The sequence below is a fragment of the Phocoena phocoena genome, chromosome X (genome assembly GCF_963924675.1).
Source record: "Phocoena phocoena chromosome X, mPhoPho1.1, whole genome shotgun sequence".
Lineage (NCBI taxonomy): Eukaryota > Metazoa > Chordata > Mammalia > Artiodactyla > Phocoenidae > Phocoena > Phocoena phocoena.
The window spans coordinates 5,520,286-5,592,374 of record NC_089240.1 but is presented as its reverse complement, the minus strand read 5'-3'; the positions used below and the strand labels follow the sequence as shown (position 1 = coordinate 5,592,374).

Below are 72,089 nucleotides of genomic sequence, written 5' to 3'. Positions count from 1 at the left end.
CCTGGTGCAGCCAAAATAGATAGATAGATATCTAGATAGATAGATAGATAAATAGTTTTTTAAAAATAGAAATGGAAGGGACTAGAAAGCAGTTTATATTTACCATATAATGCATGTGTAAAGATGCAAATATTATTATGTATACAAATACACATATCATTAAAATGCACACATGGTATATTATTAAATCATGCTCATGGATTTAGAAAAAAGGAATTATACATATTGAGAACTTTCCTTACACTAAAAAGTTTCGGGAAACCGTGAATGTGAGCTCTCTACATTACTGTTTCTATGTTTGGCAAAACTGGTATTACAACCCAAAAGGCAGTAACAGGGGACAGGATACAAGTTGCAGGACACAAAATTCATACACAGAAATCTGTTGCATTTCTATACACTAACAATGAAAGATCAGAAAGAGAAATAAAAGAAATAATCGCATTTACCGTCACATCAAAAAGAATAACTAGGAATAAATCTACCTAAGGAGGCAAAAGAACTGTACTATGAAAACCAAAAGATGTGGGTGAAAGAAATCAAAGACGACACAAACAGAGGGAAAGAAATACCATGTTCTTGGATTGGAATAATCAATTCTGTCAAAATGATTATACTACCCAAGGCAATCTACATATTCAATATAATCCCTATCAAGTTACCAATGCCATTTTTCACAGAACTAGAACAAAAAATTTTTAGATTTGTATGGAAACACAAAAGACCCCAAATAGCCAAAGCAATCTTGACAAAGAAAAATGGAGCCGGAGGAATTCAGGCTCCCTGACTTCAGACTATACTACAAAGCGACAGTCATCAAAACAGTATGGTACTGGAACAAAACCAGAAATATTGATCAATGGAACAGGATAGAAAGCCCAGAGATAAACCCACACACCTATGGTCCATTAATCTCTGACAAAGGAGGCAAGAATATACAATGGAGAAAAAACAGTCTCTTCCATAAATGGTGCTGGCAAAAGTGGACAGCTCCATGTTAGAAAAATGAAATTAGAACATTCTCTAATACCATACACAAAAATAAACTCAAAATGGATTAAAGACCTAAATGTAAGACTCTTAGAAGAAAACATAGGCAGGACACTCTGACATATACCACAGTAAGATCTTTTTCAAGCCGTCTCCTAGAATAAAGGAAATAAAAACAAAAATAAACAAATGGGACCTAATTACACTCCAAAGCTTTTGCACAGCAAAGAAAACCATAAACAAGACACAAAGACAACCCAAAGAATGGGAGAATATATTTGCAAATGATGCCACTGACAAGGGATTAATCTCCAAAATTTGTGAGCTCAAAATTTGTGAGCTCATGTGTGGCTCAATATCAAAAAAAACAAAAAAAATACAACAACCCAATAAAAAAAATGGGCAGAAGATCTAAAGAGACATTTCTCCAAAGAAGATATACAGATGGCCAAGAGGCTCATGAAGAGATCCTCAACAGCACTAATTATTAGAGAACTGCAAATCAGAACTACAATGAGATATCATCTCACACCAGTCAGAATGGCCCTCATCAAAAAGTCTACAAAAAGTCTACAAAAAGTCTACAAACAGGGCTTCCCTGGTGGCACAGTGGTTGGGAGTCCACCTGCCGATGTGGGGGACGTGGGTTCGTGTCCCAGTCCGAGAGGATCTCACATGCCGCGGAGCGGCTGGGCCCGTGAGCCATGGCCGCTGAGCCTGCAGGTCCGGAGCCTGTGCTCCTCAGCGGGAGAGGCCACAGCAGTAAGAGGCCCGCGTACTGCAAAAAAAAAAGCGTCTACAAACAATAAATGCTGGAGAGGGTGTGGAGAAAAGGGAACTCTCCTACACTGTTGGTGGGAAGGTAAGTTGGTGCAGCTACTATGGAGAACACTATGGAGGTTCCTTAAAAAACTAAAAATAGAGCTCCCATATGATCCAGCAATCCCACTCCTGGGCATACAACCAGAGGAAACCATGGTTTGAAAAGATACATGCACCCCAATGCTAATTGCAGCACGTTTTACAATAGCCAAGACATGGAAGCAACCTAAATGTCCATCAACAGAGGAACAGATAAAGATGCGCTACATATACACAATGGAATATTACTCAGCTATTAAGAAGAATGAAATAATGCCATTTGCAGCAACATGGATGCAACTAGAGATTATCATACTAAGTGAAGTAAGAAAGAGAAAGACAAATATCACATATCACATATATGTGGAATCTAAAAAACGTGATACAAATGAACATATTTACAAAACAGAAATGGACTCACAGATATAGAGAAAGAACCTATGGTTAACAGGGGAAGTGGGGGACAGATAGATTGGGAGTGTGAAACTGACATGTACACACTGCTATATTTAAAATAGATAACCAACAAGGAACTACTGTATAGCACAGGGAACTCTGCTCAATATTTTGTAATAACCCAAATGGGAAAGAACTTGAAAAAGAAGAGATACATGTATTATGTATAACTGAATCACTTTGTGTACACCTGAAACTAACACAACTCCAGTATAAAATACGGGATATATACTCCAACATAAAAGTTAAAAAAATAAACAAACAAAAGAAGAAAACAAGAAAAACAAAAGACCTAAGGTAAGATTTTGCTCCTTCTCTATTAATAACGAATTCAAATACAATATTAATGTTTTAAATAAATATCTTCCCTTAGTTATCATAAGCATCTACTTGTCTGCCTACACACAAAAACCTTACAAGTTCAAATAATAAAAAGACGTTTTCAATTTGCACTCAGTAATAGACATATTTTGGATAAAGAGAATCTTTTTAAAAAAACGTATCATCTATGTGGAAATTCCCTGGCGGCCCAGGTGTTAGGACTCTGCTCTTCCATTGCTGAGGGTATGGGTTCGATCCCTGGTTGGGTAACTAAGATCCAGCAAGCCGTGTGGTGCGGCAAAAATAAAATAAAAAATTTAAAAAGTAAAACATCATATGTGGATAAATGTCTTCAGTTCAACTCACAGAAAACAAGCCAAATTGATCTAAAATGAGTAACAGAGGTTTAGAAAAGGGGTCAGCAAGTGTGATAGCCTGCTGACCAAACCCAGCTACCATTTTTATAAAGGTTTTGCTGGAACATAGACACGTCTATTAATCTATGTACTGTCTATGGCCACTTTTAGGCTCAAACGGCAGAGCTGAGTAGTTGAGACGGAGACCACATGTCTGCAAAGCCAGTAACGTTTATTATCTGGCCCTGTTCCGAAAAGGCTCTGGTCTAGAGCTGTGGATCTCAAACTTGAACTCGCATCAGAATCCCTGGAGGTTTGTTAATGTACAGACAGCTGCTCCCACCCTGCAGCAGAGGTTCTGATCCAGCAGGTGGGGGGTGGCTGCTGAAACTCTGCATTTCTAACCAGCTCCCAAGTAATTCTGATGCTGCTGAAGACCACACTTTGAGAACCCCTAGTGAAGACAAAACGTTCACCATAGCTGTATCAGTTTCCTCTGCTTAAATGATGGTACTGTTAAGTGGCTAAATACATGCTGTTGAAGTAGCAACTTCCATTGCACCTTTAATCTAAGCATTATCCATCCCAAATTATTCTTATCAGTAGCTCTGAAGTGTAGGTAATCATTACCCACCTGCCTCACTGGACCGATGAGGGGCTTATGTCATCACAGGGGCTGAACGACTTGTCCTGGAATAGACCCCAAGTCAAGAGTACTAGGTGACTAAAAGCCCAGATTTCTTCAGCAATTACTGGGCTCTCCAGGTCACATGTTGTTTTTATAGGAATTCTAGACTCGCATAATGGAAAAAGAACCAGAGGTCACCTTGACAGTTACCTTGCCTCTAAGGCCCAGGCAGGCATAGAAGTTCCCAGCTACTCAGGGTCCTCAGTGCCATTCTCCAACCACAGAGAAACAAAAGAGAGCAACCTGTCATGCACATTCAAAGCTGGAGCTCTCAGCAAAACGCAGGTGCCATTTGCTCACCGTTTCAAGAGAATTCAACAAGGGTAAAACGAACTTGCAAAATAAACTAATTCTCTGGCAGTCAAGTGGTGATTCTGTTTTCTGTGATTACATTCCATTGTTTGGAAAAGAATTTTCAATGCCAGTGTTATCAACACTATCTATCATATTAGTAGTAAGGAGTTAAGTTTTTAAAGACATGATCTGGAATCAATTACATTGCATAATAACTTTACAATCTGGGACAATATAGGAGGTCTTTTCACGAATGTCACATCCAGTCAAAATACATGCTCGATTTGAATACCAGAGCCACCCAGATTAGTTACATTAGTAACCTTCAAAACTCTTGACATATATAGCCCTTAAAAGAGAATCACGTTTGGTTAGTCATTTTAAAAAGATGAAAAGGAAAACAATAGTAGTTCTGAGGTCAAGTTCACAGTTAGCTAAAAGAAACAGTTGAGAACACACTGAAAGATTAAAACTGCCATGTGACATGTGGAGGTTGAAGCCAGCCCTTGATGAAGGGTTCAGATTTTATCTCCTGCTTATACAGAATGGCACCACTAAAGTTACAAGACAAAGAATCACAATTCGATGACACTCGTTTTTCTTGGCAACTACGTCTGTCCCTGTAAAACATACCCTTTTCCTGATGGCTGGCATCTTCCACAACGGAAAATTCGGCACGGATGAGAAAGAAAATGAAAACGCCCCCCCCCCCCGAATTACGATGCTGTTCAAAGGCGTAATCAAGCCATATGCCAACCTTCAGAAATCCACTAGTGTTCACAGCACTCACCAGCCGAAGTAAACCTGATACCGTGTACAAAGCCATACGTTATCCTTCTTAGGAGGAATACGTACGTTTGTATTTCACTTTGATGGCAATCTGGAACCAAACCAGTTCAGAAAAAGTAACGTACTTTGATATGGTGTCATAGTAAGTAAACTTCACTTCTCTCTAACACTGTTAAAAATCTGTGACACTCTACTGATTACTGCCCCACTTTGCCAGTGGTATAATATCTCCTCTCTAGTTGCCAGCCGCTGACCTCTCACCCTCCCTCATCTCATCTGGTTCATCGGTCGTGGTCCTCTCTGTGATGCCCAGACCCTTGTTCCTCTTTCCACCTTCCTGCTTTTTATTAACGCTTTCCTTTACGGAACCAACAAACCATTATGGCTCTGTTGTTTGGATGTCCCCAGACACTGCCTGCTCCAAATACCCGCTGTCCTTCCACCAATTTGCCATCATTTGGGATGCCTTCCTCTCAGACATCTTTTATCAAGTACTCCTCTCTCTGGCCATGCGCACTTCTATTCCTCTAGCTCATGTCCTCCTGCAAACATCTTCCACCTCCAGCCCCTTCACCTCTTTGTCTTCTCCCGTACAACGTCCAGCTGTCTCCTGTTCCTTCAGGTACCCAGCCAATGCCTCCTACTCCTGTGGTCCAGTGTCTTACACACATCCTCTATCAACAGTCTAATACTAAGTTGATCTATGCCCCAAATATTGGCTTGTGTGCTCTGTATTTGCTATGTACTTAGCTCTGCCCTCGGGGATATGCACCATCTTCATTGTAGATATGAGAAACCTGAGAAGCAAAGCACCTGCCTAGAATTACATCAAAGATTGGAATCGGGCAGCCTGGCCAGAGCCCTGACTTGGTCACTAGGGCTCCCATTTCTCTGCCTCAGTGAAAAGTACCAACATGTCTCTTCTGGTGAATGTGAGTGGGGTGCAGGGGCCCTGCTACCCACGTTTCCCCAGCAGTGGCCACGATCAATATATCTAACGAAACCAATAATCAGGGAGAACGATACAAAATATGGAGAATTAAGCATGGAGAGAGTAAACCCTAGTGATACTCTGTCTTTGGTTCTAGTTTCTTGGACACTTACTACATGCTTATACCTCTTACATTTTTCTGAGTCTTTGGATAGATGATGCTTTTTTTTTTAACGTCTAAACCTTACATCCGATGACTGTATCCCTCATTCTCAGCCAAATAATGTACTTTTCTACAAAGAGAAAACAGAAATTCTGAGATTGGAACTTCTTAGTGTGAGACTGACTCTTATCTGTGAGAGGGGCAATCTTTTCTTCCTTATCTCCTCCTGCAAAGATTCCTATTGTCTACTTGTATTCTGGATCCCACTGGCTACTGACTTCTCGGGACAGTCATCAGAACTATTATCTATTCTCCTTCCAGAATTTTGTCCTCTCCCTCCAATGCTTCCTTTCCACCCACATTTAAATATACTCATTTTCAGAATTCCCTGGTGGTGCAGTGGTTAAGAATCTGCCTGCCAATGCAGGGGACACGGGTTTGAGCCCTGGTCCAGGAAGATTCCACATGCCGCGAGCAACTGAGCCCGTGCGCCACAGCTACTGAGCCTGTGCTCTAGAGCCCATGAGCCACAACTACTGAGCCCGCGCTCTAGAGCCTGCGAGCTACAACTACTGAGCCTACGTGCCGCAACTACTGAAGCTTGCACGAGTGAAGCCTGTGCTCCACAACAAGAGAAGCCACTGCAATGAGAAGCCCATGCGCCACAACAAAGAGTAGCCCCCGTTTGCTGCAACTAGAGAAAACCCACACGCAGCAACAAAGACCCAACACAGCCAAAAATAAATAAATAACTTTTAAAATAAATAAATATACTCATTTTGAAAACAAGCAAAACAAAACCTCTCCTTCAACTCCCATCTGCTTCCCAAGCTTGTCCTCTTTACACAGCCAGGGGTCCCTACATTTGCATGCTTTGCTTTCTCATCTCTCATTAAACTTCACCTTTAAATGGAAAGAAATCACCCTAAGCAAGAGAGAAAAAAGCTAAATCACATTTTAAAAAAATTTAGTCAAAAAAAAATTAGTAAACCTTTTGTTATAGCATACTTTTAGATTTACAGGAAAGTTGCAAGAATGTTGGAGAGTTCTCCTATTTGAACCTCTTACATTCATCCGGTACTTTGTTACAACTAATGAACTGATACTGACACACTATTGTTAACTGATGTTTATACTTGACTTGGATTTCCTTAGTTTTCCCCTAACGGCCATTTATTGCAGGAGGATCCAAACCAGGACCTCACATAAACGTTTAGTGGCCATAGCTTCTTGGTCTCATTCAGGCTTTGACAGTTTCAGACCTTCCCTGTTTTTGATGACCTTGACAGATTTGTAGAATGTCTTTCAATTCTGCTTTTTCCAGTGGTTTTCTGTGATTAGGTTGGGGTTACAGGCATCTGGAAGACCACAGAGGTAAAGTGCCCTTCTCATTACATCACATCAAGGTCACATGCTATCAACATGACATATCCCAGTTGACATTGACCTTGATCCCTGGGCTGATCGAGTGTTTCAGGTTTCTCCACTGTAAGATTACTCATCTTCTTTTACTACTGAGGAACAATTTTTAACAATAAAAGTTTCAAACACTTAACTTTAGAGTATCTAAATCACTAGTGAATGTGGTTACACCTACATGTCTGTGTGAGTTGTCCTTTGTGGAAGTGCACCTTGATTTTGTACCGGGATGGAGAGGCACAGAGACAGTGAGAGACACAGAGAAGCCCAAGCACTCCAAAGATCAGGGCCTTCAAGTGACCAAGAGAATACAAGCATCTGGGGTTGAACAAACATCCTAGGCTAAATGTGGAATCATGAACTTAAGTGGACCGACAGGGTTATGTTGTCATTATTTGGGAAGTAAAGTTACTGTAACACAAAAAGACTCTAAACACAGAAGTTCAAATAGACTACACGTTTGCTTCTCTCTCATGCAACAGCCCAGACATGGCTGGAGGGCTAGCTTTGCCGCCCTTAACCCATGACTCAGCACCTGTGAGTTAAGGTCAACTGCTCCATCTGTCAACACTGTTAAGCCAACAGGAAGCAAAGAAGAATGGAAGGCATCTGTCCTCCTTTCTCAAGAATTGGAGGCAGAAATTGTTCATGTTGTTACCATTATATTCCACTGGCCTGAACTTAGTCATGTGACTGCATACCAAGCTACAAACCAGTGGGGCAATTCAGGATCTAACTGGACGCCCGTCTGCTTGCTAAAACTTGGTTAGGCTTACAGGAATAAAGTATCTAGAAGAGAATGGATACTGGGAGAATAAATACTGGTCAAAACGAGATCTTTAACTGAATACCTGGTGGCAGGTTGTGTGTTTTTTCTTCCAATAAGAAGACAACATCTGGACCAAAGTTGCAAATCGAATCAGCATCTTGTTGACTCTGCGAATCTACATCTTTCTCCAAGTCCCACCCACACATCTCAAACAAGTGAGTCAAATGGGGCTGTGCTACACGACAGTACACCTGACACTCTCCAGTTCTGATGGTGGCCCTAGTCTCTGCTGCTCTCCTCAGGAACGCAATGTGAACTTTGTTTCAGTCTTTCAGTAGGGAAGGCAATTCTGTGAGCTTCTATTCTTCCTACCACGCAAATCTTCACTCCGTGGATTAGGGAGACCCAGGCGCCTCCTGTTTCTGTTCCGACTGTGCGCTCGGGTCTTGGGAAAATGATCCCACTGCTTCTCCCCACCCCCCAAAGAGTCCATTTTTACCTGACTCTCAGAATCCCACTCTGACTGGGGGAATCATCTGTACTTACTCTGGGACCCCGCAGTTGGAATCGGCTCACAGGCAGTGCTAAGTACAACCTAAGACGCGATACGTTCTCCTTTTGCCGTTTTCAGGCACCCAGGGAAAGGGCCACCAGCCCCTGGAGGAAGGCCAGAGGAGGATGTGTAGTTCATCCCCGAGCATCGTCTCAGGTACCTGGTCTAGGCGGCGTGGCTCGCCCTTCACACCAAAGTCTTGAGGTTGACTGAGAGACGAAGACTGCTTCTGCACTTAACCTGGCTTCTGGTTACTAGTCCTAAGGTACTTCACGTGCACAGGTCAGGTAGGACAGGAGCAAAATTCTGAAACTCTCCGTCACAGAGAAAACGAAAAGAGGATGAGGTGGAGGGTAAGTAATGAGTGGACCCGATTTGAGGCCTGACAACAACTAGGAACGGGGAAAATTCACACATCTTGTCCTTACACCCTGCTGGGGTATACGGTTGGGACCTTCTGACCTAACAGTGTCAGATCTCTGTAACATGCTCGGCAAAAGCCACCCTGTGCTATCACGCTGAAGTGACTGAACTCAGGAATCCACCGTAGCCAGCAGTGATAAGACACAGTTATGCCGAGCCTGCTGCGTTAAATATGCATATGTAATACCTCTCCACAAGCAAGAAAACACACTAGCAATAATTCTGCGTTCTCTGAGCTTTTTGGAGTGGTTTTTATAGCTATCATAGTTCAACTACATACACTCAACCAGTACTTCATCACTTACCCATCTAAATGACAAATAGGGAAAAACATATCTGAGTTACAGACAAAATGCAGTTAATGATAACCATTTCAATATCCAAACTTAACTTCTTAATTTCAAAACTAAAACTACAACTGAAATAAATTTTGTAGCATACGTTAAAAGAGTCTGACATTCCGAAGGAGTCTGAAATGAACGTATGTATCTTGATAATTTGCTGAATTTACTGAAACAATGTTTTGGATGTCTTGAAAACAGTTCACCTTATTTTTAGCCTAATTAGTAATGAACAACTTGATTTACTCGCTTATTGGTGAAAGGAAATGGGGAGGGCTTTGTTGTTACATAGGAAACATTATTTTTAGTAAACAAACATCAACATACGTTTCCTCTGTGAACGTAGGGCAAAATCTTCAAATACGATCTGTGCCTTTCCCTGTGTAAGTGACACGCGGACAGATTCGATTTAGTTTTAAGATCCGCTCTGGCACTGACAGAACGTTAATAAGCATTCCATTGCTGTAGATGTACACCGTTTTCATTTTTCAATTTTGTTCTTCCTAATAATGAAGTTCCAACTAAACAGCTAGCCAAGTAAATGCCATGTGAGTGTTCAAGGTTGATGGATTACACGCAGTAATTCTGGTTAATGAGGCACTAAAATGACAGCAGAGAGACCAAGGAACTGGTGATAGCTCGGCAGTGCTGATGACTTCTCCAGGGATAGATACCAGGAGAAGCACTCAGGAATAAGTAGGCTACACACTCTGTAAACAACAAGGGCATTAACTTATCAGGTCAACAGGCAGATTTCAAGAGTGGAGAGGAAAACTTACCTTAGGGCGTCCCTGAAGCTCCTGCATTCACCTGCACCTCTCATCACATGGAAATCAAAGCCTTCTCTTTCTTCAGGTGACTAGAGTTGGTTTTCACTCTCCTGAAACCAGAGGTTTCCTGATCAGTACAGCTAACTCACCAAGTTGAATTATCCCCTTTGCTGTGTATTGGTCTGATATGATTTCCAGCACACTTGCTCATGACAACAAAGTTGTGATTATAAGTAAAGTTGTTCTGATGCATAAGAGAAATTGTTGTCAGGACGTCATCGTGCATGCACGTGGTTAACAACAAAAACATGGCAAGCAGCAGCAGCTAGGGCAGGGGCCTTTCAGACTATACACACCCAGAGTCCGTGAGGACTGTCCCAGGGTGTTTGGTCTGGGCAAGGCGACTGCTGACCTGAATGGCTCTCTGAAGACCCGGGGGCATCAGCTCCAGCCTGGGCAAGGCGACTCTTTGCCGGCAGTGCTGGAAACCATGCAGCAGCCCCAGGAAGGAGGTAATCTCACCCACAACATCTGCACCTTCACTCCCTGGCAAGGTGCTCCAGCAACAAGAATTTTCACTTTGGACCCATCGCCAGCACTGACACATGGCTCTCAGTTGGCCAAGCAACTCTTCAGAGAAGCAACTCAGAGAAAGGCACACCTCAACTAAACTTGGACTCTATTCCTTTCATCGTCCCCTTGCCTGGAACAATAGCGTGATTAATCTATCATTGGATTGGAATATGTTACTTCTTTAGTGGCTTATTAAAAGACATCATCCTGTACTCTATTGGCTTATGAAATTATGGGTAATTTCCGCAGTGAACCTGTGTTAAATAAATTACTGGCAAAGACAATCTCAGTCTCTGAGTGTAATTTGCTGCCCCGACAAAACACCCTTCTAAAGAGCATGGTTTCCTTTTATGATTAAATGTTTGCTATCCATAAAAACTGACCTTGGGGAGACCTAAGAAATCTTTTTCTTCCTAGACTGGGGCAAGGAGAACAGAAATGATGGGAAGGTTTTGTATGAATTTCACAATGGTTAAGACCAGGAAACTGACAACGTTGATATCTGCTGATACAAAACTCAGTAATGGTTTTAATGGTAACTCAAGGTTTTTACCTCTTTCAGAAATAAACATGAAAGTAACAAGTCGACACATATAATTCTCCTATTTAAACCTTCATTAGGAAAAATGCCCTAGGATATTATTTTAGAAACGTGAAGAACCATAGGCTTCTTTCAGCTTCTTAGCTTGCCTTATTTTGACATCAAATTGCATGTAATTGTCCCTGCATGTGTCTGCATGGACTCATATAAACACAACTGAATTTAGTAATTGCAAGTAATTGCAAATACTACCTTTTTAATTGAATTTATCAGTAAGTTTGAATCTATAGCCCCTGGATAGCCCTGGGATGAGAAAAAGTTCACTGATTTTGTTATTTCCTCGGGCAGCAAGGGGTCAATGGTGTCTGGCCTCTTTCAGCATTACATTACATTAGAGTCTATACTTTTAATGCATTAGATACATTAGAGTCTGCACTTTGAATGGTTCCATTTTTAACAGGGCTGTCAACTGAAATGCAAAGCTTTTCTTTGTAAAGTTTTCCAAAGTTATATATATATATATTGATCAAACTACATTCACTCACAGTTTCTATTTAGAATTTGGCTTAATGGAATAATGTTCCTGCACCTGCTTTGATGTAACACAGCTGAGAAATCCTGCATCAGGAGAGGGGGTAGAATCTCATGGAGAGAAAATGCCCAGAGAGGCTGCCTAACCCTGCTGGTATCTTCCCTATCAGGGTCCTCCATCCCGGGAGAGGAAGGAGGAGTTGGCAGAGATGACCGAAGGGTATCTGGGCTGGGCCATCCCTTGAGAGGCCGGCACAGAGCCCTATCCAACTCCTACCATACTCTCCTGAGCGTTCTAACGCCCCTGACCAGGTAGAGTCTGCTCCCTGGGGCAGCACACGTTCTTTCTGCACCTCTGGTTCCCAGCACAGACCTACGCACGAGGCAGACACTTCATGAACATTTCCTGAAGCAATGCAGAGGGTTTCCATTCCTAACACCAACGACTAGGACAAATACTTGGACCTTTTTTTTCTTTCTTTCTTCAGTTAAACAGAGAGTGACTACTATCTACAGCCATTTTCTTTTACTGCCATTCCCACTTTTCTCTTGGTTGAAAATGATAGCACCACTTAACCCCTCAGTCCTTTATTTATAAGTTCCTTATGGAATACCCATAGGTTAGTAAAACGAGGGCCCCTATGAATCGCATTGCCCTCTACTCCTAATTTCCTACTGCCTATTTTTATTTGAGTAAGAGCTCAAATACATTACAGACTTAGAAAGAGCATCACCATGGTAAATATCTCACTTGCGTGATTTATGAAGGCCCACAGGTTAGTGACAATTACTATCCCCGTTTGACATTTGTCATCCAGTGCACAGACGCTCAGATACAGAGCCCCGAGGCGGAGGCCTGCAGTTCCCACCCGGGCAGTCGGCCTGCGGTCCCCCTCCCCTTCCCCAGCACTCTATTATGTCTCCCCTCCAAGCTCGTGCATGAAAGACTGCAGTGCGTTGTATGAGGTGGTTATTTCATCCCCGTCTCACAGTCAGGACTGAAATCCCGCGTGGTTAAGCAAGCTGGCTCAGACCACCACCCCCACCTCCAGCAGGAAATGGCAGAGTCGGGACTCCGGCTGTTTGACCTGTCATGCTTCCAGCGTCCTCGCTGCAACAGTGCGCTTTCTGTGTGCCCAGACGTCAACCAGCCACCAGCGCAGCCACCTACAACTGTGGTTTGAAAGGTGTGACACCCCTTTCCCCAGTTCCTTGTGGGGAGAGGCCACTGGCATGGACAAGACTGTCAAGCCAAATGAGGCCAGTTACTCTGTTATTGCTCTCTGATAACCAGGCCACGTTCTCCAAAGACACCTCAAAGAAAACCTTAAAAAGTAAACCTTATTATGTCCTCATCTGTTGCCTCAAATGTTTTCACCTGGAGCAGTAATACTGACTTGCAGAACTGAGTTGTGTCTTGTCCAAAACATATTTTCAGTCTCCTCCCCAATCGGGTTTTTAAGAAGGACAGAAGAACATCTTTGAAAAGTACTAGGGCTAGCTATTTGCAAACAGCAGATGCATCCGAAGAACTGGGAGTGTTTTCTTTAAATATCTGACATGCTAATACCTCAGAGACCTCTCCTAGGCGTTCGGTTTCACCAGAGCACTCTAGACTTCAAAGGCACTTCAACATCGGTTGACTTGAGTCACAAATCTCTGGCATTCACACAGCATGAGTCATGGCACCCAAAAGAGTTTGTTGGAGTATTTCTCAATCCCTTTCACTCAAGGGAGAGTGAGTGCAACAACTCTCCTTACGAAGCCCTTCACAACTCTTGCTGAATGGTTTTAAATGGCTTTTGCACAGATCTCATTTGGTTTTCTATTAGGAATCCCCTCCTTAATTTGAAGACATCATTTTTTTCTTAACCTGTTTATAGTTGAACCAAACTTAGAACAACAACAAAACATTACACTAAGGTATATTTCATGCCCATTTAACTGAAATGAAAGTCAAAGAAATTCTTTTGTATTTTAGAAACAATTCTAATGACTGAAATCTAATGGAATCTGGGATTCAGTCTTACTGTTCTAAAATCAATAGGAAATTTTACAAATTTATATTTTGACTGATATTCAGGAATGCCAAACTTCCTACAGGATTCTAAGTGATCAGGAATAAAAATGTGATTATAGCTTGGTAGCCTGTAACAGGCCAGGATTCATTAAATTTTCCATTCTGTGGGCTGTCCTGTTTAATCAGTAACTCTTGGCCCAGCCTCATCTCTTTGCCAGGCTTAATAGGTTGAAGTGGATTGAAATGGATTAGGAATAAAGTACCTTTCTGCTTGGAAAAAGCTAGATCTTTGATTGCACTTTAAACTCATATTCAAATTAATTTAAAAAAATACCAAACACGGACACCACAATCCCCTTTGTGCGACTTCCAGTCAACCATAAAACCACACAATTAAGGTATATGTTTTTTAAATGCAAAGCAAATTTCATCTTTTAAAACAAGTTACTACCACTGAAAGGTTACGTTCCCTGCAGCACCAGGCCCGAAGCATTCTTTGTTTCATAAGATGACTAAGAAGCTAATTAGAGAATTCTACATGTTTAACCAACTTTAAGACAGAATTGGAAAATGTGGAAAAATATTCTAACGAATGTGTTTTCTTGTAGCCTACGGTACCAGTCAATATTTTTACCAGTGACGCTGTTCTTATTCTGCTGTTTACTTTGGTTACAAGTTTACAGAAATCTATGAAATGATAAGAAAACTTTCCAACCCTTAACTCAACTTTGTAAACCTCCAGTGTGGGATTCCTGTCCCTTGGACTATAAACCACCTCCTATTTTTTTTCCCCCTTTCGCCAGAAATAATTTGAGAACATATCCACTTGGTCTTTAGAACGTTCTGAAAAGAAGGAAGGTCCAGACATGTCTTCAGTTTACAGACTCAGAAAGGGCAACTGGAGACTCCAAGTACAGTACGTTGACACTGTTAAAATATCAGACTGGGGCCTTAAACAACAGATACTTATTTCTTACAGCTCTGGAGGCTGACAAGTCCAAGGTCAATGTGTTGGCTGATTCCATGATCTCCCTCTTCCTCTCCTTATAAAGACACTAACCTCAGCACAAGGGCCCCACCCTTACAACCTCATCTAACCCTCACTACTTCCCAAAGACCCCTACCTCCATATGCCATCCCACTGGGCGTTAGGGCTTCCACATATGAACTCGGGGAACACAATTCAGTCCATGGCAGCACCTTAGCCTCCCCAGTTTCCATTTAGAAAACAGGGTCTTGAGAAATGAGAGCAGGGTGCTGAGTGTACAGAATTCTCAGAGGCTCTGAACAAGCAACCTCAGCAGCCATGGTCCTTCCCCTTGGAAAGAAGCACTCTGGGGACAGTGTATGTGGGGGTGGGGGGTGAACAAGGCTGCCACTTTCAGGAGAGGATCCTACAGTGGAGAAGGGTTGTCCTCAAGAGCATGGAATGGGCATCCAGGCTTGGAAGACGGGGAAAGTGCAAAGAAAGAAAGAAAATAACCACCTGGGTGTGATGACACACTTTCTGATGTGAAGAATGGAGAAGAAAGCGCTCCAGTGGAGTTGACAGACAGTGAGAGGCCCACTCAGCGGGACATGTACAGCAGAGAGAAAGACACAGAAAAAGAACATAGGTATTCTGGAGAACAAGCGTGATAGAAGGAGAGGAGAAAGCAGGCATGAAAAGGCGCTCAGGGAAGGAGCACACACAGCCAAGACCCCAGAAGGATATCGTTCTGAGAGTGCAGGTGGGAAAACCTGACTGGAAAAGGAGGGATGGTGACAGAGAAGCAAGTCAGAGAGTGGGCCGTCACAGACTGGGTGTCAGGCTGCAGGGGAGGAAGGGCAGGGCACTGGGTGGAAAAGTGGAATGAAAGGAAGAGTTAATTGCTGAGAAAATAGGACAGAGTTTCTAGAAAGTTTAACATTCAAGAGAGTCAACACCAGGTTTAAATACTTGGGAAATGATGATATCATCAATGATATTATCTGCACTTGGAGGTAGTGGGTTTCCTCAACTCCAAAGAAGCCAGAGATACTGGGTATTCTCTGCCCATCACGTCCTGGGCTTACTGAACGGCCAATGCCCATCTCGGAAACGTTTTCAGTTTCTAAAAACTGCACAAGCCACGCCAAGTTCGTAGCACCATGTGACCCCTTCTAACTCACTCTCACCTCAAGGTCTTTCATTTCCTCCTTTCCTTGTCTTTCTCCTGCCTGTCTCTTCCCTCTGCTTTAAGAGGAACTGCATGCTCCTTACGCGAAGCCTCTCTCAAGAGCACCTTGGACTCTTTGGAGAAAAGGAGCTAAATTAAGCTAATGAATATAAACAAATGCACATCTCAGATTCTGAAATGAAGCAAAAGCATCTTCCAGACCCACCCAGTTTAATCATTAAAGGTGACATTAAAGACTTTCTACATCTATCAAACATATAACCATCATAATAGAGGGATTCTTTTGAGACAGAAAACGAGGCTGCCATTTTCCTATTTGAATAATAGCAAGCGAATCTGGAATAGTAATGGGTTTACAGTTCCATGAGAGTTCCTGCTGCATTCTCGCAAATATCACCTCGCTGGCCTGTTCACTGACAGATATTTCATGCTTCCCCCAGTCTCTGAAGGAATGTTTTTTGAATTGCTGTAAGCATGATCCTTGATGTTCCCAGCATCTCACCCTTCCAATAATTCAAAAGAGAAAAATGGTTTTGAGTTTTCTTGATATTTTCCCCAGATGTGTTACCCTACTTATGTCAAGTTCAGCCTTCCCATGTAAACACCGAGATCTGCCACAGTCTAGAAGTTCAGTGTCTGGAGAAGCACATTAGTCATGCAGGCCTTGCAGCAACACATGGTCTCCAGTTCTGACCCTGGAGATACTACGAACCGTATTAATGTAGCAATGGCACCAAACCAAAAGGGACTTAATACTAAAAGGACTCTGACCTACTTTATTTTAGAAATAACTACACCAGGAAGAATAACCTCTATATCTCCGTTATTACATTTTAAAAAATTATTTCTTTAATTACTAGAACTTTAGTTAATAATCAGCTAAACATGTATGAGTTTGGGGGAGGAATAGGAAATCTGGGGCACCTGACTCTCTAGTTTGGCCAAGATACCATTTATAACAATGTGCACTATACCGTTTTTCCAGTGATGCCTAAGGTATTCACGGATCTGATTTACTCTTAAACGACAGAACACACCTCTAAGGGACAATCAGAGGACTGCTGGGTGGGCAGAATTCTGGAAGTGGAATCTGGAAGTTTGCCCTCAAGTTGCTAAGATGCGGAAGGCACTAACACACACGATTACGATTCTTCTTTAAGGCAGCGGGAAAGTGTTCATCATGGCCCCCCCTTCACGTTCCTTGATCTTTATCACATTAAAAGGTGAAATATTTGTGCAACACACAAGCAAGCAAACGACTGCCGATGGATTCAGCTGGGTTCATGGAAAACCTTTTCTATTCACAACTTTATATTAAGTTCTAATTTTCAGGAACCACACGAGATGAAATTTTTTTCCGAATCAATCCTAATACTTTAACACAAGGTTTATTTGTGAAAAAGTAAGAAGTAACTAGGAAAATAAATAGAAAGTGGCTCAGAGCAAATGTGCTCTGAGATGAGTTTGGAAAGATGTCCTACAACAAGCATTTCACCTCCGACGTGCTCACTACGGCTGTACAAATGGAGAGACTTCTAGGTGGTAAGTTACAGCTCTTTAAATGCTACATATGTGTATCACCCGCATGACAGGCTCAGATACATCCCTCCCACACTGTTATTAAGACGTATCTGCTCAAAACGAACGTCCGTCAGCCCGTCAATCCCAAACGCCCCACGCTTCCCCACTTCATAAAGATTCAAGGCTGAGCCCTTTTCACCGCATCCAAGGCTGCTCCACGTCAGACCGAGTCTTGTTTCAACTTTCCGCCTCACCCCCTGGATCGGCACACCTGCCCCTTGCGTCTCCCCACCCTTCCCGCTCACCGAAACTGGAACTCTAATCACAACGTCCTGTCTCCCTAAAGGGCCCTTCCGTCCCACTGCCGACACCCAGCTCTCCTCCAAGGCTTGGCTCAAATACTGTTCCTCATATCAAGCTTTCCTCCAATCCCTCGCCACAGCCAGAATTAGTGAGCTCTGCCTCTGCGTGCGAAGGAAATAGGAATTCGCTTCTGTTGCAACGTGCAGACTCTAACGCTCTTGCGTGTCCCCGGTGGATGTCTGAAGCTTCCAGCTGAGCCAGAAACCAGCGCTTCCTTGGTTATAGGTCTCACCCTCGTGGAGCCGGAAGCCAGGAGAGCAAAGTGCTGGGCGTCCCGGGGAGGGGGGGCGGGGGGGGGGGAGGCAAGCAGAGGGCCCAGAAAAGGGCAGCAATGCCGTGGGTCAAGCTGGCTCGCCTCGGCGGGAGGCTGTCGGCATCCCCTCGCGGTCAGCCTGCTGGAGAGGGCGGGGCGCCCCAGCCGAAACGGTACGGGGGGTGGAGGGCCTGCGCGCGGGACACCCGACACTGGAGCCGCACACGAGGCGACAGCAGTTTGTTAGCCGCACGCACTCACGTTTTGGGGGAGAAGGCCATCCCCCAGCGAGGGGTCCCCCTGCGGCTGCGAGGCGGAGCAGCGCGATCCTGCCGGGCCTGCGAGGCCCGCCCGGCCGACACCAGACGCGAAGCGGCGTCTCCCGCTCACGGGAGGACGGGATTGGCTCCGTTAAATAACCTCGCACGGCGCACGCGGGTGAAACTCGTGAGGCTAAGGGCCGACAGGTGCGGCTGGCCCGTCTGTGGGGAGCCTTTCCTGCCGGGAGGGGGGCGCACCTGGGGAGAGCGGGCCAAACACAGAGCCAGACCTTCCGGGTCCCGGGACGCTAACAGGTGAAGGCAGCACTTGCAATTCTAGACACTACAACACAGAGGCTGACAAATGTGGGGTTTTTTTCCGCTTATTCTAAAATTGTGTTCGAGTTCTAGGCAGGTGGTCCTGTCTGGAGCAACGCTGACGGACGTTAATAAAGTGTGGAAATTGATCAAAGTAATGGGGCGCCTTGGAAAAGCCCCATCACTACAATGCGTGCTGGCGTGCTACTTTGTTTTCTTCTTCAGCAGTAATGGCCCTCGGGAGAGGAATCCATTTTCCTAACATGCCCAAATCACCATTGTTTTAACGACACTGTTTTTTTTGCGTTCTGTGAACTTGGGAGGAAAACACACTGGAAAGAAAAATAAGGGCCTCTGGGTCCAGTCGAGGCTTGCAGTAGAGGAGGAAAGACAAAACTAGTCCACAAAAAACTGCTAATAAAAAGAGATGTCTTGGGAGTGAAATAAAGGGCAAGCAGAGAAGTCATTAGGTGTACATGGAGCAGAACAGACACGGGTGGCTCCCGGCTGGATGGCACACGTGACCTTGAGCTCCTCGCACGGGGGTGTCCCACTTAGCACGTTAGGTACTTCGGGCTCTTTACTGCCTGTAAGAAACAACAGGGCTTTTCTTACACAGTATTTCTTACGTAGTGTTTGGATGCATGCTGCACGTAACCTCACAAGATGGCTTCCTGTGTGCATTAGTTTTCTACACCGAATAGCAACGCCCCACGATCTCAGCATGTTCGAACAACACGCGCGTACGAGATGGCTAAGTCCAGGACGGGGGGCGGGGGGCGGGAACCCGGTCCTCTGCTCACGGTCTCCCCAGGCTGAAGTCAAGCTGTGCAGGGCTGCATTTGCATCTGAGGTCTGACCAAAAAACACTCCATTGTCAAGCTCATTCAGGTTATTGACAGAATTCAGTTGCTTGCAATTTTAGGGCTGAGGCCCCATTTCCCGGTCACCTCTGCCCTATCTCTTCCCTTTTGCCACATCCTTGGTACAACCACAGGAGCACCTTCATCACATCCACATTCAAGGGGTGGGATTGTACAGGGTGTGGACGCCGGGGTGGGGGGTGGGGGCAGAATCGGCGGCGGGGGAGGGGCGAGGTTAAAATTCTGCCGACCACACCCTCCCCTTCTCACACTGAGCTCTGTTTGCAAAACAGTACACACACTCAAAATTCTTAGACCACTAGCAGACGCACAGGGATCGCTCAAATTGTGCCACCGCTAAAAATCAAGATCAACACAACACTTTCTCCAAATACCGTCTCTCATTTTTACGAAACACTGTACAGTGAAAGAATAAACAGACCTTTTTTTTTCCTCAGCACTTTCAAATTTTGAAAGGCCACCGCATCAATCGACAGCAGGTGAGAAATCTTCACTTTCTCTGGTGTACCATGGCAGGCACCCTGCAAGATGGTTCACAAGACACCCTGCAACTCCTGCCCTGAGAAGGGGCATCGTGACATGCAACCCTCTCCCTCTGTGTTTATGGGCCTGGGCTGTACCTTAGAGAACATACTACACAACCAGAGGGGACAACAAAGCAAAACAAAATTAATGAACGTGTTCTTAATATCTGAGGATAAATGTCTCATGCAGCACTAGGTGTCTGAATGAGCATAACTGACTGATTTTGCTTTGTTTTGTTTTTTAATTTCAATCAGTACTTTACTGGCATACATGAGATAATCACATGATTTTTCCCCTTTATAAAATTAATGTGGAAAATTACATTAAACTGGTCTTGTGCTCCTGGTTTAAACTCCGTTTGCTCACGTGTTAAGTTTTTTATATATTAATTGAGTTAACTTGCTAACATTTTCTTCAAAAATTTTACACTTATTAAAGTTGTTGGTAATATCCTCTTATTATATTTTCAATGTCTGCAAGGAACTATAACGATATCCTCTTTTTTCATTCCTAATACCGATTTTATTCTTTTTCCTTGTTTGACCTTGCCAGGATTTTATTTATTTATTTATTTATTTTTTAAATTGAAGTATACTTGATTTTAGAACTGATTTTTTAAACTTTGCCCTGAGAAAGAACCCTGAGGTTCATAATGAAAGATGATTTCACAATGCCGAGTCAGGGTATCAGCAGATGCCAGAGACAACAGATGTGGACACTTGTCCTTTGTAAACCTGCACATGAGGCGTTTCTCTTTTCTTTTTCTTCCTTTTCTTTTTCCTCCTCCTCTTCTTGTGTACAAGTTTTGTTAAAATTTGTAGAGAATTTCATTTCTGTGGCTGTGTGATTAACTGTTTAAACCAAACACAGCTGAGAGCGAAAGGGAGACCTAAAAGTCATGAACACGGGCTATGGATCCACAGAGGGCTAAATCAGGGCAGTCTCCAGCAAACTGGAAGCAGGGTATCCTAGCTGGACCGCAAACATCTAGATCATTGCCTTGAAGCACGTCTTAGATTTCAAGCCAAGTGGTCCTACAGCAGCCTCCTGGCTGCACACACATAATGTGAAATCTTCACTTTCTCTGAGTATTGAAAGATTGATGCTCTAAAAGGCACTCCTGCATTCACTCATTTGTTCATCACTTGACAGGTAATTACGGAAACCTGGGATTCCCGCAACGAAAGCCTCCCAGCAATGGTGAATTAAACACAGAGTGGGTTGAGGGCTAGGTGAGACCTGACTCTAAGCTCAGCACGTCTACCCCTTTATAAGTTAGGCGGCCTTTCATATGAATAGTAATACCTATCTTGCAGGACTGTCAAGAAATGAGAAATTACACACACAAAATCCTTAGCAACATTGCTGGCGTATGATAGGGGCTTAATGAAAAGCAGATTCTGTTAGGCACTGGCAAACTTCCTTGGTCCTCAAGAAGGCTCCGGCAGCCCTGACATAACGAAGAGGTTGCCTAAAGGAAGCAGCTCCAGCTCGCAGGCAAAGCCCCTCTCCCGAAAGAATCTGCCACCTCTCAAAGCAGATTAGAAAAGTCCACTTGAGGCAGCAGATAGATGGGCCCCAGGCTGAGCCACGGGACAGCTGAGCTGTCCCCTGTGGACAAACAGTCCAAGATGCAGAGGGATGGGGAGCCGAGCCCTGCCCAGGTTAAGAGGTAAAAGACCACACAGTCCTCATACGCGGGACCTCCCCGACGACACATGCGCAGAAAGCCTCCTCGGAAGTCAAAAGGGAGGGGGCGCCACCCCATGGTAGGTGACGTCAAGCTACCCACAGGCCTCTTCGCTAGAATCCGTCCTGGCTGAGAGATGCGCACGCACACAGGGGAGGACCCTGAGATGAGCCCAATACGGACTCAGAACCCGGCAAAGCGAGATGACTGGCCACGGGAAACCCGGCAGAAATGCCCCATAAGCGTGATGCAAACCACCGCGAGGGCGCGACTCTCTCTCTGAGTCCACCCGTGTGAGTCTATTCACACGTACCTAATTTCCTCCTAACAAGCACTTTACTTGTTCCACTACTTTCCGTCTCTTGGTGGGAATTCATTTCTACAAAGCCGACAGGCCAGGCGCCTCGTCGCTGGCCACTGTCGCTGATGGTCTAGTGGCTTGGATTCAGCGCTCTCCCTGCCGCGGCCTGACTTCAGTCTCTGGCCGGGAACTGAAATCTTGTATACACATTTATAAAGGTTTATAGCATAATTCCTTTTTAAAATCAATGTCAGTAGGAACTATGCATTGGCTATAACAATGAACAGAAAAAGAACAAACATAATCCCAACCGTTTGACATAGTAACAATGCAGAAAATAACCTATGTCAGGTTTCTCTGACATATCTTGACTGTAAAGATTAATCTAAAATCATACTGATGGAACATCCTTAAAGCCAGAAAATATTTTGCAATATGAATATTTATACTTCACTTTAAAACGTGAATATGCTAAGTTATTTACATCATTTCATCCCTAAGGCCCTGTCTACACATAAAAGAACTGAAACACTGTTTTTAATTGTAGCCAACCCAAGCACACTGCCTCCCCACCAGCCCTCAGCACCCAAAAAGCATGTGAGCTTCAACAGCTTTAATTACCACTGTAATTAAATGAATTCAACCCACAAATAACCAGAAAATGGCTTTAATTCGGTTTTCTGGTTTGTATTGGTTTAACGGCTTTTAAAATTTTATAAAAACTAGGTAGGTTAAGAACTAAAATATCCAGTTTATCAACACATTTGGAATGAAGGCTGTACGGTGAGGTTACACCTCTTTTTTGATCATTGATCCTTTAATTACTTTTGATAATTTAACAGAATTCAACACAAGACTTCAGAGCATTTGAGCAGAGCCAGGAAGAAGGGTTGCAACGTACAAATGTGATGAGGGAACTGCAACAACAAATAAAAGTGATGGGGAGGAAATCGCAACCCAAGGAACAGCAGTCACCAGTACTCTGAAGTGGGGAACTGCACGTACTTGTAGAGAACAACAGTCATCTTGCTTGGTGCCCCCAAGTGGGCGGGGAGGAAGCCAGAACACCTGGCCCTAGGCCAGGTGTGCACTATGGAACAGGTGACCTTCAATACTACGGTCTACCCATGAAACGGGAATGATAATATCTGCGCTGGGGACTTCCCTGGTGGTCCAGTGGTCAAGACTCCGTGCTTCCACTGCAGGGGGCGCAGGTTCCATCCCTGCTTGGGGAACTAAGGTCCCACAAGCCACACGGTGCGGGCAAAAAGAAAAAAAAAAAAATCAGTATTTGCTCTGCTTTCTGGAGAAAATATCGATCAGAACGTACGGGTAAGATCATCAAGCAAACTGCATAATCCTATTACTTGCTCTTTAGTCGCCCTCTGCCAGTTACGCTTTGATGTTGCATAAGGTTACATAAAACAAGCCTGTCACAATCTCACACCACTTAAAAAATACTCTAGGGAACATCTTTCCTATCACTTTATTTATCCAGACCCTTCTATGCCAAATATTCTGTACACGCATTTCCACATATCAGGAGGCTCAGAGCTGTACTGTCCGCACAAAATGATGCTCACGTGGGTCTGTCTGAAAGTCGCATGTGAGAATATGACACTGTCGTTGCCTTTTAAGGGCGAGCTTGACTTTTGCACTTCTACATGCACAAAACTCAAGCATGCTCTAAAAGACAAGAGCTTTATTTAAATCTCAGGAAGAATTAAGATTTTTAAAAATTATCTTGATCGTACATTTGCACAGGTGCTGCGTGACTCCAGAATTAAAGTTGAACTAGTGTTTTTGAACAAGAAACCAAAGCCCATAGTTTCATCTCCATCACGAGCATCAGAGTCCAATGGCACGCTGGAAAATTACCCATCTGTAGTCAAGGTTGAATTTCATGTCGGCTTTCATAAATAAATTATACCTGTCATTTCCATTAGACACGGTTCTTACTGTAAATCATTACAAAACATCTTTGAGAACCTTGGGGCATTTCTTATGTTCCACTTCAGATATAGATAAAATTCACTGAGCTGTTAGAAGTTTCGATCAATGAAGCTTAGAAAATGTTTCAGTATTTGGAAACATAAAAATGCCCGAAAATTCTCAGGGAAACTATAGTCACTAAGGTCAATGTTTTCTTGCTGTGTTCATCCCTGACTCAGGGAACTTCCTTAAAGAGAAAAAAATGATTTTTGGAATTCTTTAGGCCATAGTAAAGGGTCTTAAAACCACTTGTTTGCCTAAAGTTTCCCAAAGTAATTTGATTCTTTGTCCTGGAAAGAGAATAAAGTTAGATTTCACTGACTGCATCTGCCAGGGTCTGACGGGAAGACATTAGCACTCTATGGGTTCAAACAGAGGCACTTTGCTGAAAACGAACTGTTTACAAAGGGGTAGGAGGCCCAGAAGAAGCTCAGAGGAGAGGGGAGATTGCTCAGAGATTAGTAACCACTGGAAGTTCCTCCCAGCCTCTGCCCAGCTCATAAAGAAGCCCATGACGTGGATGATTTGAGGTAAAATCTACCCTGAAACCCACATCCAGGGGGGGTTACAGAAAATGTAGTTTCCAAATAGACAAGGGAAAGGTGACCAGGGACCATCTGGAACACACTGGGAAGTGACTTAAACTGCCTGTGTCTCCAACGGCAAAATGACAAGAGTGAAAAAGTAGTGACACATCCTCCTTCCGTCTGAAGAAGGTCACAGTTCTAATATTCTCTGGGATGTCGTGTGTCTGACGATCTGGGATAAGGCACAACTTACACAGTGCAGAGAGAGGAGGACGGTCTGTAAGACCTGGCGAGGGAAGCCCTGAAGAGCAGCGCAGAAATTTAGAAGTCACCATGCCCTTGAGGGAAGAGTGTAGGGTGCAGGCTGGGTATAAGAAGGTGCGTGTGCACAAATGGGGGCTGTGATGCCCACCTGGCAGCCTGTCAGGTACATCAGATGCAATCACACCTATAACGCCGTCGTCGTGGCCGGGTCCTATCCAGCTGCTCTCTGTGCTGGCCTTTATCTGCTGTCCATAACATTTGCGGGGGGCGGGGGGGCGGCATTCTATTTTTGTTTGTTTCCCAGAAGCCTTGGTATCACCCAGGAGAGGATGGCAATGGAATTCTGGAGGAGCACGGAGCGGGAATGTGGTGGGAATCTGGGTTGGTCAGAAGGCAGATTCCCGCCTGGACACAGTGGGGTACACAGCGTGCTAGCAACCTGTACAGCCTCCTCGCTAAAAACTTCTGAAAATCCTGGCAAGGGCAACGGGCAGAAAGCAGTGCTAAACGAAAATTAAAATAGTACCACTCTTTTGTCTTATTATACCAATCAACACACGATAATTTTATAGCAGTATTCAATATCATGATCTTGTACTTTTTCAAGGAAATGGTGATTTCATTTATATGGTGCACAACCCATTTCAAGTTTCTGAATGTTTGGAAGGGGAGAACCCCTTCTTTAGGACTCTGAACTGCCAATCACAAGAGGGTGCCTGACAGGACCTTTACAAGTGATTTAAACTGCCTGTGTCTCAAACAGCAAAATGTTTGGGAACCGGCTCTGAATGGATGGAGGCATTGCAGAGGAATGCCTCAAAAAAGAGAATGTTCAAGATATGAAGCAGAAGCCATTAATGAGAAACACTTGGGTCTTAGGCTCCAATTTTAGCCATGGATGCCAGGTTAAAACTATTGACCTGGACGTGTGGAATACAGATTCGCTACGCTGATTGAACCAGGCAGTATGAATGGATTTCTGGTTTTCGACATATCTGATATCCTGACCAATTAGCGTACAGGCCGCCTGACAGATGAAGAGGTCCAAGTCTAGGAAATCTGGTGGAATCTAAAACCAAACCGATCAGTGGAGACCTGTCTGCTTGAATGATTGCTGGGCGTGAGCTTGTATCCCAATGAAGGATGTATGTGAAACTATATGATTTTCATAATGCTTTTGGTTTTCTTTGTCAGACGTGGATTTTATTTTTCACCCTGAACTTACAACAGATCAAATTTAAATCAAACCACGTGAAGTGCATGCTGCAAGCCTTAATTACACCCACATACACACAGTCTGGCTTCGGCTTCCATCAATAGACACACACACATACGCACATTCACAAACGACAACAGGATGCATGAAAAAGTTATTTAAGGACAGGGACCGCATGTATAAGTACTTTTATTGTATTCACCGAAAAATAAAGTTAATCAAATTTGGATGCAAAAGAGACCTAAGATCAGTCATATATATAATATACACACACACACACACACACACACACACACACACACACACACACAATTTTTCTCCCCTGTGGTAATCTAAATAATTGTGGTAGCCAGCTAAATGATTCATACTTTCTTGAAACTCTGCAAACGCATAAACTTGAGGCCAATCATAAAAATGAGGCTGCTGGGCTTCCCTGGTGGCGCAGTGGCTGAGAGTCCGCCTGTCGACACAGGGGACGCGGGTTCGTGCCCCGGTCCGGGAAGATCCCACGTGCCGCGGAGCGGCTGGGCCCGTGAGCCATGGCTGCTGAGCCTGCGTGTCCAGAGCCTGTGCCCCGCAACGGGAGAGGCCACAACAGTGAGAGGCCCGCGTACCACACACAAAAAAAATAATAATGAGGCTGCTGATTTATTCAGGAAAGATTTATTGATCATCCACTACTGGGGATTAAGAGGGCTTACTAAATTACTACCAGTTTGTTCTTGGCTGAATTCGGAAACAACCGAGAGCGAGAACTAAGACAACTGGAATTAGAAATGTGCAATCCATGGCTGATGAAAGCTGACTTGGAGGACCCAGGTAGGAAAGGCAGGGGCAGGGACCCTCGCAGTCAGCCTCCGCAGGTGGCCCTCCACCCCAGCCTCCGTGGGCGGGGGTGGCCCTGTGCGCAACGGGGTGGGGTGGGGGTGGGGGTGTGGGGGACGGGCAGGCCAGACGCCCGCCCTCGGGTGGAGGCTACCGCAGTCAGGACAGGAGCGGGGTGCGGGGAGAAGGCTAGGCAGACCCACTTCTTCCTCCCAGGCCCACCAAGCGTGCAGGCCGCACCTCTCCTCTGCGCGCAGAGGCTGGGCCAGCCCGCCCATCCAGTGGGATACGGGGCTATCAGGGCAGAGGCGACGTGGCCTCCAGGCAGAAGCTGGGGATGGAGACAACAGGTCTGGTGTCTGTTTCCCCAGGCTGTACAGGGCCCGACACCCGAGCCTTTCAGCTCCCCTGGGAGCGACACCCAGGCAGCGTTTCGCTGGGCAGGAAGGAGTTGACCCGCGGGCGGCGTGTGGGCGGACGCTGTGTGAGACTCAGAGACACACACGTGCGTGCACGAAATAGTGCCGCTCCGTTGTCTTTCATACGCTGACCGATGCACCCCCAAATCTTCTCATCATGTTCAAAATCCTGAGAGCGTGCTTCTTCTCTCAGGGTGCAGCGTTTGAGAGCTGCGTCTTGTAAAACTTGCGAAGTAACGGAAGGGCCAAGCCAGTCACTACCGTCTTCTCTGCCGACATCCTCCCGGCCCTCTGATTCCTCTGAGCCCCGTGTTTCCAGAACCAAGGCTGCCTTCAGGGGAGTCAGCCCGTGCAATCTTTGGTCCCAGTAGCTGCAGTCGCGGACCCTTGCTTGGGCCTGCAAACCTACGCGCTCCCGAGGCCTGTCCCTTTATCCCAGGCTCTCACTGGTGCGGAGGCCGACTTCTGCGAGGCTAGTGAGGCTGAAACTCTGCCTCCACGCCAATAGCCAGGTGCATGAGGCACTCTGGGCACAGAATCGAAGGGAGGGCCCAAAAAGTAAGACATCAGGATAAATAATATTTTAATACCTTATTTTTTTAAAAATGTAAATTAATGCAAGAAAAGAAAATCCCACAAGGAACAAAATATTCAATAAGGACAGATTGGACCTTGGACTTGAGTGGCTCACTGGGACCCTGACCCTGGCCCTGATAATGTGTCCAGTTCACAGGGCCATTTGTTACTGTGACAGAAGGAACACACTTCTGCAGGCAGTTGTGATCTCTACACAGCATTACTCCCAACTCCTCTCCCACATTTCCCTTTGGGGGGGCAGGGTTGGCCTATTCAGGTGCATGCTGGGGCTCATATTTATGGATGGATGAGTTGGGGTAACGTTTTGGTTTCAGTTTAGTGGAACATTTTTAAAGTTCTCAGCATTTTTTTTCTATGTTTAAGTTACTGCTAGTCAATTCTATTGGTTTCGTCTTCCTCTGTAACAAATTATCACAAATGCAGTGACTCAAAGCGACACAAAGTCAGCATCTGAACAGATCTGGAGGTCGGAACTCCTAAGTGGGTCAGCAGGGCTGCACCCCTTCAGAGGCTCTAGGGGAGACTGCATCTCCTCGCTTTTTCGAGTCCTAGAGGCTCCTGGATTCCTGGGCTCCGAGTCCCGCATCAATGCACCCTCTTATCCCCTCCTCACATCTCCTGCTCTGACTCTGACCCTCCAGCTCCCTCTTACAAGGACCGTCATGATGACATGGGCTCCCCCTCTGAAGAGCCAGGATCATCTGCCCATCTCAAGGTTCTTAATTACACCTGCCAAGTCCCCTTTACGGTGTAGGGAAACACAGTCACATATTCTGGGTGTTGGGACAGGGACACCTTTGGGGACCACTATTCTGCCTACTGCAACACCCTAGTGTGGGAAAGGCGCCCACCACCTGCTGTGCTGATGCTCTTGGTGACACGACAAAGGAGCTAGGCCAGCAGGCTTCTTTCTATATGAAAATGTTCGTTGGGTGCCAGCACTGCTTGTGTACCTGCAACGTGGGAGACACAAGGCGGGAAACAGACAGAAGCCAGCCTGGGGGAATCTCTTCCATTCTTGTAGCACATACAAAAGGAATTTCCTGGACATCTTCCTAAATTTCACACAGTCCCAGAAATTTAAACCACATCCCTTTGAGTTCTGACACCTAGGGCCATTTTCTGAGCTTCAACAACATTCAAACCCAAAGCCAACCTAGTCCACGTGATGCTAAGAGACTCTTAATAACCTGAAGACGTGACTCCCAGAGCTCCACCCTCCACGCCTTCCTCAGGCGGCTGAGGTTGAGAACAACTTTCAATCCCACAGAATTGTCCGCGGCCGTGTTTTCCTTCTGCCAGTATCAGCGCGGTACTCGCGGCTTTTGAAAAGCTGGAACTTCACACGCTCGTGCTCGCCCACAAGCACGGAGCTTAGGTGCAACTTAAAATCCTGGCATGATTCCAGGAAGCTCTGGCTATGAAATGCCTTATTAAAAACAAAGGCAGATGACTGCCAGTTCCTGCCTCCATAGTATCTGAAAATCAACAGTATGAAAGTGAGAACATATTCTCCTAGGACGAGTCCTTTCCTGTTTTAGGACGCCTTAGAAGTCTTAGAAGTGCAGTAGCAAGGAGGGTCTTCACGTGTCCAGGGCCTGTGTGAATGGAGCTCAAGCCACCTCTCCCTATACCCTAAGGCCCATACTTTGCTCAGGCCCACACAAGTATGCCCAGCCAGTGTCCTTCCTGGGGCTGGTTTTTGCATAAGGTAACCTCTCACTATGAAAACGTTTCCTGTTGTGTTGTCAGTAATGGCCCAAACTGGCATGACTCACCAAAGGGAAAATTCAAACTCTAGCAAAAGGCCACTTGGTAATCCCAAGGCCTAGTTGAAGCTTCAGTAACTTCCTGTTGAAGTGGTTCCCAAATTCTAATCCATATCTCAAGGCTCCCAACCAAGGGCCAGAGCTTAGTATTTGGGCTTCTCAGATCATTTCACTTTTTCTTCTGCAAGGTAGGAGGGCAGGTGGATGGCGGACTGCCGCCTTTATCAGTGATGAGAGCCAGATTAGAAGATACGTATTTGATGTTTATCAGTAATGGGCTACGACCGACTGCCCAGAAGATTTCATTTTCCCCCCGAAGGAAGGACGGTGCCCAGCGATCACAGCCTCACCCCCAGCCCTTATATCATATGTGGACCTGACACCACACAGGCTCAGACCAGAACACGTGCTCTCGCCCACCGGCCAGGCCGCCTCCCAGAACAGAAGCGCGGAGGGGAGAAGCAGAGTTATTCATCCCTGAGCCTTGTCCCAGAGTCACAGGAGGTACATGATTTCTTTCCCCTACGGGAAGAGGGAGTGAGGGGCAGAGAGATCACGAATCCTGCGCTAGAAGATGTTCTTCTTGGTGGAAATGCAAAGAGACAGCACGGAAAGGAAACTACAGTCTCCCTTCAACACCTCCTTTGTGCCCGGAGTTATTCTAAGGTAGCCAAAAATAAACTGTATTTTTTTTTTTTTTTTACTGTTTACACATGTAAATTATTAAAGTCCATGTCAAAATGTCAAGATAGAATGGAAAATTCCCAAAATCAAAAATCATCCTTAAAAATAAGCTTGTGCCTCCTGTTGTTATAAAATTGTGTCCAAAACAAACTAAATAACCTATAAATTTGTATCACAGAGTCACCGGGAACATACAAGAAAGAAGACTAGGCAAACTGGCTGGACAGCTGCCACAGTGACCTTTGAAATAAATATTATGGTCAATTCTTAAGAACTTTCCATGTGGAAAAGGAAAAATAAATAGCAGCCCAATAGTAGAATTAAAAAAGAAGGAAAGCAGTGCACTTTCTTACAGTATGAATAAATGATTGCCTTTGGAAAAACTCTGAAGAGATGCATTTTTCATTTAGAAAATATTTTCCTGTTTTTGGATAATGCCAGTTACCACAAAGTAATATGATGATGATAAATTCCTTTTATGACTCATCTTTAAAATGAATTTAAATTCATATTGGAAACTATTTGTCCACTATTACCTTCCATTTCAACAGCCAGAAGTGAAAAATTTTTCGTAGCATCTCAACAGGAATGATTTAACAAATCTGCAACTCACACAGGGTGCGCTTCTTCCCACAGTCATTTATAGAGGAATTATCTCCTTTCCCCAAAGTAATCCAAGAATCTCAGTACAGTTCAGTGGGAACAGGGTATTTGTAAAAAGAAATTTTATAGATATGTTCCTCAATACCAAAAAAATTGTGCCCATGCCTTTTTACATCAACTAAACCATTCCTCAAATGGAATGGTTTAGTCTGGCCATCATTTGAACAACTTTTACAACCTGGGTAGCACTGTTGCTGACCATTTGGAACTAGCTCTTATACCCTCCATTCCCTTTCTGATTTACCACTGGCTTCTGATTCTTTGCCCAAAAGTATTGGCTTCTTTCAACAAACTTTAAAAGCAGCCCTGGCAGGATATTTCAAATATAAACAGATCCAGCTACTTACTAAATTTAGGTCAACAGCATTTGATGGGATCGACAAGATTTCCCCAACTTTTTTTCAACTACTAGTCCAGTCCCACCTAATAATTTTCTTTAAAATGCTTAGATTCCGTAGTGTCTACTGAGCATACAACATGCGACTCTAAGACAAATTAGTAAAACTATCCCATATGGAAACTGGTATGGCAAGTACGTCACTAGATAACGACAACGATAACAAAAAAAATGGCACTGGCTTATTGCTTTGGTGGCAAGGAAACTCATACTTTAGAATAGAAAGCTGATGACCTTGAACAAACCTTGAAAATATTTGGTAAATGTGTCACATATGGTAAATTAAAAGGTGGAGTATGTGATTTTTGCAGGACATGAATGGAAAAAGAAGGTTCTTATGTTTGCTGACCCTAATTGTTTTTTACTAAGGCATTACAAAAAGGAACTTAACTTAGGCAATAATTGGCCAATTTGCAGGCAGAGATGTAAGGAAACAGTGGAGTGAGAAATTGGGGTCATTAAGAAAAAGAAACTGTTTCTGTCCTCCATCACAGGAATTACCAATGCTGAGCAATGCCTTTCTCAAAGGCCATATTTAGTCATTTAAAAAAAAACAAGAGATCAAGCCCTAAGACAATGATCTGATTCACAATGTTGTCTAATATATTAAATGATCTCACGGTAGGCAGAGTTAAGACGAGAGAGAAAGTCTTGGGTAAACTAAGAGGTCAAATACGCGAGGCAGACTCAAGACCTTTTTCCAGAAAAGGACTCTGGGAATGACGACAGACTCATGAGCCTCCTGGGCAGTAAATAAATTGGAAACCTATGACATTTTTTGAGGAATTTATATTCTTAATTAAACTACAAGCCTTGCCTGCAGAGGAATACCTTCAAAAGCTCTCATACAGATATCAAAAAGAGGAGTTTCTACAGATCTACAGTAACCCAGGCAGGTCGTGATGGCCAACGTCCATTTTATACGTAGCCAAGGAGAATGACAAACAAGAATATGCCTCCCAGAGACCCAAGCAGCGAAGCCACCACCAGAAGCACTACCGTCCAGTAAGATTTCATGACCGCTAGCTATGTCTTCACTGTATCTGCTTCTCATTCTCCCCTTTTCTGATGATAGATCTTCATATGTACCGTGTTACTGCAATGCCGTTTTATACAGAAGAGGGCAAGGAACTTGGCTTTTACTTTTTAAATCAAAAAGTGGGTGATGATGGGGCTTCCCTGGTGGCGCAGCGGTTGAGAATCTGCCTGCTAATGCAGGGGACGCGGGTTCGAGCCCTGGTCTGGGAGGATCCCACATGCCGCGGAGCAACTAGGCCCGTGTGCCACAACTACTGAGCCTGCGCGTCTGGAGCCTGTGCTCCGCAACAAGAGAGGCCGCGATAGTGAGAGGCCTGCGCACTGCGATGAAGAGTGGCCCCCGCTTGCCACGACTAGAGAAAGCCCTCGCACAGGAACGAAGACCCAACACAGCCAAAAATACATACATAAATAAATTAAATACTCACATGAAAAAGAAAAAGCGGGTGATGAGAAGTCTCGTATGGACCTGCAGAAGCAAACTACACCTCTCTCAAGAGCTGGATGCTCTCACTGCATGCGACTTGGGGTTGTCCTCCCTTCGAATGGGTTCCTACAGATGGAAAACAAGCAGTGTGCGTATATTTCAGGGCATAAAAGATTGGACTTTGGCCGACTTCTGAATGTGTCCCTAACCAACCCCTCCCCCCACCTTTCTTTGCTGTTGTTGTCCTACGGTTACGGCCACAGTATACTTTATTCCAGCTCTCCAAGTACAGATGTGGTCTGTACCTAGTTCTCAGAAGCGGGAATGTGAACAGAACTGCTACGGAACACTTCTGGGTCCTTACGGGTGCTCCTGATGGCCTCTCTCCCTCTGCCTTCTTGCTGGCTAAAGTCTGCGACCCCTAGAATAGCACTGGGAGTCATGTGATGATGTAAGGGTCTCCTGCTCTCCTGGGGCCTTGGGTGACCGTTTGGAGCCAGATCTGCCTTCACGCTCTGGGTGGGAGAGAAATGCATGTCTGTCTTTTGGACTGGCTGTCCTGTGCTGTCTCTTAGTTATAGCTACTTAGCTTTTACCCTCCTGTAGTAAGAGTCAGGAAGGATGCTAAACATTCCAGAAACCAGAAAAGTTGGTCTTTACAGAGATATCTTGTTAATTTTGACCTGGCTTCTATTGTCTCTGTTATTATCGGTGGAAAGAGCCCCAGATGGTTCCGGCCATTCCTGCCATCACGTCAGGAGTACGGCTGAGGTAGGCCTTGCTGTAGTCTCAGGAGAAGAGTGTGCGTCTGTGGTGGGGGAAGGAATCCACATGGATCCTTTCTGCTAGAGAATGTAAGCCATCATTGCTGCGTGGCCATCACTGTGATCATTTGTCACACAGCGTCAGTGGACACGTGTGTCCAGAACAACCCAGAAAGGACACCCTCTGGAAGCATTCAGTGCTCTCAGTCAGCACTACTCCCCTTTGCAGTACTCAGCCTGGGCATCGGGAGTCAACAGTCCACCTGCGACTGACAGTCCGGTGCCAAGCCCGCCAGGGCTGCCACAACAGAGGCGCTCAGCAGTGCTGCTCATCACCTGTGGAAGCTGACCTCCTGAGAGCCCACCCCGGCTGGGAGTTAGGTTTCAGCAGCCATGCCTCTCATGCTAAGGTAACAGAATGGCAGGGGAGGCTGCCTCCCCAACTGTCTCCCCACAGATCACTGGGAAACTAAAATGCCTCTCTGTCTGCCACAGGTGCAACCCTCTGTCTCTGGCGAGCACATCTTTCTGTGAGTGTCTGACAAGAGGCAGGGGAGAAGAGCCAGGTGAAAGGGCTTCAGAGGCTACAGACATTCTCACACTTGCACATGGCACAGACGCTCTCCAAATGGGCATTTAGGCTAAGCGCAAAGAGGCAGTCACAAAGGGATGAACAGTGTACGACTGCGCTCATATGGGGTCCCTAGAGTCGTCAAACACATGAGGCAGAAGAGAGAATGCTGGTCACCAGGGGCTGGAGGGAGGAAAGCACGGGAGCTGGTGCTTAATGGGGACAGAGTTCCAGCTCTGCTAGATGAAACAGCCCTGGACACGGACGCTGGCGATGGTTGCTCACAATGTGAATGTACTTAATGCCACCGAATGGACACTTCAAAATGGTTAAAATGGCAAACCCTACGGTATGTACATGTTACGTTAATTAAAAAAAAATTTAAGCGAAGAAAAAAGTGACCGAGATGTCTTCAGTGTCTGAAAGTACACAGAAACTGTGATACAGCAGCACAGCTGAATATGAACCAGGGTTAAAAGAAATGAACTATGTTAAAAAGCCACGAAGAGATGCAGAGGAATCTTAAATGCGTATGACTAAGTGAAAGATGCCAATCTGAGAAGGCTACGTACTGCATGATTCCAACTCTAACATCCTGGAAAAGGCAAGTCCATAGACACGGTAAAAAGAGCAGTGGTTGCCAAGGGGTGGGGATGAGGGAGGGGTGTACAGGTGGAGCACAGGGGATTTTCAGGGCAGTGAAAATACTTTGCATGATGCTACAATGATAGAAACGTGTCATTATACATTTACGTAAACCCACAGAAGGTCCAACACCAGCAGTGAGCCCTAATGTAAACTATGGACTTTGGGTGATGATGTGTCAGTATAGGTTCATCAGCTGTAACAAATGTACCCTCTGGAAGGGGGTGTGGACAATGGGGGAGGCTGTGCATGTGTGGGATCAGGGGGTGTAGGGGAACTCTCTGTGCCTTCGCCTCCATTTTGCTGTGAACCTAAGACTATTCTAAAGAGTCTTAATAAAGAAAAATAATAGCAGTGAAAACAAATTTCTCCTCCATCTCCAGCATTGACTAAAAGGATCATCTTCATGTTACGTAAATATATGCAAACATAAACTGATTACAAACTCCTTAATCTCTAGCATTACACAATAATGAAACCAAATGAAATTTACAAAGTAAAGCAAACAAAACCCATAAAATCCAAATTCTTGTTCATTTAATGTGATCGAAGCTTCTGCGCTGCTGAAAACGAATGGCTGCTTAGAACATACGTGTGGATCTGGCCGCCACGTGTGAGGCATGGCCAACTGCAGAGTGATGTACTTAACCGCGATGCCCCCCAGACTCACCACCCAGGCATGCTTCTCTCTTCTCGGAAGAACAAAGTCCACTCAAACAACCGGCACTGAGGTCCTGTGGTATTCACTGGGAAAAACGCAGCATTTATGTACTTAGCCCATCTCTCTTCTCTCACTACTCGACCAAAGCAGAAGGTACCACTTGGCACCAGGGCAACTGTAAACACAGACAAAGGTACTGCACTGAGACCTCATACTGAGTCTTGTGTAAAGTTAGCCATCTTGACAATGCAGGGTGGGGTTCATTAATTTTTAGATTAAATGAAATCTAAAATGAAGACAAAAAAAAAAAATAAGAAGAAACAATGTGGCAGAAAATCAGCTACATACCAGAAATTGGTCTGCAGGCCCCCAGATTAGATTCAATGACTTTTGGATCAATTCTGAACTGCTTTCATATTTCTTCCAAGAATATGTTCAAGTTGGTTCACAGGCAAAGAAGAGGAATAGTAGTTGACACAGAAGGTAAATTTAGTTCTGTTATTTAATCACAGTGTGATTGTGAGGAAAAGTATTTCTCTACCATGTTTTCCTCTCTTCAAAGAAGGGTCAGATGGTGTCTATGATCTGTTCTATCTTTAAAACTCTGTTTTAAATACAATAGTTTTTTGGCTGGCACATCTATACGCTAAGTATAATAAAATTTTAGCTGCTACAAAATGATTTTTAAAAAACAGCTTTAGCCCTACACACTAAAACACTGTCACTGTCTAAAATCAAATCACTGTGAAATGGACATTGATATATATTGTGTAAAAATGTCTTTAGTTTAGTCTTCTCATTCATGGTTGCGTGAACATACTTTTTGTACTTTTTTTTAGCAGAGCTCAAAACAAAGTTATAGCACCCCCCATTAGTGCAGTCCTAAACTGAATTCATCAGCTGTGCTTCTCATACACTTCCTGTGTGTGCTAAAGGTCCTATAAAAATGATGTAAATTGATATATACCAGGGGTCTGCAACACATTCTCAGTAAATGGTGAGACAGTAAATAAGTTTGTCTTTTCAGGCCACATGGGCAGCTCTCCAACTCTGCCACTGCAGCAAAAAGCAATTATAGACTATGTACATGAATGACCTTGGATGTGTGTCAGTAAAACAGGCAGTGGACTGAATTTGGCCAGGGGCTGCCATTTACTGACACCCAGTGTATAGGAGGGACCCACTAAGATAATGTGAACGTAAGGAAATGAAGAATAATTTTCATACTCCTGTAATTGTTTAGTTATTGAAACAATGAAACTTCAAAGTTTAACTATCAGACTTTAAAAGGAAATTGTATACATTTCTTAAGTATTTTAATGTATGGTATCGTGTATGAAAATCAACCTGATACAGTGCAAATATATGTTTATTTCTCTCATATGAATTATGCCTACACTTTGTGTGTTCAAAGCATCTAATGTAAGGTAACTTCCTTTCAAACTCTTCCTTGAAATCAAGTTGAAAAACAGACTCAAAGGATAATGTGATATCAGTGAACAGTTAATTTTTCAGAGTATGTTCTTTTCTTTAACAAGCAATCTTGGAGGATAAAGATATGACAGCTTTTTTGCAAGGAAAATTTAGTATTTTTTAGAATTTTAATAGTAAAAAGTTCTTCCTTCTCCTTAGAAAGAATATTATCTGCTTTGAGGTAGTAGGTTATTTCTTCTCAAAGGTTTTGCTCTAGTTGGAAAGTCACACATCACCTTAATCCCACTGATAAAAACTTGGGGAGAGCATCGAAGATGGCAGAGTAGAAAGACCCTGAGCTCACCTCCTCTCAGGAGGACACCAAAATCACAACGATCTGCAGAACAAACATCAATGAAAGAAAAAAACTTGGACTTTTTGTCAGTTTCGAACAGGCATCTATGAAGAGAAAGTCCTTATACAAAATGAAAGAAACAGCTTTAGCATCATGTATTAGGACGCTGCTTACTGTCTTAAGTTATTGTAAAAAGGACATTGACATATAGCAGATGAAATATGCCATGCCATGTCAAATTAAAACCATTTAAAATCCCAGGCTAAGTCAGCATGACCGTTGTGAACTGAATTAAATTTTATTCATGGGTTAAAAGTGTTTTTCAGTCAATGTTTTAATAAGTACAATTTCAATCTTATGGTCCATCTAGAATTGTTTAACCAAGGCACACTGAATAATAATATCTTAAAAGAAACTGATACAAAAGGAAATGGTACATGCCAGTACCCCTAATTCAGAAAGAATGGTAGATAAAAATGTTCCTAACCACTGACCTTGAGGGAAAATTAAATTTGGGTACAATAATAATACCTTTAGGCAGAAAGCCTTTGGAAATGCAAGGGAACCCCACATGCCGAACATTGCCCACTATTTTCAGTCTCCCTGTTGATATATACGTACGTGCCTACTCTCTTAGGGGTTCACAGAGATTCAGGCAGCCCGGAACAAGACGAGGAAGGAATTAAACATTTACATTCTAGGATCACTGAGAAATTTAAACCCATCTATTCAACTTACTAATATACATTCTTCCTTCAGAGCTTCAGGTTTGGATTTAAATAATCTATTTTTACGCAGAATCAACAATCGAAATACATATTTTTATTTCCGGTAAATGCTGGCCAGATAAGGAATGACGGGGAAAGCCCAAACGAACTCTGAAAAGAGAAACAGAAAATAGATGCAGTTATTAAACTGGGTCCTGTTTTGTTAAGTAACATCCTGGCGTCTCAGACCTGACTGCAATTTTCAGAAAGCAGAGGTACCTAGGATGAATTTGAGATCCACAGAGACACAAATGATTGTCAGAAGAATGTGAGGCAAACATTTAAGAATCCCCAGAAGAAACAGATGGGGAATACAAGGATTTCTCCAGGGTCAGTTCTTAAAGGACAAAGAAGTTTCATCCCCCGCCCCCGCCTGCCAAAATCATAGGATGGAATGCCTTAAAAAAAAAAAAAAAATCACATGTAAAGAAAAAGGGCACGTTTGATGTCTGTGAAAAATAAAACTTTTTGGACATTGGAATCAATATGTTCTGGTACAACGTAACTACAAATTATGCTTGTCATAGCGGAGCAATGCTGAGTCTGTCTCATTCTCTGTCTACCGTACAGTAGCCTTCCCCGTCCACTTGTGAACCTGTCCTGCATGTGTTTATTAGTAGATCCTACACTCTACTGTAGACTATTTCAACGGCTATGTTTAAAGTGACTTTGGTCTTTACACATTTCTCCTGGTTTGTCCGTTTTAGCTGACAGTTTCTTGATTTTATCAAAGGGAGTGTGCACAAATTAAGATTCCCAATAAAGCGACCTAAGATCATTGATTTCAAAATAAATCAATTACCGTAGAACGAGCTAGGGCTTCAGCGTCAGAAGATCTGGGTTAAAACGCCAAACTCTACCAGCAGCTAGGCACTTGGCAGCCCTGATGCAGTTAGAGTCTTTCTCTCCCTCTCTCTCCCAGGTACATTTATCTGATCCAACTCCCTAGAAGATTTTTTATTTTGTAAAATGCGGCCGAGATCTGTGAAGGTTCTCAGCCAAGTGAGAAGTCCTGCACGATGACGTCAAGAGAGTGTAACAGAGAGGTGCCGGAATGCAAGGCAGAAGACCAGGCTCTAGATGGACGCTGACCTGTAAGCAGCTGCGTGCCCCTGAGGAAGCCCTGTAGCCACAGCGGTGCTGTGGAAACGGTGCAGATTTGCAGAGAGGTGAGACGCCCTTTGAATCCCCGTGTGCTGTTGGACATACTTGTTAGCTTTTCCCTCAACGTCCAAATTTGTAAAGAGCAAATGATACACCGGAGTCTCAGGGTTTCGGTGGGAATTAAATCACATAAGGTGGTAAAGCACGGACGCCCGTCCCAGGGACTGGCATCTCCTCCGTGAGCGCACGTCCCCTCGAAGGCCCAGGTGGTGACGACGCACCTGCCACCTGTGCCGGCAGGGGACGCCCTCAGCAGGCCTTGCACCTGCCGACCTGGTGTCGCTCACGACTCCCCTCCTGCAGGGGGCTGCCCACCCTGCCCTGAATGCACAGACCGTACCCACCCCTCAAGGCCGAGGTCAAAGTCATCTTCCCGGGAGAGCCCTCACTGTCCGCCAGCCTCAGCCAACTTCCCCTCTGAATTCCCAGAGCGATTACCACGGCCTCACGCCCTCTCTAACCCTGCCACACTACCAAGCGCTACGTGCTGCTCCCAAGGTTTTGAGATTCTTATCTAAGTACCGACTTGTGGGCTCTTCATGTCTTAAATTACTCTATTGACCCCTACATTTTACAGTCCCTCACAGTGTCGTAAGTAGCACAGGGCTCAACAAGTAATTTTTGACCTCACTGCTTATGACTCTTCCACGTGTGCATTTAAGCTTACCATCTTTAGTTTGCAGCAGGTTGACAAAAACAGAGGTAGCTATAAAACATCGTAAAATTGGGCTTCCCTGGTGGCGCAGTGATTGGGAGTCCGCCTGCCGTGCAGGGGACGCGGGTTCGTGCCCCGGTCTGGGAGGATCCCACATGCCGCGGAGCGGCTGGGCCCATGGGCCCGTGGGCCATGGCCGCTGAGCCTGCGCGTCCGGAGCCTGTCCTCCGCAACGCGAGAGGCCACAATAGCGGGAGGCCACAACAGTGAGAGGCCCGCGTACCGCAAAAAAAAAAAAAAAAAAAATCGTAAAATTTATTTTTCCAGCTTTTATTTTCAAAATACATTTGCTTGTGCCTGTCATTTCATCCTTCTACTCTCTCATCAGTGAAAGACGTTTCAGATAGACTGAATTCCATTTTTTAAGGTGGGATCATCATTCATCAAGAGGTGCTGACCTGGGCTTCCCTGGTGGCGCAGTGGTTAAGAATCCGCCTGCCAATGCAAGGGACTCGGGTTCGAGCCCTGGTCCAGGAAGATCCCGCACGCCGCAGAGCAACTAAGCCCGCGCGCCACAACTACTGAGCCTGCGCTCTAGAGCCCGTGAGCCACAACTGCTGAAGCCCGTGCTCCTAGAGCCCGTGCTCTGCAACAAGAGAAGCCACCGCAATGAGAAGCCCACGCACCGCAATGAAGAGTAGCCCCTGCTCGCCGCAACTAGAGAAAGTCTGCACAGCAACGAAGACCCAATGCGGCCAAAAATAAAATAAATAAATTAAAAAAAAAAAAAAGAGGTGCTGATCTGACTTGACCAACATTTCACATAAGGGACACTGTTGCCTCTGTATGTTATCAGTTTTCATTATGATTACTTCTCAATCCAAACATCACATTAAAGATAATATTTCTCAATTAAAAAATCAAAATACACAGTTTAATAACATAAATTTTAAAGCAAGACTGTATAATTTATATATACCTTAGTATTTCTAGAGAAAAATTAACATTTAATTTGCATATTCAGATACCTGTTAACACTGACCTGTTTACTTGGAAGGTTTTGTTGTGCACACCTGTAGACCTAGCAGTTCATATTCACTGAACTCAAAAAATGGGGGGCAGTTTGTTATAGTCATATAGCTGTAGATGCAGCCAACCTGTGTGTGTGTGTGTGTCTGTGTGTGTGTGTGTGTATGTGTTATTTTCCACTGAGGATATTTAGACACTTGACAAACTAGAGAGAGTTCTCTATACAACATATTCCTGAGTTTGACCACAGCAAATCCCCTGCCCAAGAACTCTTCTGAAGCATATTTTTCTGTCTTTCCAGGTCTTATGTCTAGTTCCCAGTTCAGTACAGGCAAAAAAAGATGCTGATGTTAAAAAAAATGAAACTGACACTTGCAGAAATAATCAATATGGCTTCCTGGCTGTGGATCATAGTACCAGTCCCATAGCTGTACTCACAGTAACTGCAAGATGATGACTGTTGTGGGAAAGCCCTATCTCAAGGCACTGTGTGATGCGAAGATGGGAGATGAAATAAAAGGTAAATAATTTGAAAATTCACCTGGTCTGACCATGTTGGAATACAGAGTTGGAATGACTAATGGCAAAGCAATTTTAATGTTCTTAAAAGTAACAAGCTTTTTTCTGGGCTGGGGAGTGGTGCATTAATTTAGCAAATGCAATAAAACCCCCTGTTTTGCATTTGAACACCTCTTGAGATCAGAGTACAGCAAAATCATTCTCAAAATTTACCCAGATTAATATTCTGCTTTATCACCATGCTAATAAGTATGACTCAACCAGGTTACAATATGGGATGTGGTCGGACTACAGCATTAAGTTGAAACAGTCCTTATTCACCAACAATATTTTAAATCACTCATTTGAGAAAGGAGGAAATATGGTTCTGTTCCTGGTAAGTCATTAGAATACTATATCTGACCACTTTTCCACTGACAGATTAGCATATCTTCACTTCACTATGAGAACAAATTCAAAGAGCTTAGACAAAGAGATTGTGACACTATTTTTTTCGACAAGCCAGTACCTTTCTTTTTTTATTTATTTTTATTTTTTTTAATTTTTTTGCGGTTCGCGGGCCTCTCACTGCCGTGGGCTCTCCCGTCGCGGAGCATAGGCTCCGGACGCGCAGGCTCAGCGGCCATGGCTCACGGGCCCAGCCGCCCCGCGGCATGTGGGATCCTCCCGGACCGGGGCACGAACCCGCATCCCCTGCATCGGCAGGTGGACTCTCAACCGCCAGTACCTTTCTTATCTCCAAATGTGAGGGCCTGAGTATAACACATTCGAAACACCCTGATTTAGATGGGATGGAAGAATTTAATATATTTTAGAGGAGAGTATCATACCCCAAGTGGTTTAAAAGACGACAATTTTTTCACTTAAAGTTTAGGAACCATTTATTCAAAACAATGTTCATATATAGAACACATGGCTTATCCAAATGGAAATGGATGAAACAAACTCTTCTTATACCACTAAGCACAGCTACATATGGATTTAGTAGTTTTTCAGTGTGCTACCCCAGGAATTTTTCTAGGGTTCATAACATTATTTATATGAGAAGAATGTGTTCTGATTTCTGAACAACCACTTACGAAGGGATTGCTGGAACTTTTCTAATGTAATAAACATCACCATGACAATATACAATGTTGCTTAATATTTGGGGCAGTCTTTATTTACCTTCAGTGATGATACAACTTGCAAAACCATGTGGTATTAAAGAGAAGGAGTCTGATTGTCTTCAATGAAACCCTTATGAAACTGGGAAGGTTTGCCTAATGTGTTTGACTCTTAAGGAGTTACTTATGGGAAATAAGAAAAATGGTTAATAGGTGCTTCCACATATGTGACAGGAATATTGCAGAGCTGGAAAATGACAAAGATGTGCATTTGTCTTGCAGGGACCACAAAAGACTTACTGAAGTGAAAATCTAGGTCAAAATGGACTTTGGAACCCTGCTCTCCTCTGGGTATTGAAATAGAGATTATTGCTTTATATCTCAGGACCCTGCCAGGCATGGTGTGAGTATCAGGGATGGGACAGGTGACACCAGATTGGAAAACAGTTAGAAATTAAACCTGCCCAGTTGTTAAAGGTGAGCTGCTCAAAACCCCAATCCAACAAAGGGAAGACACATCCACTGGTAAGAAGAGAGCCAGACAGGTGTACAAGAAAAGCCAAGAGAAGTTATCCGGAAGGACGGTAGATCGGCCTCTGGTTAAAAACGCAGGCTTTGGAATAGGTCAATCTTGAGGGTACGGTCAGACTCTGCCACTTCATAGGTATGCAACCTGCACCAGGTTTTTAAACTCCTGGCTCTGAGTTTCTTCTTACGTAAAGTGGGAATAACACTTCACATCTGATACAGTTGTTGTAGAGTTCAAGGGCATGAGGTGTGCTAAGGGTCTGGTGCACCACAGTGACTCATATTATTGCACCCAGCAATAGGACTTGATGGAGAGGCACTCGGGTCTCACGGGTCACTAGACCCACGCACACCAGACGAGGAGATGTAGCAGGACAGGGGGCAGGCAGGCAGCTCTGTAAGCTGACAGCAGTGCCTCAGAGAATTCGGCTTGGAACCCACACCGGTACCAGCACCACCACCAAGGTGGCCTCCAAGATCGCTCCAGGAAAACAAATTCAAAACCAAAGTCACGCAAGCTACACAAATGCACCCTTCTGAGAAGTCTGCTGTTCCTTCCCTTCCAATCACCCCCAAGTCCTTACCAGGGAGAGAGACACTGGGAAGATGCTCACTGGGTGGCTCATCCTCAAAGCAAGGTCTGGGAGATTTCCAGCTTCTGAAAGGACAGTGAGCTCACAGAGCATGGATCTGGTGACCAGAACCAGAAAAGGCAGGCAGCATGTCACAAGAGAAGGGCAAACTGGAATCTGGTTACTGCATCGTTTGTGCAAAACCAAGGTTAGACTAATAGACGGGGGCTTCATGCCAGGTACCACAGCGCTCCTGCAGCTAGAAGGGGATTGAATTTAGAGGATTAACTGACCCAAGCAAGGGACACAGAGCATTGCAAAAGAGCAGAAAACTGGCTCCACCAACAAGGTAGATACCCAAGTGTAAAGGGCACATTGCCTGTCAGTGTACCAAATGTGTATATGCCCTTCAAGACCATTAACACATTTGGCTCTATTTTATATCTCAAAACTGTTGCAAGGTGTAAAATTGCTTCTGTCCTTTCTCAACGGTTGTGTTGGCGTCTAAAATGACACGGTAAAGGTAAACCTCTGTTAACCGGGACAGAGACGCTTCAAAAGCTTTGGTGTTCTAATGACTAACTTCAACATCTCATGTATAAACATTTGTTGTGTTTTAACTACCTGACCTCCCAACTGAGATTTATGTGTCTCCCTCTTTCAGTTTCCCTTTATTCATAGTACTCTCCCAACTCGTAACTGTAGCTGGTTTGATATCTAACCCGTGATTGTAAAGGACACACACCACTTGGCCAATAAAGATGGTGATAATTGGAGGGAGGCTTCCATCTGGATTCGTTACTTAACCCTTAGCCAACAGTTGCTTTCCTCCCAAAACTTTCTTTCCCACACAAGAAGTTAAAACCCCATTGTGACATCAAAAAACAGGTGAAGGCTCAGCTCTTTTCAGGTCATCTGCTGCTACAGTTTCAGGCCTGCATTCTTCTTGCTCCATTCTGCAAAATAGTGGGATTTAGCTCCCTTCTAAAAGGTGAGAATAAGCCACACCATGAGACTTCCAGAGACTTCATTCTCTTTGCCTTTTCCGTAACGTTGGACAGGAGTTTCCCCACGTAAGTCAAAGGAGCTGTAGCAATTAGGCACAACAGAATCTCCTCCACATACCGTTTTATCGAATGACTTCCCAAACGGTGCAGCATTCAGAGTTGTAACTACCACGTGGCCCACGGTCAGCCCACACTGATCTACACCGGCCCTTGCAGATCATCTATCTTTTTGCTCAAAGTAATCAACATAGGAACAGCAGGACTCAGTCCAGGGTTTTATGTTTTTAAATACGATATATCCAGAAGAGCGGTGACCACAGTTAGGTAGCCACAACACGGGCAGTGCACTGCTTTGTTCTGTTAGCGGATCAAGTCAATGCTGCTTCTCTCCATCCACGGTACACAGGGAAAGCGTTAATCCACTTCAGAAGGGCAGTTCACAAAAACTGGTCACGGGAAAGCAACGTGAAGCCAACTCTTCTGCAAATGTTTATCTGCGTACCTACACGTGCCTACATGTAGGGAATCCACACTGCCTGTACTGTCTCAGGTCCAGCTAGTTAACTAACTATAGATCGTTAACTAGCTATCTTCTCATCAGTCAGGACTCAACAGCGGGAAAATGCTTCCACTTTTTAATTATTCATGTTCTGAGCGCCTAGTTTAGCCACCAAATTGGCTAATGGCTGAAACTGCTGTACCAACTTAGTGCTGGCTTAGCAGTCAAAGGGAAGGAGCCACGAGAAGTCCTAGGGGCTGAATTTATACCAGTGTAAATAAGTAAACCGTGGATGAAGTCCTCCCTTCACAAGCTGCACTTGAGTACCCCCAGCCATCACCCAATCACTGCTCTCAGCGGGAACTGGATCTCTGCCTGAATCAGTACTTGAAATCTACAAACCATGATGCAATTATATTTTGTTTGGCTTTCACGGAAGATAAATCCCAAATCCTTCCGGCCCATCTACTTGAATGGGTGACCTTCGTAAGATTTTCTCTATCGGAGCAAAGCTGTTTGTTAGGTGTCCCTGGTCCACACAGACACACGACATGGATCAACTGGAGATAACGCACCTACAAGTTGTTAACACCAGTGGATTCTCCCTCCAGACGATGCTCTGTGTGGCTCCCAGGCTGCTCATCGTCAATCACTTAACCAGACAGGACAATGCTGTGCAACTCCACTGCTGCAGGCAAACCAATTCTTCCGAAGGAACGTGTTGGTTTAGTGACTTGCACTGAGCAATGAAGCTCAGGGACCTGGCAACCATTTTTCTCCATGCCTCGGTGCCGCAATTCCACACGGCTGGGCCCACCTCAACTTCTGTCAACTCATTCACAGTCCTCAAATACATACAGTACTTGCCCAAAGAGGAAAACTGTCAGGGTGAGGACCCTGTGTGTGTAAGTTTCACTTTAATGTACTTCACAAATGAAAAGGAAGCTGAGTCTGTTTCGCTTGTAAATCTAAAGAAGCAATAGAGAACACAAGTTGAGACACATTTCAGTGTTTAAAGGGGAGCAAATTGGAATCGTGATATAGTAGTACTTCCACTAATTCTCCACATTTACCACTGGGGATAAAAAAAAAAATACACTGCACTTTGAAAGTTCTACTAAACAATCATCTCTAAAGTCTCGGGAAGACACACTTACCTAGGAATAAAAGAAACTATTTTGTTGCTAGTTAACAACTGAAAAATAATCCACGCAACACTGTGTCAGGTTTCACTTTACGGTTACTCTGTATCCGGGTTTCTCAACATCGGCAGTACTGATACTCTGACCCTAATCATCCTCTGGCATGAGGAAGTGCCCTGTGTGCACACTGTAGGCTGCATAGCAGCTCCCCTGGCCTCTGCTCACTTGATGCCATAATCACTACGCCACTCGGGTTATGACCATCAAGAATGTCTCCAGACACTGCCAAGTGTTGCTTGGAGGGCAAAATCAAGACGAGTTGAGGACCACTGGCTTACAGGAATAAGTAAACAGGAATGTCGGCGTTGGAAGCCTATCAGTTAGCCGGTTAATTAGTTAGCAATTCATGAATCCGTTCGACATTTACTGAGCACAGGGCCAAGCGCTGTGCAAAGTACAGAGGATCTAACAGTGAACAAGACATCTCTCCTTGAAAGGCATACCGTTTACAGGGAGGGGGATGATAGACCAACGGTGAGAACCCGAGCTGCCTCTGCAGAAGGGCTGGGCTGGCACCTGAGCTCTGAGACATCTCAGGATGCGCACGGGGCCACCACGGGCTCTTAAATTGGAGATGCTGTAAGTGGCCTGAGCTGTATCCCAGGAAGTGTTGCCGGTCTCTGCTGGTACGGTGGGTTGGCAGAGAACAAGTCTGGGGCCCCAGCAGAGCTATCAGCCTGTAACTATATCCCGGGAAATGGAGAGAAGGGAAACAGGTCGGCAGAAAATGCTGTGACACAATGAAGGATAATGGATGGGTGTGTGCTGGGGTGGGGCTCGCTGAGGGGAAGAAAGAATCCAGCAAGAACGGGTCTTCCTGTCCCGGTTCTGGCACAGCTAGATGGTAACCTTCGATTAACCCTGGAGAAAATGGGGTCTGAATGGGGACTGCTGACATGAAGCTGATGTCTTAGCGGTCAGCTTTCTCCAGACAAAACCCAAAAACAAAAACCCAAACAGTATTTTCAACATTTATAAAAGTAATGTTTGAACCGCTCAAATGACTTTGATATTCTAACAAAAAATGTCTCCAAGAAGTAATTTTTTGTAAATCAAATAAATTAAACTTATAAGTTTATGAAGTCTCTGGTTTGCAATCATTCCAACATTTTTTTATGAGCTTGGTGAAACACTTTTATACCTTTCATCTCAAATGTATATTTTATATTGGAATTATAGAGCCAATATGTTCAGGTTTTTATTGGGCACTGTTCTCTTAAACACTGCCCTGATTTACTCCCCAAATTAGCACAAAATGGGTCTGAATCCTATGGGTTCCTCTAATGCCTCTATGTATTTGGTGTCCAGCTTTCCCAGGTAAGGACACCCTTTACCTGGGAAAGTGGGATTCTGCTAACTATGGTAATTTACTTACCTTCGTAAGCGTCTTCCTAGGGTGTCTCCTCAGCAAGCAGGCGTGTAATGTGAGACCTGGGGCACAGATATATAGAGCTCATTTTCTCCAAGACTTCTTCTCAGTCCCTCATCTCGTTGGAGACAGACTGCATGTTCTCCGCATTTTGTGGTCTCACAGCCCTCATCCCTTATCCAGGCTGCAGATTACCTAATCACCTACTCTGGTTTGAGACTACAACACCCCAAACCAGTTCCATCACCAGGATGCTCCAACTCATGTATTCAGTGTGTAATTTTATTCTCACTTCTTTACAGACTCACTCTGTTGGAGGAACCAACACTCTTAGGATCATCTAAGTGGTCAATGATTGGATTTTGTGTCTCTCTCAAGGCTGTGTTTTGATCTACTTCAGAACACAAACGTGAGGCAAAAGGCAAGGACTTCGAAAAGTGAATTTCATTAGACACAGAATGCGTGTGAAGTGCTGAGTAATCGAAAATGCTACTCTCTGGAGGCTTCTGTCCATAAGCTGCTGAAATAGAATTTTCAGTTTACATATGCATGGATTGTTTAACAATACACCCAGTTGCAACCACAAGTATGAGGTTATTTAACTGTATTTTTAAATGCTATATTTCAGAAAAAAAGGAAAAATTCTACCTTTAAAAAAATTTGTTTCCACAAATAAGCCCCTTCCCAAACATCTCATTCTGAGCAAAAATCTGCCCATACACTAGTACCTCTGTGAATATCACATGATACTCAGAGGTTTCTGTCTTAGGTAACGAAGACAGACTTGTTCCCCCAAGTGAGATCACAAAGAGAAAAGGAAGACTGTATAGAGGATGGGGAAGGTAATGGATTCAGTCTGGGACATGTTGAGTTTCATAAGAATTACAGTAACTCTGTAAATTATTCTTGACATCTCTAAAATATCCATTCCTTCCTTCCAGGCAAAGATAGTAAAATGAAGTCATGTGATAAATTACCCATATTCCAATGACATATGTCAAGAAAAGTGAAACTGATCACCTCCCAAATTGATCAAAATCTACACCACAAACTTTCAGAAAGTACTAGACAAGGAAAAAAACTAGTCCTGATAGAACAGAACAGGACTGACTTCTAATTATTTGCCTATTCCCCTCCCCCTCTGAGAACATACTTGAGAGTCAGCAAGTTCTTGTGAATTCTTAATAACACTCCTGCATTTGGAAAGCTGCATAGAAGACACTCTGGGGGGTGTGGGGGGGAAGGTGAAATGAAAGGAACAAGCAGGTGAGTCTGACTTCTGTGCAGGAAGGGAAGACTCCAGGGCTACATCTTGATGGGTACCAAGTGTCTTGTGCGAGAAAGAGAAAGAGAAAAGGGCATAAATCCATTCTGGAAGAAAATATAAGAGAAGTTTAAAACTCCCCCAGAAGTTTATGTTAGCTCTTTGAAAACCTTTTAAGAACACGACTTCCAATTGTTAAAAAAAGCTTAGAGGTAAGATGATAAAAGTACTGAATTGAGATAAAAAAAAAAAGACTGCAGAACCAAGGGAACAAAGGCATCGTGATGTACAGAATCAATGAATCAAGGAGTCATCAGAAAACAAGATAGGGTGGACCATAAACTGGATTTAAAGGAAAGCCATCAGAGAATCACAATGAATGAGCTGAAAAGGACAATGTGATTGAAGTAAAATCTGAAAGAGAGATGACAACCATTAAGAAGGATTAAGATGGGGCTTCCCTCGTGGCGCAGTGGTCAGGGGACGCGGGTTCGTGCCCCGGTCCGGGAGGATCCCACGTGCCGCGGAGCGGCTGGGCCCGTGAGCCATGGCCGCTGAGCCTGCGCATCCGGAGCCTGTGCTCCGCAACGGGAGAGGCCACAACAGTGACAGGCCCGTGTACCGCAAAAAATAAAAAAGGAAGGATTAAGATGATCCAATGAAAAGATTAAGGACTGCCCCAAATAAAGCAGGATTTTGAAACACATGAATTTATGGATACGTACATATTATAGTTAAAGTATTTTAAAACCTTTACAAGAAGAACAAGTGTCACTTTTACAAGCTGATTTCCTTGAGGAGGGAGGAGAAGAATGGGAGAATGTCAATGTAACTTTTTTTCATAGCACATCAGAACATTGCAACATAACATCAGGTTTCAGTATTAAGTCTCTTGGTTGTTCATCACACGCGTGTATCTTTTTTTAAAATCTGAAGCAAATATGGTGAAAATGATTTTTAAAATATGTGAAATCAAGGCATTTACATTGTTTAATACATTAAACTGTTAAATGGATGATTACGAAAAAAAAAATTTTCTCCTGAAATAATGTAAAAGGAAACACGCGAATCCAAAAAACATAAGTTTGGGGAGGGATTAGGTAAGACTTAACGGCGCTGGGATACATTCCAAAGCTTTTGCTTTAAGGATAAAAAGCCATTCAGGTGTTTAGACAGAAAAGCGAGACACCTTCACTGGAGGAGGAGAAAGTCAGGTTAGGCTCAGACTTCAAAGTCAGAAGACAACAGCGAGGTAACTGTAGTTTTCAGCGGGGAAATGTGTCACCCAGTAATTTTATACTCTGAGGGTATTAAAAGAAATATAAGAGTAGCAGGCACCCTGAGTGCCAGAGAACCACACCCTCCCTCTCTACAGCCTCCATGTCAACCAAAACCTGTGTCTGGAGAGGGCAGGACACGCACCTTCTCCGGAACAAAAGCACCCTGAGGTGCAGAGCAAAGGACAGCCGCGGGTAACACCCTCTCAGTTGAATTCTGGGACCACACTTAGAAACAAATGTTTCCATTTCCCACCATGTTTCCCACCCAGCACAGGTGTCTGACAGCTCAAGCCGCAGCGGCAACAACACAAAGCAGAATAAAACAGCAACGAACAACACAACACTAAAGATACGGTCCCTCCACTCGGGCTGAAGGACATGTGTTACCTCACGCAATCCTCAGAAGCCTCGGAGGGAAGCACCACTACACACACAGATGAGCTAACTGGGGAGCGACACTTCCTATGTTGCTCAAGGTCACATAGAAAATAGTGGCAAAACCTAACTTTGGATCTAGGTCTCAGTCCAAACCCATAACTACTACAGTACCGAACGTGAAAAACCACACGATGCCTTCAGAACTGCTGAATTTCACACTTCAGGACACAAGGAGAGAAAGATTTTTCAAGAGTTGTTTTCAACACCTTGGAATTACATACCATCCACAGGTATGGATAATCACACAGGGAACAAGTGTAAGGTGTAGGTAAAGTCCACAGCTGAGCTGAGCCTCTCAAAAGTTGGCCCTTTCTTGTTACTAATATTCCACGTGTTCTCATCTGTAACATTTCTCACTGTAGATAGTGTACATCAGCTGCCGTTCACATTCAATTTACCAGAAATACATTTGAAAATAAGGTAATCTTCCCTCATATGAGTCCTAAGAATGACTCTAGATGCACATGAGAAAATCTCCTCCCTTTTCACCTAATTGCCAAGATTTCGGGAGACATGTGGGGAAAAGGAAATTAAAGGCAATAGGTATTTTTCATGTCGTGTTGGAATACACCGAAATTATAATCTCAGGATTCATATTCATTCCTAATATTTCCCAGGGGCCTATTATGCAATCACGAGCACGCATGTGCATGTGTACACACACACACACACACACACACACACACACAAAGTACCTTCCTCCCCTCCCTCCAAATGAAGGCAACAAATCAGTTTCTCTAGTAAAATCAGATTAATCAATTCTGGGCTATAGAAAAATTTTCTGTTTCCCCAGTTTAGAAATTCTTAGAGATGCTAATGTAGTCATGTGAATTCTGAACCTTCAAGAATGAATTACAATATGCTCTACTTCCCATACTTATATGACTTCCTCTCCAAAACACATTACTTTTACTATAATTTTCCTCATACTGAGCAGCTGCTATGCTGTGATATTGAATCAACTTTGCTTTTATTGACCAAATAACTTCCTATGTGTGAAAACAGGTACCACTTCAAGGGTTGTCAGATTTAGCAAATAAAAATACAAGATATCACATTAAATTTAAGATTCAGATAAACAGCAGTTAATTGTTTAGAGTATGTGTATCTCATGCTCAAATGAAAAAACTGTTCGTCTGAAATTCAGATTTACCTGGGTGTCCTGTGTTTCATCTGGCAGTCCTGAGCACTACAGAAGAAAAAGAGGACAGAGCTGTGGCATTTACTGGGGATGATGGAAACCTAAAATGCTTTGAGTCGGTGTTGGTAGAATCCCACATATGGACAATATTCTAAAAACTGAAACTACCTATCCTCAGCCCCAAACTTTCATGCCACTCTGTCCCTCGGGTACATGTTACTTTAAAACATCATTTTGACACGTTTTTTTCTTTTTATTTACTCCCTCACTGAAATGATAAGGCGTCAACCATAAAGGGAACTTACTGGCTAACAGTAAACTCTGTAGGTAAAGCTTTTTTCACTGCAAAATCACACTTCAGAGGGGCACGAAATAGCTGTAAAGGCCAAAGAAATCAGTGGTGGGATGTTCTGAGAGGTACATGATGGCGTTACACTTGAGTCATCATTAACATTTTCTCAGAGTTTTCTTTTTTTCACAGCGACTAACACATCATTATTCCTCTTAAGTAATGAAAAGCTGGGAACCTTGCCAAAAGTTACCTTAACAGATGTTATTTTATCATTTCAGAGAATTCCATCATTTTTCACGTCTTGGTAATTATATTTCAGAGGCAGAATTCATGCTGAGTATGGTGGGCTGCTGCTACAAAACTAGACCCCAGAAATAAATTAACCAGATAGCTCCAGCAAGCCTGGGGACGCAGGGGGCCCCGGCCCGCCTCACCTGCGGCTTGGTTTTCGGGAATCCACTGTTTCCTATTTTGTGCTTCATTTCAACTCACCTTTTCACACTTGCTCCAAACTGAATTACCTGTGGGGAACCATGAAACTCTTGGTTTCCTTTTGAGAAGATTAACTCATTGCAAATATTCTGGAGTTTGGAGAAAAAAGAACTACAGGTTCTATCTCATTAGGTACTCATGCTTGAATTACACCACGATAACATTCCCAAAGGACGCCAAGAGCACAGAAGGGCAGACTTATTTTTAAATGTTTGCTGAGGATGATAATAATTAATATTTGTTTAATCTGACTTCAAATCACTTCAGACCTGAATCCAACTGGCCTGAATCTATAATAACGCCTTCACTAATATTCATTTGTTTCTTTGACATACCCGCAAATTCACAAAAGGAAACTCTCGGCTTTCCAGAGGTCAGTGCTTATCAGACCAAATGGATTATCTGTCCTGATAGCAGGGGATTCACAGAACATGCAAACTCAGTGCCAAACCAGCCTAGACACTAAGAGTAATGCTACGGATACTAGTCGGTGAGGAGGTAGCAGCAATGGCTCAGGCAGATGTTCAGAGCTGCTCACCACCGCACTTAGGACTAGGAGGAAAGGAACATCTGCTCTCACACTTGTGAGACCTGGGGGGACAGTCACTTTTCATCCTGAGTGTCATTCATAACCAAGGACGGTCATTCCCGTGCTAAGGCACTGGGAGGTCATCTAGGTGAGGTCACCCTGGTAGAAGTTTGCTTTTCCACTGCTTTCAACATCAAATATCAACACCGTGGGGACAGACTCGCTGGCAGACGGCAAGGGATCCTTGTGCGTGGAGGGAACTGAAGCTCTTTAAGGAAAAAAAGAAACAAACGTCCAGCTGACAAGGTTGTATGGCCTGGAAAGCTGGCTGGGTGTTCATTCGCTTGCTTTATTTGTTCTGGAAATGAGTAGGATGCTTTCATTAGCTGTCCTTTCAATTCGGCTCCAGAGCCAGTTTAAGAGAATCCTCATCTGAGAAGACACTCCTGAGTGTGGGACATAAGAGAGACACAGGATCTGAAAACAATCAAGAATCCTCCTTCCTTTCTCTACGATTACGATAAAAGTGGGATGTAGAGGTATACTAACCTGCTGCTGAAAGCAAAGAGAAGAATTTCTTCTAGAACAGGCAGTTAAAGAGAAAAATCTACCATCATCTTTAAATTAGAAAATGTCAAATGTGAGAATGGGGTAGGGGTCATAAGAGCAGCAATTAACAAATGCTTTATAAAACTGCTGAGGAAGGAAGAGGCACTCCTCTGCCTCGGCCCACAAGACTGTAAACCTGCTACTTTTGCAAAGTGGAGCTGTTCGATCCTTGAGAAGCAGGAAGAAGTTATTCATGCTAATAAACGGGCCATCTCTGAAGTGTTTTTCACAATACCTTCCTGTACGTCTAGAGGCTAAAAGGTTTTCTCTCCTCTCCCCTCCTTCCCTTTCGTTTGTTTCTTCTCTTCTAAGTCTGAAGTCCAAAAGTTTACAGCCTGTTCTGAAAGACAGTTGGTTACTTTACATTAGTATTAATTTGGCTGTGTTGACTAAATATTCAGCTGCCAACTGGATGCCTTACGTGGTTTGAAATAAAATCCATACAAGTTATGGAAATGTTGAAAACTAAAATGAGCAAGGCTGTTTTGGCCTGAACATATTGTTTCCAAATTAGATTTTATGTGTAAAAATGTAAAATTTAGTGTCTATAAAAACTGTATGAAAATATACTTCTATGAGTTATAGCTATATATATATATATATATACACACATTATACATATAATGGTTCTATCTATTGTGACAGCTATAAATATAAAAACAGTATATAATCAACAGTAAATTATGTATCACTCATCCTTTCTAGGAATAAATATTTTCTTTAAAAATTATTTCAACGGGCCAATATTTGATTTATGGTTATTTTATTTCAAGTTTCTAGTTCTTCTCAGGTTTATAAATTTGGATCTTAAAAACATTTATAGTTCTGGCAAACAATTTTATGGAGTTTATGTATATAAATACATGGAGACCATTTTAAAATCCATAATCCCTGATTCTGGGATAAAATTATGCCAGTAGTTTCAACCCAATGGTTTACTGTGACAAAAAGGACTAAAGGAAATCAGCAAGCGAGACTGGTGGGGAAGTAACTGCAGCATAAGGAACAGCCTTTACTTCGTAACCTGCAGAGCAGTCTGTATCCCGTAACTTATGTTGAAGAATTCACACGATCACCAGTTTCTCAATACTCATTCCTGAGATCACCAGGAAACCTAGAAACAGATCACCCCTTGGCAATCTTTTAAAATAATAATTTGGGATGCGGTATCACCAATCATTCCCTTTTGACTCTAAATCAAACGTGGTTAATTGTAGATAAGCTACAGTTGACATTGCACATGTAAAGGCAATGTTTGCCTTTTCGTCACAATCCCCAACTCTCCTAACCCAGGAGGACGAATTGTGCGCAGGGACCTGTCGCTTGAGGTCTTCCCGGTAGTGACAGGGCCTGTGCCACGTGCAGGAGGCTGCTCGCATGTCAGTCATCGAGTAGAGTCGCCCTCCACGTCCGACCACCCTTCTCTGCCCTGCCTAGTGAAGCCCGGAGCTGCGCCCTTCAAACACTCTTCCTGACACACATGCACAACGTCAGGCTTGTCAGTAGATATAGTGCAGGAGGGACCCTGCAGGGGGAAGGGGCTTCTTCCTCTCCAGGTTCTAATGACTCCCCTCCCTTGACGCTCCTATGACCAGGTCTCCAGGGGTCTGCACGGGCCACGCAGCGGTGGTCACCCTGCAGCAACTTCTGTTCCTCACTAGCTTCAACCCGCTAATTTGGACCAGTCCTCTTCCGGGGAAACCAAAACTTATCCACAGTGGGCTGCAACCACACCCTCTCCACTGAGTCTGAATCCCATCCACGGGGAGGAGCTCCTTCCCAAATTTATTCCCTCCCGCCTTCAACACTCTTCCTCGGGCCCTATCGTATTCTTTAGATAGATTCTCTTTTGCCTTTTCTTCATAGTTGACCTTCATTAGTTGTCAAAGTGATTGTTTACTTTTCCCTCTGCCAGTTACTGGTGTGGTATTTGTCTCCTGTCTGGAGTGCGATGGGTAACGTTCCCCAAATCCCTTTCATGGCACCAGGTAAAGGTCCACCCTACAAGAAGTAAGCATATCTTTAAAAAATCTTTTCCCGGGCTTCCCTGGTGGCGCAGTGGTTGAGAGTCCGCCTGCCGATGCAGGGGATGCGGGTTCGTGCCCCGGTCCGGGAGGATCCCACGTGCCGCGGAGCAGCTGGGCCCGTGAGCCATGGCCGCTGAGCCTGCGCGCCCGGAGCCTGTGCTCCGCAACGGGAGAGGCCACAACAGTGAGAGGCCCGCGTAACCGCAAAAAAAAAAAAAAAAAAAAATTTTCCCAAGTGCAACTCAAAAAGTATGAGCACCCCCACAAACACTTTCCCTGAAATAAACTAGTCCCTTCACAGAGTCTCCCAAACAAATCCAACAACATGGAGGCTTCTGGGGAGATGAAGAGGGTTACGTTACACAGAAATTTCTTCTTTTGACCTCTTCATAGTGATATCTTCAGACTGACCTCGATGGCTGGAGTGACCTGCGTCAAGACTGCCTCCCCTTAAACACAGCGTCTCAAAACCCCTTACCACTTATCCACATTTCGTGTCTCATATTCAGCTTGTATATCTTATTTCAGCAAAACCGAAGTTAGGTTTGGAAGTGACCCTGGGCAGTTCCTGAGGGAACCCGAGTTTCTGCCGCCATGAAAACCTTCCTTCACTGTGATCTGGACGAGTATGTTTGCTTTCCGTTACTGTGCTACCCTTTTCCAGCAACTGTATCCCGTATTTAAATCCTTGTGCTTTCCGAAGACACAAAGAGGTATTCTGCATCGTTACATCTCTAAGGTATTTCCATAACATAGTTTTAAAAAATGTATTCCTCAGCATTTCATGCTATGCTATTTTTTTCCCCCTGCGGAAAGGTTCCTATCTTTGAAAAATGGCACGTTTTCCCCCAAATCATAAACTGCGAGCTAGCATTATGGTCCACAAAGATAAATTAGGTCTCACCGTGGGGCTATCTCCTCACCCTCCTTTCCACAAAACAAGTTTATGTTGAATGACGACTATTTCCCAGGGGCTGTGAGGGGCACAGCATCAGAACAGAAAGGTCTCCGTGCTGAGAGCCTAACCTGCCTCGTCAATAAACAAGTCCACAGACGAATCAACCACCTGAAGGAAGCAGGTCGAGATGGGCTTGAATGTCTCAGCAGGGCTGGAATGTGCAGAGTCTTGCAGAAGTGCCAAAGGAAGTCATCAAAGGCTTTACAGAGAGAGAGGCTTTTGTCCAATTGTTTTTAAGGATTTTGCTTTGGCTGCTTGTGGAACATGAATCGTAGACAAGCAGGACAGAATCATGGGGCCATCTAGGAAGTTATCACTAGGTCCAGGGAAGAGATGATGGACATTTGAACCAGATGATTCAGTAGCGATGACGAAAATGGACCCGCTGGGATACACTCGAGAGACCAAGCACGGGGACTTGGGGGTTGAAGCAAAGGAATGAAAGAAAGGGTGACTCGGAGGTGTTTGTTTTAAGAAACTGGGCGGATAGTGGTATCATTTATTAAGATCTGGAAAACTGAGTAGATACTTTTAGGCAAAATTAAATGATCAGTTTGGGATCTATCTAAGCAGAAATGTCAAAACAAAACAAAAACAAACAAAAAACCCCCAACCAGTTGGATACAGTTCTGTAGCTCATAGAACTCTAAGCTAACAGGATATGTTTAGGTGCTATGAACCTGTAACTGGCATCCGACGTGAGGAGAATGGATGAGTCCGCTTACAATGAGAGAGCAGAAACAAAGAGAAGGGCCTGGGAAGCAGAGAGGCCACGTATAAAGTTGGAAGGAGGAAGGTGTGGCTACAGAATGAATCCCTTTTACATTTTGAATGTCCTCCTCAGCTCAGTGGGGATTCCCCTCATCCTGTACACTTCCTGGGCATTTCTCTGCTGCAGGGGCTGCGTTTTAGATTTGCCCAGGCACTTTGAAATAACGCTGATGCCTGGGTCCCATCCCCAGCTACTTCTCGTAATTCGTCCACCCAGGTGGTTCAAATGTTCAACTCAGGTTGAGAACCATTGCTGGCAGCTGTGGACCTAGATGATCCTGGTTAGTTAGATAAAAGCCATTGCTATCTGGCTGAAGGTATATGAATAGCTTCGCTATTTTCCAATATATCCGTGTCATTAAAGCGTCCCCTCATCTCTCCATCAAAATGTCAAAAAGTTTTATTAGGGGATGAATTTCGTTTTAAGTATTCCATGTTCTGATCTAGAAAGGCAACCTTTTTTCACTCAGATTTAAAAATAGTGCTAATTTGAAATGGTGAGTATGGTCCTACATAGGTAGCTGGAGGATGCTACCAGAATCCAAGGGATGGACACTACTCCCAACTAGAGGACTCAAGAAAGATTTCCTGAGGATAATGGTGCCTGAGCCTGAAGGACAGTGGGAAAATGCGGGGAGACGTCAAAGAGCATGGCCTAAGAGAACTGCAACCTAGTTTCAGCTGGAATGTGAGGGACATGGAGAATGGCAGGACAGGGAATGGATCACTGAACACCACGTCTGCATGGCGGCCAGCCTTCACTTTATTCTTCAGGTGATGGAACCAATACAAGAGTTTTAGCAGGGCAATGATAAGACCTATTTCTGTTTGGGACAGATTACAAATCATGAGTGGGACACGGGTTTAAGGCGGTCAAAAGTATATTCAGCGACACCGGTTAGTATAATTAATTGCGTCTTGCAGATGAGAAATGACAAGGGCTTGAACTAAAGCAGTGGCAGAAGGAGCCTGAGGCAGATGCAGATCTGGAATAAACGACTGGGTACGGAGGACAGAGAAAAAGAGGATGACTGTACTTCCTAATGACGCACAGAAGGGACAGGGTGCTTTCCAGTTAGGGAATTGGAGAATTCAGCTGGATGCCTGTAACACGTCCAGGTAAATGTGTCCATCAGAAAGCGGACCTATGCACTCGTTTCCTAGGGCTGCTGCAAAATACTATCACAAACTCAGTGGCTTAACACAACTCAAATTTATTACCTTACTGTTCTGAAGGTTAAAAGTCCAAAATGGGCTTCACCAGGCCAAAATCAAGATGTCTGCAAGGATGCATTTCCTTCTGGAGACACAGGGGAGAATGCACTCTTTAGCCTCTTCCAGCATCCAGAGGCTGCTCACATTCCTTAGCTCAGGGCCCCTTCCTCCACATTCAAAGGCAGCCACGGCTGGTCAAGGACTTCTCATATTGCATCACTGTCTGCCTCGTCCACTTTAAGGATCCCTGTGATTACATTGGATCCGCGTGGATAATCTATTTTGTGTCGGCAGACAGGCAGCCTTAACTCCATCTGCAACTTTAATTCCTCTTTGCCACGTAAAGCAACAAGTTGACAGATCCCAGGAGTTAGAATGCAGACATCTTTGGCGGGTAGGGTCACTATTCTGCCCTTCTACAGTCTGAAATATGGGGTAGCTGTGAGGGGTTGGACATTCAACTTGACACTCCCCACCCAGCACAGAGCCCAGAACAAGAAGCTGAGATTTCCCAGCAGGTTGAGGAGGAGAAGTGTCCGGGGATGAACGTTCAGGGTGGAGAAGGGAGAGGTGGCCATGACGCAAGTAAGAACAAGCAGCTGGAGGAGAAGATGGAAGCAGGTGAGAGCAGCAGCAGTAACATATGGGTGAGGGGAAAGGTGTGAGTAATGGTTTTGAGCTGGATACAAATCTGTACCTGGAAACTCTTGACATGTCGAAATAGCCCCGGAGGTAATGGCTTTAATTCTGAGCCACAGCAAAGACACATAAAATATTCCTATTTGTTTTATACGTTCATTGTATAAAACAGAGCAAACGTATATACATCACTTCACATTTCTCTTCATGTCTGAATCACAACGAAAATCCTGTACCCATAAATGGAGTGTCTGACTGAGGGGAGCTATTCCAAGTAAGAATTTTCCATGGCTTTGTTATGGCTGGATGCAGTGAAGTTGAAATAAAAGAATCTTCTTTGTGGTTCCTTTTAGATTAATGTGGTCCATTCCGGTGAAATGGCTGTATCTAACAATGAATAATCAACCCTTCTTAACTCTAAAAAAAATTTGATCACGTAAGGAACATGTTAGTTGTAGGAGGGGTTAGCAAGTCTTTGGACGGTAATTTTTTCTTGTTGTTCTGTAAGTTTGTTCTTATCTCCTTTCATTAAGTCATTAAAACATCCAGGTAATTTGGTAACACTCCTTTAAGATGTAGTACACACGTGTGCGCGTGCATACACACACACACACACACACAAAGCAGAGTTGATTCAAGGCACATGGAATGAAAAGACAAAGATGAGGAAGACTAATGGGATTAAATTAGGTATCTAGGGCTTCCCTGGTGGCGCAGTGGTTGAGAGTCCGCCTGCCGATGCAGGGGACACGGGTTCGTGCCCCGGTCCGGGAAGATCCCACATGCCGCGGAGCGGCTGGGCCCGTGAGCCATGGCCGCTGAGCCTGCGCGTCCAGAGCCTGTGCTCTGCAACGGGAGAGGCCACAGCAGTGAGAGGCCCACATACCGCAAAAAAAAAAAAAAAAAAAGGTATCTAAGATGTGTTCAGGGAAACGTATTTACTATGCTGAAAACGTCAAGGAAGAGTCAAGGCTTTTGTTAGAATTTTTAAACCATTTTTTTAGATAACACAAATATTAGACAAAAATATACAAATTACATATACAAGAATATAGGCAAATTATATATATACACCTAGAAAGAGGGAGAGGGAGAGGGAGAAAGACAGAGAGAGAGGGGAAGTCTTCTGAAGCATGTGCTGTGATAGGCTGCTGCCAAGCTGGCCTCCCTGGTGCTAAAGATCTGTATTCCCTCCCATTCAGTGCGGGCAGGGGTTTGCTTCTAACCACAGAATATCAAGGACTGCAGAATCCACTGATGGCACTACATGAGACTCCATCTTAGCAGACCGTCTGCTTAGAGTCCTGAAGAGAAGCCCATACCAGCCTGGAAGCAGCAAACGGCCCCGTCGGGAACTGCACACAGAGAAAGGCACGTGCCTGAGAACTGTGGGCAGCCTTGAGGGGGTGAAAGTGGCCTCCAGCCAAGAGCCAGTAAAAAGTCAGGGCCTCGTGCGTTCAGCCCCAAGGACGTGGCTTCTACCAACACCCTAAGTGCTCCTGGAGGTAGACTCTTCCCCATTCGGGCCTCCATGTGAGAACACAGCCCAGATGACACCTCGGCTGCAGTTCCGGGAGACTGAGGAGAACACCCAGCTAAGCCACATCTGGGCTCCTGCGTCACAGAGATGGTGGGATGACAGACGCGTGTTATTGTGAACCAGCGCATCTGCAACAACTTGCGAGGCAGTAGAGAAAACTCATAAGAGGCGCTTTTAGAATTAAGTTCTATTCCATTTTTGTTATGAAGAAAACACCACATTTGCTAAAATAGTTATTTAAAATTAACTATGTTTTCCCTCTGATTTGTACGAATGGAAATTGCATAAATACTTTTTTTCTAAATTGGAAGTCTAAGTTTGAAGATGGGAAATTGTGCAGACTTTAAACAGCTGCCCTCATATCTAGCAAGGCAGTCTTGATAATTACATCTGTGGACCTAGAATCTCAGTGTAGCTGACCTATCCATGACCTTGAATTTTGGTAGTTTAATTTCTTAAACAGACAGCAATTATTAATTATATGTTATTGGATTACTGAATTTTTAATCTTACTGATTAATGGTTTTCATAAAGGTAGATACAATCTAAAGGTGTGTGTGTATGTATATATATATATATATATATAACTATGAGATTATTTTCATCCAACATCAACCTTTTTCTAGGTTTTATTCCATGATTTATTTACCATCGCATACAAACACATGAGGAAGACTTGGTAGGCATAAGATAAGAAGAAGGAAGATACTTTATCTCTCAAAGGATCATAACTCATTGTAGACTTTTCATTTTATTTATTTTTTAAAGTTTATGCATTTATTTTTGGCTGCGTTGGGTCTTCGTGGCTGCGCGCGGGCTTTCTCTAGTTGTGGCAAGCTACTCTTCGTTGCGGTGCGTGGGCTTCTCATTGCAGTGGCTCGTCTTGTTGCGGAGCACAGGCTCTAGGTGCGTGGGCTTCAGTAGTTCTGGCACACAGGCTCAGTAGTTGTGGCTCACAGGCTTAGCTGCTCTGCGGCATGTGGGATCTTCCCAGACCAAGGATCTGGGAACCCGTGTCCCCTGCATTGGCAGGCGGATTCTTGACCACTGCGCCACCAGGGAAGCCCACTGCAGACTTTTCTTATGCAGATACTGAATTCATTCTTCATTAACCCTTCTTTTCTTGATTCTACACAGAACCTACCAAAACTACTCTCTTTCTACAACTCAACTACACGTTGGAGAAGAGAAGAAGCAGTTTATCCTCTCGGGTAGAATTTGAAGGGTCACATAACTTCCTCTAGTCAAATGGAGTGAGCTGTAATATCATCTGATCCAGAAATTGAATGTCTCAAACACACTTGCTCATTGTTAACAGCTGGTGACTCAACAACAAAGCTCTGCTGTGCTTTCACAACTGTGCTAAGACCTGTGGGAGATTTAGATGTGCCTCTCCTTGGCTGTACCTGGTTCAGAGAAGTGCCAGCATCCTGACCCATGAACTCACCTCTGTGATGTGGGTTAGGGGTTCCTAAAAGTGCCCCATACCACAAATTTCTCATCACCACCCAGTCTCAGTGCCAACATTTTCACAGGTAACTTACTGAACTTATTTAGTAAGGAGCCAAACTAAAATGGAACTGACCTATTTGAGAGAAAATATATGAATTCATTATCAGATGCTGACTTTAGGATAAATTGATTTTCTAGGGTAGGTGCTCCCCAGTTAAACTGATCACTAGTTAAAGCCAGGATAACATCAGATAGAGAGTATTTTATTATGGAGAATATGATCAGGGATACATCCTGTGTTTTTCTGGGACAAATCTCAGTTATGAATCAAAAGGAAACAGCACAAATATTTTATTGAGCTGCTATTATGTACAAGGTATTTTCTTAAGTAGTGGGTATGTTAAAATGATGGCTAATATATGACACACTCACTTTGTTTTTATTTTTTTGCAGGGATAAATTGATTTTTTAGGGTAGGTGTTTTGCAATTAAACTGATCACTAGTTAAAGCCATGATAATATCACACAAAGAGTATTTTATTATGGATAACAGGGATACATTGTGTGTTTTTCTGGGACAAACCTCAGTCACGAATCTAAAGGAAACAGCATAAATATTTTATTGAGCTGCTACTATGTCCAAGGTATTCTTTTAAGTAGGGGTAGGTGACAATGATGACTAATATATGACACACATACTTTATGTTTTTATTTTTTGCAGGTATCAGTATCTTATTCTTTTTATTGCTGAGTAGCATTGATTATGGGAATATACTACAATTTGTTTATTCATTCCCCTGTTAGTAGACATTTGGGTTGTTTCCAGTTTGGGGCTATCTTTTGGGGCGCGTACACATTTCCCTTGGATATATACCAAGGAGGAGAAATGCTAGGTCATAGGGTAGGTGTGTTTCTATTAGGAACTTCCAAACAGCTTCCCAGAGTGGTTGTATAAACTTACACTGCCACCAGCACTGCATGAGACTTCCAGTCACCCCATATCCTCTCTGACACTTGGTAATGTCAGTCTTTTTAAGAATTCTGATGGGTGTGTAGTGGTGTCTTTATCTTTTGGTTGAAGTATAGTTGATTTACTGTGATGCATACAAACACGTAACGAGATAGGGTACCATGAAGGTTTTGATGATGCTATAAATCAGTTAAAAAGAAAAGGTCAGGGTAGTCATAAGGTTTGAGCAGGTTTAAGGTGTTACACAGCTGGAAGAAAGTCACCAAAGTGGGAATGTGCTCGGTGTACTTGGAGGGTGGGCAGGTTTCTGTGGGGCTGAGATTTCAGTGTCGGGGAGGGAGGATGTGAAATGAGGATAAAGGGTGGACTAGTCCTGCCTAGGGAATCCGCATGTCAACTTGAATGTTGGCATGTACTTTATAGGTGTGAGAGGCAATGAGAAGGCTTAGCTCTACGAAGGTAACTCTCTTGACATATTCGGGATGGATCAGAGTGGGAGAGACCGGAGGCAGAGACAGCTGTCGGAAAATGAAAGAGAGGCTGTAAGTCTGAGCAGGGAGGCGGGGAACTAGAAGCGGATCCTACGAGTCCCTGAGAGATCAAATCGGCAGAATTTCGCTACTGAAAGACATAAGCAGCAAGGGGGAGGAGAGTGGAGATAGTTCTGAGGTTTTGAGAAGAACCAGCGGCAAAGTAACCAATTCAAACTGGTAAAAGAAAGAGTCGAGCTGTGAAGAGACACTGACCAGCCAGCTGGGCACTTTAAGACTCACAGAGCCTAGGGAGCAAAGCAGAGAAGAGGCAGGTTTGAAACAGACACCAGCCGCCCAGATGCAAGCGGTCATGGGAGAGACACACCTTTTTAATTTACAGGAGACCTAGCTTTGATCTGACCAAGCCCCGACTCTTAGAGTTTACCTTGTCCAACTTAACAGTTAGATAAAGGGGGTTGTGCCGACATGGTATGTCACTGACTTCTTGTTTAAATATCACGTGTAAGGATTTTACTAGCTCATAACCAAATGCGCTCTTAGATGAAGCTAACAGTGCTTCAAAACCACAGGGCAAGGGTGAGGGAGGACATTGGTAAGAGATGATCAGCACGACGTAGCCGTATAAATCACCTCGCAGTGGACCAGCAGATATAAACGGCATCCAGTGTGACAATACGTGAGGCTGGCTTGGCTGACATGCTAGCTTGGTGAATCTCCGTGTACACTCTCTTACGATGAGGTTCTACATTATTTTTGTTGGCTTTACCCACAGTTAAAACTTGCGTCATGGAGTATCATTTGTACCTGTTTACCCAATATTTTCTCCTCCTTAACACAATCAAAAATAAACCTTTCCCCTTAACGTTATGCTATTGCTTTACATGTTTTATTTGTAATTTTTATTTATGCTTATTCCTTCAATGCTACATTGTAAAAAATTAATGTGTTTTTGCCTCTTCAAGCTTAACTATAAATTAATTGTTATGAACCAAAGACATTTCACCCGTCATGAAAAACGTAAGACAAACTGGCAGTCTGTTCCGTTCTCTGTATGTGTATTGGCCTTCTCTGAAGTAAATGCATTTGAAAGGATGATGCCTGTGTCTAGCACTGTGACTGGCCAAGGTGCAGCTGATAAAGAGTTCTACTCTTCCCTTGCCTCCCAGGTCTCTTACTTCTAACTCTTGGCGGTGGTGTTATGTTTCACACAGTTCAAAGACCGTTCTGGTCCTAGCCAGGCTGCCACGTAGTTGTTGGAGCTTGAAAGAGCGTTTACGTTCTCTGGTCTCAACGTCCTCACGTACAGATTAAAGTGCACCTCAGCTCCTTGTTCTCTGACTTGTTGTCCAGCCAATCACATGCTTATTTCATGTTCACCTTGTTCCTTCTCCCTTTCTTTGTTCCTCTTCATGAAACAAAACTGACATTCTCTCCTGAAAGACTCTATCTTTAAGCCAAGTTTCTAATGACTTTTATGGAAAGGAATAAAGCCATCCATTCATTTCATTTACCATCATTAAATACCTATTAAATAACAGGCCCAGTTTCAGAAACTGGGAATACAGCAATGAACAAAATAGAGAAAGCTCTACTCCCGTGGAGCTTACATTCCAGCGTGGAGAGACAGAAAACAATCACGCAGTTACAATATAAATACACAGAATGTATAACAGGGCAAGTGATAAGGAAAGCTAGCAGGAAAAATGTGCCAGGTTGTGGGGCTAAAGAGTGATAGGGTGGGCGGAATTTACGACACAGCAGCCAGAGAGAAAAGTCTCTGATAGTGGCAGTAAAGGAGGGAGCAGTGCAAGCACCTGGCGGGGAGAAGGTCTAGGTAGAGGAGAGCGTAAGCAGAAACACCCCCCAGTGCACAGCGGTGTGCCTGGCCCCACCTCTTTACAACAGGTAAAGAGGCTGAAATGACATCGGAGAGACAGCTGGGCAGAAGACCACGTAGCTGACGCTGGTATAGACTGTGGATTTCTTTCCGATAGAGAAGGAAAACAACACAGGGCTTTGTTATGACTGACGCTGAGATATGTGAGTACAATAACATACAGTTTAATATAGAAGAATGATAATTTATACATTAACAGACTCACTGTGGCTGAGTAGGAAGACAAGGGTAGAAATGGGTAGACCAGTTAGACGGCCCTCACAGCCCTCAAGGTGAGTTATGGTGCTTGTGTGGTAACTTGGTTTAGGGTGGTAGGGGCAGAAGTGGTGAAAAGTCATTGTATTTTGCAGGGAGCTGGAAGACACAGCCTGCGAAGCACGTGAAGGATTTAGATACAGACTGCAAGAGCAGCAGGGAGCTCAGGAACGGCCCAGCTACCGGGGAGGAGCGAGCGGACAGAAGCTGCCCTTTGCTACAAGGGGCAAGGCTGCGGGAGTATCAAGACTCTTTTGTGGGTTCAGAAGCCGGGTGGGTGTGGGGTGATGGAAATCAGAAGTTCTCACACACGGACAGTTTCTCTGTGTAAAGAAACAAAAATATAACTACAAATCCAAATCTTGCTTTTACACAAGCCTCGAGGTTATGGGTTTTGAGACGTCCTGGGCAGTCTGACTTAGTTTACACCTGGCGTGCCGGGGAGAAGAGGCAGTTTCTGAACTCCCCCCACTCTAGGTGGTGGAAGACTAGACACAGAAAAGACACAGTGCTCACGATTCATTCAGCAAACGTGGATGGGGCGCCTGCCATGCGCCCGGCACTATCCCATGGCCTTGGGTTACAGCAGTGAACTAATGGACCGTATCCCCGGGTTCAGTGTTGAACTCAACACCGCCTGACAGAACGTGCCCTGTGCTTGGCAGCCTGCCCCTCCAGAGCTTCGGGGAGTAAAGGGCCGCCCGGTGCCCCCTTCCCACACTGTGTCCTAAGGGGCTAGGAGAACAAGCAACATCGGGTGCCATCAGGGGACCCCAGCGGGTTGCCCGTCTGCCTGTCCTCATCCTGGTACTGACCCTACCCCTCCTTTAGCCTGCCTCCCTGTCCCTCCCCACTCCCCTTCTAAAGCCCCCCACGGTGCTTTTGCACCAGGTTTCCATGCTCAGCAACCCCTCTTCGTCCTCACATCTTCCCCGGAGATTCTCTTCACCTTCTTTCCTTGGCACAAACCTAGTTTTTGCAGGATGACATGGCTTCACGTGCAGCCCTCCTTTTTCTCCCACAGCTTACAGAGGCGGCAAGGCTTGGAGGTGCCCTTCAGTTTGCTCTATCCTCTTTCAGCCGAGCAATCTCTCCTCCTTCGCACTCCCTGTCATGGCCACTCTTCTCCTTACTGAGCCCCGATGCCCACTAGAGTCCTTTCCTAAAGCACAGCTGAACACTCTCGTGTGTTCTGATGTGATGTCGCTCTCCTTGCGCCCCTTGCCTCCGAGCCCTCTGTACATCTCTCCTTAGCTTCGTTTACCAGCTGGAGAAAACTGTGCTTTCATAGGGCCCTGCGATTAGCTTCGTCCTGTCCTCATAACCCCCTCTCTTAAGGTCAAGTGATTAGGAACCTGAATTCCATCTGCGAAGTTCCTTTGGGCATGTACACAATGTGACAGAATAATGACAGTAACACCTGGGGCAGAAAGTCACAGGTGCCGTCTAGAAGTCAGCCTGCCATACCTCCCGATAAAAACTTCCAAGCTGATGGTTTTCTCTTACCAGTGGGAGTGCGACTTAACGGGCCTAACCCTGAAATGGAGAAACTAGCATATGTGTATAGGAAGAGACTGCTGATTGACTGAACTCACTCCCAGACCGTGTTTTCATCTAAACATGGCTGACAAAGTCTGCTAGCCGCTGACAATACTTCCAGACGGTGCAACAAAGTCAGGCCACAAAGACCAAGAGGAAGTAGCCCGATAAAATGAATAAGGGGGCAGGGAATGAGAGCAGGAAAAAACTGTGCATCTGTAAAGATTTTATTTTTTTAAACAATAATGAGAAGAGAGCAAGTGCAAACACTTGAGGTCTGTGTTTTCGGCTGATCTCAGCTCATTGACCTAAGGAGCAAAAGGTCAGACGTTTCAAGGGATCATTACATGGTGTTGAGTTGGATGAATCACGCCATTCGTCATGGTGACATGGATGAAGAGGCCCACAATGAGTGATGCTAGGCTCAGAATAATACTCTTTTTTTTCACATATATTTTACATAGACTCAAATGTTTACAAACAGTGGGGGGAATTAAACAAACACTAGGTGGCTGTTTCTTCTATGCTTTTAAAACAACAGTTATTAAACTTTTTTTTTTTTTTTTGCGGTACGCGGGCCTCTCACTGCTGTGGCCTCTCCCGTTGCGGAGCACAGGCTCCGGACGCGCAGGCGCAGCGGCCATGGCTCACGGGCCCAGCCGCTCCGCGGCATGTGGAAACTTCCCAGACCCCTGTTCCCTGCATCGGCAGGCGGACTCTCAACCACTGCGCCACCAGGGAAGCCCTATTAAACTATTTTTAAAAAGAAAAATAAGAGGCAGTGTGGTATATAGAATATTCACTGGAATCTAGAAAAAAATAATTTCTAGTCCCTGTTTTTTCCTTGTCAACACGACCTTGGACAAGCATTATACTCTCCCTAAAGCATTATCTTCCGCATTTAAAATAACAAATGTGACTTACCAGCATCTTCGATCACTTTCCCCTTAAAGTGACAGCCAGGGTGTATCCCTGGCGTCATGAAGTGCTGCAGACACGTTCACTAGTTTCACTATTGTGAAGCACCTTCCAAAGCTCCAGGGATTCCTTTCTGCCCAAAGCTCCAGGTACCGCCCAGCCCCATTTGATGGATGTAAACAAGCGGCCTGATTCGATCACCCCGTGGCATCACCCACTCACTCTCCTGATGGAAGAAGATTCCTTGCTCTTGCCTGACCGCAATCAGCCTTTCACCCGAATGGACCCACACAGACAGCTCTGGCTGAACTACTTTACGGCCTTGATTTCTGTCCCAGGACTGCTGTTTTATAGGACCACCATCTAATCGATCAGGCACTCGGCATGATCCCACGGTGTCTGCTTACCTTAAACCTTTACACACCCAATCGACCTTGCTCTATAATTGAAGCCAAATCTAGGAGGAAGATGCTAATTTGTATGACTTTCTGTTCAAGGGGTGAATACTAACATTTTTCAAGATTTCACTGATTCTTTCTGGGTGATTCAAATATATTTCAATCACCTGTTGTTTTATTAAGTAGAAAATGCATCAAAACCCTCCATTCTACTAGTCACTGTCTTCCTAGGCCTAACTCAACATGAAAAAAATAAAATAAAATTCCAGGCACAGGGTACTGTGAACACAGAGCAAGTTCTTAGCATGCGCACAGCACACAAGACTGAAAATATAGCCTTACTGGGTTACAGAGGATCTTCACCACATTTTCCATGTAAGCAGAACTTTGTTTTCATTATTTTATTTTTTTGGATTAGTGTCGGTAGAGGGATAATGGCAGAAAATATTTGGCTGGTGGTGAAAAACTTCACGTGATAAAGTTCCATATTAAAATGTTTTTTCTCTTTTCTGCACCAGTACTTAAGTGGCTGATAACTTTTTCTTTTCTGTGTTCCTGGAATGCACATTTTAGACCCTTTGTGTGAGTTTGTGTGTATCTAAAACTACATATATACAGCCATAAATATCTGAAGTGCATACATGAACTACACACATCTGATTGTATACGTACACATAAATGCATACAATATATATAGATCAGAATATATATTGTAAATATACAGCCTTCTAAACTAAATCACAAAGTAATGTGATAAACTCAACCCACCATGACGGGTGTCAGAAGAAAATGAACATATTTAGCAGTTATGAGCTCCTGGTAAGGCTAGTGAGCCTTTCATCTAGAAATATTCACTCAGCATCTATTAAATACCTACTTCCTAAAGTGAGGCAGCTATAGGTGAAGGGATAGAAAAATAAAAGTTCTTTCTGCTTTAGTTCGAATTATCTCTCTACAGAATTATTACACTCTAAAAAGAGTTGCTGAAAACAGTTATAGAAAAGCGCTGGGCATGCTTCTACAAAATTTTGTTAAAGCTAGTCCCCTTCTTACATGAGAAAGAAAATCCCTCTTATTTATTTATTTATTTATTTATTTATTGTGGTACGCGGGCCTCTCACTGTTGTGGCCTCTCCCGTTGCGGAGCGCAGGCTCCGGACGCGCAGGCTCAGCGGCCATGGCTCACGGGCCCAGCCGCTCCGCGGCATGTGGGATCTTCCCGGACCGGGGCACGAACCCGCGTCCCCTGCATCGACAGGCAGACTTTCAACCACTGCGACACCAGGGAAGCCCGAAAATCCCTCTTTGAGTAAGCCCCTTTCGTCTTGTTGCTTTGGGGCTTTACCCATTCTGGTGTATTCAAAGCAATCTTCTGTAAAAGTCTCCTTCAATATTCACCACAGGTTGCTTCCTCTCCATCTGGCTCCTTTCTCTTACCCTCTCCATCAATGTGCTCTGACAGACCTGATTCACCTTGTCCTTGTCCATTTTCCTTACCGGTTGAAGCAAATCTATCATCAGTGCCTACCAATTCTGCCTCTATAGTATCTTGATAATTCGTGGTTTCGCTGTCAGATTCACTGTGTCCCTTCTTGCCTCTACTATTCGTAGCAATGTCTTTGCCTGTCTCTGCCCCTATAATACTGTACCTACAGCAGTATGGCTGCGTACTCCATCAGGAAACACTGCTCCCTTCTGGCTTCTTTCACTGTTACTTTTCTCTTTTGTTGTTACTGCTATTGTCTCACAGCTTTATTGCAGTATAATATAGATACCAAAAAACACATGTATTCAATGTACACAATCGATGAGTTTGCATGTGTGGAAACCTACGTATGCATATACTCAGGAAACCATCGCCAGTCACTAAAACTCGCTGCTCTCAAGGAGATTACGATTTCCTTTGAAAAATAAGCCATGCTCACTTGAGCACCGACAACACGTTAGAACTGGAAGAGTTCCAGAAAAACCGAGCCGTGTCTGTGTGCACATCAGCAGTCCTGGCCCCCGTGGGGAGACTGGCTCAGGCCCCCAGGGTGGAGCGACAGCGCATTTCTACCTCCCTGAGCTGGATGCATGGACAAGGGGAGGAGATCACCTATTTTCAGCGCTGGAGTCAGAGGACCCCAAAGCCTCAGCAATTAGCCATTCGACCGAGCTCCTGCAACGGTTCATTTGACCAATGGCTTCTCTGCGAATCCCGTCTCCTCATGGTGACTGGCCTCTGCATTTCCAACTGGGGTGGTTTCTCTATCCCTGTCAGCCTCCAACCTAGTTAATGACAGTTGTGCCTAGGGTTACCCTGGGCTGGATGGCTCAAGCCTGGACATTTTTTTGAGCAGAAGGGTTTATACTCAGGCCTTGCTCTGAATCAAAGGGCAAAATCTAAGACTGTCCTGGACAAGCAGGGTTCTTTGGCCACCTCATCTCTTACCCTGTTCTGATCTACCCAAAACCTCTGTTTGTCACAAACAGAAAATGATCAAAACAGGTTTTGTCTAATGTAGTTGTGTGGAAAACACTGTCTTGATAAAGAGGCTATGGCAATAAGCTAAGGCTGGCGTCGTTAAGAAAGGTGTCTCGGGCTTCCCTGGTGGCGCAGTGGTTGAGAGTCCACCTGCTGATGCAGGGTACGTGGGTTTGTGCCCCGGTCCGGGAAGATCCCACATGCTGACATGCCACAGAGCAGCTAGGCCTGTGAGCCATGGCCGCTGAGCCTGTGCTCCGCAACGGGAGAGGCCACAACAGTGAGAGGCCCACATACCACACACAAAAAAAAAGAAAGAAGAGAAAGGTGTCTCTTGGAGGGCACGAGCTTTGGAAGAAAATGCGGAGTGAGCAATGCACTCTGTTCCTCTAGCTCATGCAAGGGACTGCTTCTGTCTAATGAGTCTTTTTACTCAAGGCACACACAACCGCACCGCATCTGTTCTCTGTGGATCCTGACGAGCTGTGACCCTCACAAAACAGGCTCCAAGGCTCACACTTGCTGTCCAAATTCACACACTCAGCAGACCACATTATGCAGTCCTACATTTTGGAGGTGAACACTGAAATGTTTATTGAAGAAACAATGTGAGTACAGACTTGGCTCCAAATATATCCGAACTGGAGGGAGGGGAGGTATAGCTGAAAACAGAGCGACCGTGAATGCATGTTTCGAAGCTGAGTGATGGAAAGTTTATTATGCGATTATATTATTTTCTTAAGTTTTGCATTTGTCTAAAATCTAAAAATTTTTTAAACATGGTTTTTACCAGCCCT

General features: G+C 44.2%; 1 non-coding gene across 1 annotated transcript; it reads right to left on the bottom strand.

Annotated features, from left to right (window-relative positions):
• Positions 1–49,815: 49,815 nt before the first annotated feature.
• LOC136143146 (small nucleolar RNA SNORD82) lies at positions 49,816–49,885 on the bottom strand. The gene has a single exon (XR_010657846.1). It is a non-coding gene; the product is annotated as a small nucleolar RNA SNORD82 (small nucleolar RNA).
• Between the last annotated feature and the right edge of the window lie 22,204 nt (positions 49,886–72,089).